This window comes from Gnatocerus cornutus, chromosome 9, assembly GCF_029298725.1.
Source record: "Gnatocerus cornutus isolate USDA-ARS CGAHR chromosome 9, icGnaCorn1.1, whole genome shotgun sequence".
Classification (NCBI taxonomy): domain Eukaryota; kingdom Metazoa; phylum Arthropoda; class Insecta; order Coleoptera; family Tenebrionidae; genus Gnatocerus; species Gnatocerus cornutus.
In genome coordinates, this window is record NC_142241.1 from 13,346,404 (window position 1) to 13,415,494 (window position 69,091).

A 69,091-nucleotide genomic window follows, 5' to 3' on the forward strand; every position below is an offset into this window, starting at 1 on the left:
TGGGAAGTTACTGCTTCTAAAGCATTCATTAACATTGTCAAAGAGCAGAATTTTAGAACAAAAAATACAGATTTTAGAAAATTTTATTTTATTTTAGAACGAACCAAAAATTTTCAACTTTTTTCGATTAAAATTCGTATTTTTGTTACTTTTTAAGCTATATCAATGAAATTTGGAGATGTTACTATTTCTAAAGTGTTTATTAACTGTGCCGAATTGCAAAATTTTAAAACAAAAAAATAGAGATTTTAAAAAAAATTATTTTAGGAACCAAATAAAGTAATATTTTCAACGTTTTTTTATTAAAATTCATATCATTGTTAATATTTAAGATATTACAATGAAATTTGAGAAAGTTACTATTTTTAGAGTGTTCATTAACTGTACCAAGTTGCAAAATTTTAGAACAAAAATTGAGATTTTAGATAATTAGAAAATTTCATTTTAAAAGGAACCAAATAATTTGAATGTTTTTTATATAAATTCGTATCTTTGTTAGTTTTTAAGATATTCCAATGCAATTTGAGGAGATTACTACTTTAAAAGTGCTCAATAACTGTGTTAAGTACAAAATTTTAGAACAAAAAATAAAGATTGCAGTTTAAAAAATCGAAAGAAAATGTCAAGAAAAGCTAAAGGCTATCTAAAGTTTCTTTATTGAAATTTTTTTCACGTTTTTTGGGATTTGCTGGAAATTTAAACGCCTAAAAATAAAATATAAATCTCAAAATAGAAACCCATAACACTTTTTCAATTTCTTAGAATTGTTCAAATGGCATTTCCGGTTTTCAAAGAATGGCGCTGAAGGCGTTGGTTTCCAACACCAAAACTTTTAAAACTGCGATTCCTTCGCCTCGTAACTTCTAAACCGAAAAAAGTATTTCTCCACAATATCCCCCGTCAACCTGAAATTAGCGACGAACTTGAAGCAAGTCTGTACATAATTCTAGATAAATGCCTCAGATAAGTGCATAATTTAAATTTTTTCCCCATTAAGATCGGAGATAAAATCGGGTTTAGATAATGATATTGAAAGGCAATTTTCCGATTTATGTCCACTCAAGCTCTAAACACACAATTTAAAAAATCCATAAGTGGTCCAGGAAACCAATCAATGCAAATCTGGTATAAGCATCAACAAACGATGCTTGTCAGGATCGACCCTCCATCTAAGGGTATTAAGTGCGACCCTCATTTAGCTCAGAAGATTAAATCGCAAAAAAATCAATTTGGAAATAGCCTAAATATTGTGGTGTCTTTAACATTTGATTTTTTCCTTGAAAGTGGACAATGTGATTACCGATTATACACAGGAAAGTACCGAATTGCGTGACATGGCGTAAATTATGGTTATACTTAATTTAAGTGTTATTTTTAGAGTCGCATGTTTGTGCCGAACATAATAGAGAGAATTCCGCTCAATTTTCGGCTGGAAACTCAATCCTACCACTAATTTATTGATAATTGTAAAAGCAGACGGTTTTCGTAAACAATCACCTGCGCTAATTGCGCTTCCCGGTTCTGTAAACGAAAAGTGACAGTGAAACTCCCAAAGTCTTACTTTTTCAGCTCCGATACTGCCGCTTTCAACGATCAATATCCGTCATACGAGCTACTTCATAATCATATTATATGCATTCCGAGATGAAATGTAAATTCCACATTCGCAGTAAATCTGGAACGGAACAAGTTTTGCATTTATTGAGATCGACAGGTATCAAATCAAATTTGATATTAATATGAAAATGAGGCTCCTTTATACGTCACCAATATTTACATATTTATGGATAAAAACTCCACTCACAAATTTTAATTATAAGTCGTTTTCTGTTTAAACGAATTTCGTCCTGGTCGCCTGTCTGTCTACCCCATTGTCCGATTTTCCCCATTTTTTTCTTTCCCTGATAAAAGTCTTCAAATTGACCGGAAAACATGAATTCGTCGCCATAATGAAAATCCACGCTTTTCCGGAAATGTTCCGGTCGAAGCACTGACATGACCGCAAACAGAACTTCACGTTCGATGAAACAATTCTTGATATTTCGTGACATTAATTTTATCTTACAGAACTTTCTGTTGAAATTATTGTAGAGAACCACAGAACATTATAATTTAGATGGAGGATACACAACTTGTTTGAATCCCAAGCTCTATGTAATTGAGATATGAAGATTGTTTGCTTTCTTTGCTCCTTGCAAGCTTTGAGTTAATTGCTCCGACTTGGAGGAGTTGCAGTGTTAGAATTAAAATTGGTGACCTGTAAAGACTAATAGTCCTTCACATTTGTACTGTATTTACATTAGTCGCCGCCTGAGCAAATGGCGTTTTGACGGACGTGAAAAACTGGTTTAAATACAACGCGAAATTCTGCGTGAAATGATGATGAGATTCTGCGTGAATAGCGCCAAGTTTCAGATCATTTCAGACTAATTTTTTTATCTTTTGGGCCAATCTTTTTTTTTCGAATTTTGGATTGTAAGCAACAAAAGCGCAAGAAAAAACATAACAAAAACCGCATCTTTTAATCTGTCTTAGTTTCAAAGATATTGAGCACTGAAAATTTCGAAAATAAAAATAGACTCCAAAACTTTAATTTTTGACCATAACTGAGTTATTTGTTGTCGTACGTAGATTTTATTAAAATTCATATCTTTGTTAGTTTTCAAGCTATAACAATGAAATTTGGGGAAGTTACTATTTCTAAAGTGTTTATTAACTGTACCGAATTGCAAAATTTTAGAACAAAAAATAAATACAGGGTGTCCGGAAAGTCGCGCACCACCGTGAAACTGTATCATCGGACAATGCCATAGATTACCGGAAAAATGTTAAAAAAATCCATGTCTTCAATTTTTCGAGATATGATGGATTAAAGAGGCAAAGTTTGATGCAAAAATTGACGATTTCTGTGCATTAATTTTACGTTTAAATGAATTTGTTACCTAAAGGACATTTTGCGCAGGGGCATGGTGCAAAGAAAATCGGAAAAATCTTGCAAGAAATGCCTGAAAACTGTTAACAAGGTTTTTGAATCCACAATCTTCATCAGTGAGGCATCGTTCACTTGAAACCATAGTTACATTACTCGTTCATGAACCGCTCATGAATACAACAGCAACGTTGCTATGGCTTTGAATACTAGAAATTTAAATTATTGGACGAAAAGTTCAGCAATGTTGCCATTTTCCTAATTTTCTTTTGGTCTTCCTGCGAAAACAGAGTCTGGATTTTTTAAACATTTTTTTGGTACTCTGGAGGTGCCTCTTTCAAGGTGGTGCGCCACTTTCCGGACACCTGTATTTTAAAAAAATTTCAACTTTTTTTATTAAAATTCATATCTTTGTTAGTTTTTAAGCTATGCCAATAAAATTTGGGGATGTTACTATTCCTAAAGTGTTTATTAACTGTGCCAAATTGCAAAACTTTAAAACAAAAAATAAAGATTTTTTTTATTAAAATTCGTATCTTTGTTAGTTTTTACAATATTACCATAAAATTTGGAGAACTTGCTATTTCTAAAAGGTTCATTACCTGTGCAAAAGTGCAAAATTTTAAGACAAAAAATAGAGATTTTAGAAAATTTGATTTCAGAAGGAACCAAATATATTTTTTTATTAAAATTCGTAGCGCTCGAACGGTTTTTCCATGCATTAATAGTTAAAATTGGTGGATGCGCCGCGTAAATAAAATCAATTCGAAGCCTCCAAACTTTCACTTAATAAATCACTTTTTTAATTAAGCGCCGCGAAATTCAAACAAGTCTTAATTTATTAGTATTTACGCGAACTTTCCGCCCAGTTTCTCCCAAATCAAAGATTTTTCCTGCTCCAATTTCGTGTTTTTTGCAGCACCTTAAAACAGCGAAAAACTTTGTAATTGGATAAAACTCTCCGTGCCGAAACTCGATAAAATTGAGACAAATTGCAACGGTTCTTTCAATTATTATGCATTATTCAGTCGATAATTAATTTTAAGACAGTCGTCTATTTTTCGATTAGCTTGTTCGTGGATTTCGTCTGCTGTAAAAAAGTTTTTTCCACGGCGCTTTTAGACATTTGCATTTAATATTTCTGCGGGATTTGTGAAATTTAATTGTTTGGAAAGAAAAACTAATAAAAAGAGTTCGATGACGTCAACAAGACTCCAGTCGTTGCCAGAAGAAATTGAAATGGAGACGGGAAGCCCACGCACTATTGAAATATTCTCGCAAACATCTGGAACTAAATCTCTTCGAAATGTTACGTTGGAATTATTTTTTGCTTCAAGCATGTTTGTGGTTTATTTGATGAGCCGCCGTGGCAGAGATAAACAAACAAACAATATGTATTTTTCCGCTTCGTTTCAACAAATCTTGAATTTTCACGCCTCTGTGGAAAAAGCGAACAGAATATTTCTTACAAACGTGTTAATTGTAGATTTCGGCCTTCAGGTTGATAATTTTAGCCCCGACGCGTGGCACTGGTGTAAATATAAAAACGCAATAATAGAAATATCAAATGGATGTCAATTTTTCGCTCCATTCTCGTAGTAAATTGGAGGATAAATATAGATAAACGTGCTAAAACGATGGCTCGGTTGTTTATCCACGTCTTAGATAAAGATAACACCTGTAAATTTATGTGCAACCCAAGTTTTGAACCCGGAACTTTGTAAAGCGAGAACATGTTTCATCCGAGTTGCATTAACCCATTCCACGATTCACATGTCAAGAATAAAACGCGGCAAAACGCTGTCGTTTTTCTATTGTAAACATGTCAGATTGTAGAGAAATATAATCGATTTTTTTTGTAAATTTCACGTGTACGTCCCCTATCAGACCACAGGCCTGTCCTTGACAGGTCATAAATCAATCATCCGTCAGAGGCTGTCGTTAAAATAATCAATTAACCTTGATTGTTGTTGTACCACTCGTTAAAGTAGTATAATGATCGTCTATTTCCGTTTCCGACAATTAGCAGCGCAAAAGTCTAAACGTGCGTAGGCGTAATTCTCATACAATTAATTCTGGTAACGTTCCAAATGAATAATTTTTTTCGGTCTTCTGTGTCTCTTCCGTCGTCTTCCAACTACTCCCTAACTCATTTAAACAGTTATAAGTTTAGGGAATGGAAATGAAGCACGACATGTCAGACACTTAGTACCTACTTGCAAAATGGAGAGAAATTAGTTCCAACATCGATGTTAATGTTGTGTCAGACCGTAATTGAATCACATTTATTACGCGCCAAAATGCACACAATTAAAATCTGACGAGATTCTAATTATGGAGATAATCGATAGTTTTTCGGGGAAGATTTATAGGGAAATCGAATATTGCTATGAATTCATTTCATGGGGATTAAGGGAGATTACAGTTGAAGTTCATTAAAGCAATTCCAACTTGGGACAAAAATCTGGGAGGTGTGTAATGAAAAACATGTACGAATTAGAGATTAATTGGTTCGATTCATGACTAGTGACGGACTATAAATGCGGCTTTAATTTTATTATTTAACTGGAACAAACTGTTTTATATTCAACGTACATTTTGTGCCAATCGGGATTTTTACGCTCTTTTAAAATAATTAGAATCGTTAAAAAAATTAAAATCACAACTAAAATAACTGAAATACAGGTGTCCCAGAACTCGCGCCCCAGAGAGAAAGGGCTTATGGAGGCAACAATGCTGAACCAAAATTTTGAAACCATAATTTTTTAACTCAAAAAATAACCGAGATAAGACAAAAAAAACTGTAGCCAATCCCGAAGCTGAACAGAATTTGAAAATTGGTAACTATGGACACATACTATCATCCATTGGTCAGTTAAACATTAGACTCTTGTTGCCTAGGAAATTGGAATGGCCATTTACTCCACTTCTCGAATAAGCTTTCGGGATTGGTTGTTAAATTTTATCAGTTCTCGAATACTATTATACTTAATCAATTTTTGTTTTGAAATTTACCATCTGTATTGCTGTCGGCACCCTCCCTTGCTCTCTGGGGCGCGAGTTCTGGGACACCCTGTATAAATACATTAATTTTAATAAAATCGAATTGGTTTTATTTAGCCCCTCACACCAGTCAAAAGTTTATTATTATTATTATTTATTTATTATTATTGTTTACAAGTGCATTCAAACAATTTTAAATTACGTTGCTATAGAAATTATTAAGTCACAAATAATTATTTATCTCTCTCAAAATTGAATTCAATTTCCCGTGAAATCGTAAATGTTTATTCGCCCAAAGATATTAACTTTTCTTCTAAGGAATAAACATTCAGATACTTCACTTGTTGTATAAATATGTGTTATGCAGCAAGAGAATTATGAAAATGACTGAAATAATATCTTCGTGAGAATAAACAGCTATAATTCACGGTAGTAAGCAATATTTTATTGGATTTCAATGAGCAAATGTTAAAATGATTGGTTTTTCTTACTTAAGTTTGACCTTTTCTAATCAATGGTTGACGTTGGCGGATCAAAGGAGTTGTAATTTTTTTTCTATTTCGATGCTTTAGGAGTCTCTTAATAATCTCTTAAATGAGTATCTCATTTTTTTTATAAATTGTGTTTTGATTGCATTTTTGAAGACCTTTCTTCTGATATTAAACTTAAGTCATAATTTTTATTCTTAACGAGCTAGTCTACCATCAGACATACAAATAACACATTATTTTAAATTATAAATATATAATTTTTTGCAGAATCTGAAAAGATTTCACTCAAGGGCTCTAATTTCACAACCTTTTTTAGGAAATATAATATTATGTAAAAAAAAACATTACAGAGCTTATTGCTAAAGTCCGTTTTTTCATAAAGAAAAACACCCACACCGCACTCTCCCACCACTTTTCAACCAGCAAGTCGTCGATGGTGACTTTTTGGTGATAAAATCGAACAGATTAGTTGTCTATAGTCAGAATTGTGTAACTTTGGTTTAACTCCGCCTACCTTTTGGGCCAATTTAATTTTAGCTGGAAGTCTGATTCACTCTGCAAAATTTTGATAGTTTGTCGATATTTGCTAAAAGTCGGGGTAGAAATGTCCACACATTAGAAGATGAAACACCATCAAAATCGACGAAACTTTCACGATTAATTGAATTCTGGCAAAACCGCAAATCTTCTTGACATGTGTGACACACTTGAGCCGTCAAATTTTTGATTATGTTGAGTAAAGAGGCTAGACATTTCTTGATTCGACAAATTCAAATCGTCATTTGTTCATGTGGGCGGGGTTAAACCAAAGTTGTAAAATTCCGACTATAATTGACAATTTGATTACACGAAACGGCCTTTTAGACTGTGCCGACACTTTTCACGATTTAATCCATTGATTTGCAATCTAACAGGCTGTCAAAGAGACGTTTTTAACGAAAAAACTGCGTAATTTTCAGAAATGTCACTAATTTGACATTTGTTTTTTCACCAAAAATCTCCCTAGACAGCGTTGCCGGTTTTACAACCTTACTTACGTAAGGGAAGATTACGGTTAAAAAAAACAAGGATTTCTTACAAAAGAGAGATTTCAGCAAGAATTTAACAAAGACGATGCTTTAAGGTCCAACGCTTCTGTTGCCAACTGTTACCGATAAAAATTGCTAGAAGCTGCTGCCAACTTTACTTTTTAATGAGTGGACCGATAGTAATGAGCTAATTATAGTTTGTACGGTGAGAGATTGAATGACAGAAAAGTCACTAAATCTACGCGATAAAAAGTGTACCATACGCGCGAAATTTAAAATAACAAAATAACCCTAGTTACTGACAACCCTGTCAACCCATTTCGCGTAGGAATTTAGTGTTTTTAGTGTATTTTGTAGCATAATTTGCTACCAACCTATATGTCAACTGTCGAAATCTCCCAATCTCTCACCGGATATACTATACTTGGTGAAACGTCAACTGTTAACAAATGAAGATTATTACTGAATCATCTCATAGTTTTTACAGCAGTTGGTACTTCTGACAATTAATTACTTGTCAAAACTGTGAAATTCATCCAATAATAAACATCGTTTGATGACAGTTGACACTTGAATAAAGTTTCATCAAATTTCCCTAAATACATTTAGCACTTAGTGACAAAGTTAATACCAACATACATTTGAAAACATTACTAAAAGCAATAAAAAAAATATGTTCAGCAAGCAATTGAATCCTCTTTACTGTCTTTGTTGCGTCTTATTGATGGTAATTTTCTGACCACTTATAGCTGCTACTTGTTTCTTCCACACATGTTTGAGAAGTCGAGCAAAAAATCTGAATCCTTATGTAACCATTTACAAATTTATGGCCCCATAAATGTGACTACTTCATGTTTCCCAAGGAAATTTCCAGAAATTTTTAATTTCAACGAAGTGATATTTCGCACCACTTTTTCCATAAAACACCAATTACACTCGTTACGGCGTTTTATGATCTTCACGAGGCAAATTTTTCTTATTCCTTTCAGAAACTGACGCAAACACTGCATAAAACTCACAAAATTGTCAGCAGAAGCAATTACGTTGTTAAAACAAACATATCAAAACAGGTGATAAAAGCTCAGGACAAAACACAACAAAACATGAAGGTTATAAGTGTAGTAGCTACACAGTTTGTCGTTCAGAAATTGATAATGATATGTAATTACGAGTTAAAGAGTATTAGAGCCGATGTGTCGAAAAAAAAGTGATAAGAGAAACGCTGACAGGAAACATGTGTAAGTAAGTAAATTTATAATAAATTTTCTTCGTTTGCTTGTTTCATGTTTACAAATGTATAACAAGAGTAAACCTTTCATTTTCACATTACCGTACTTTGTTGTTATCAATTTTCAACTCGTTTATTGAACGACACTAATCAAGCTGAACGTCATTAACCAATAAACCGACCTTCCTTTTATTTTTTTCCCGCAACTTTCCTACATATTCTTCAAGACAAACAAGAATCTTATCTAAACCCTTCGTTACCTGAAAAGTTGAGACCTCATTCTCAAAGTTTGTCCCACCTCTTCGAAACTCGTTATGCTTATGAATTCTTGCATCTTCAAAACACCCTCTAATTAAAATCAAGTTCAAGTTCACTTCTTCATCGTACAACGAAAACTTTGTAATTTATTATGTCGATTGTCTGAAGAAAACACAAAACTTCGGCGAGTCTCTTCGCACTTTGGAAATACATTTAATTAGCCCGACGCGCAACATTATCGGATTCTGTTTGCATACCGGAGGAAAAATTCGGTTTATTTCGAGATCCGTAATTGTGACATAAATTCGGCCGAAGACCGCGACTGACTGACGACGGATTCTTAGCACATTTGCCCCCTTCTTTCGCGCTCCAGGGACGGACTTTTGTAAAAGCGTTTGAATGTAATTAAGGAATTATCGAGTGGAGACGATAAAGTTCCCATTAATTACACTGCATTTAATTCAATTAGTCGGACATAATCGCCTTTTGTTGGAGAGATTGCGGAGAAATGCGGAGGCGGGAGGAAAAAGTCTGATTAGGTTGGAAAATTCAGTGGCTGCAATGTGGCCACATTCTGCATTTCGACCAGCGCAGCGCGTGCCAGTTGGTCTGTAAAAACAAGACACATAAATGTTTACAGCTATAAATGTAATAAAATTTAATATTCATGACGACGATCAGAACATTACATATGAATTAAGTATATTGGCATCAAAATTTTATGACCAGGCGATGTCATTACGGAAAATTATTCATCCAGAGGACAATTATTATCTATGAATAGTTAAACATTATGGGCCATTTTGGGTCAAGAGCGCTATTTTTCGTGGGTGGCAAAACATTTTTAATCCACCCTTTATTTATGGTAATTTCTTTTTCTTGCTTAAAACGAATTCTACTTTCATTCACAACAAATTAAATGTTGAAATCCGTCTCAGAGAATGCATAATGTAAAAGGAAAAAAACTCAACCGTATCTCGCTTTGCATAAATAAAAATCCCCAAAAACATAAAAGAAATTAATCGCTCCAGCAACTGCGAATCTCCTTCCCCATTGAAAATCTATAATTTATGCGACCGTTTCCACCTACTTCGGTTAGCAAATTTATGTTGTCCCGGTCGTTGTCCACAATCCAAAAAGACCGCAAACAACAATCCACGCCTTGTCTTTGAAAATGGTCAAAACCAACGCCGTGATTCACTCTCCTTAATAACATAAAAGCAGCATTTAACTTGCTATTTTTGGTAAGTCTGGTTTCCATTATTTCCAAAGTCGGTTGCTTTTAATACAATTTTTATTCAAATGCAAACCATTGAAAATTAATCATAATGACGGTAATTTTGTCGTTAAACTCAGAACGCAACCAAAGACAAAAGAAGTCGCTACAGACGATAATTGAATTGCAAAAAACAGTTTTGCGTGTTTTAAATTAGAGGAGTGGGCGCGCATTTTATTACCTCAGCCATAAACGTCAAGTTTATCTACTATAGCGGTTATTCGGAGCAACACCTATTTTGATCACTTTGAAACCACTGATTTTACTATGACGTCATAACAACGACGTTTCTTTCAAAAATCCGCACTGGTTTTGCTCGTCCACGCAATTTCTTCATCGCGTGCCGACCGATGGCAATCTAATGATAACACCAACACGTAAAAATAAGCCACAAAAGGTTCAATCTACCAAAGGCAATAATCATTACACAAACCGAGATCGTTCGTGTTCGTAAATCACGATAAAATCCTTACTAAACGTGGTGCACGTGATAAAGGATCCTAAAGAGGAATCTTAAGAGCGCCACCTAAAGTGGAACTTCATGAATCTTATGCATTCCAACACGATCTTACAAAAAAGAGACTTGAAGAAGAGACTTGAATTATTCGCGGTGATGAGATTTGTTTTTATGGATTCGTGAGCTTATTAAAGTTGGAACTTTGCAGGTTTTGCTTATATAAAATGTATAAGATCTGGACTTTGATGTATTACAGGTAATAAAAGTTTTTCGACAAGGATCCGGGACAAACTGTACTGTTTGACGGTTAATCTAAACTTCGACACATGAGAGAAATTCACACGTTATTAAGGAAAAAATTACTTGGCGAAATAACTAATTTAAAACTTTGCGGATTTAAGTCGAGAGCGCGAGCCACAAATGGAATAATTAAAAACCGCAGAAGTTTCAATTTATTCCGAAAAAATTCAGTGGTTTCAATGTGATGAATACCGAATAAGAATTCGCAGGAAATGGTGGATGCGCCGGGTCAAGACTCCTTTAATGAATTTCCCGGAAACTTGTAATTCTATGAGCTCAAATATTCCTTGAAGATTTCGCGTTTGTTTTTGACAAGCTATAGAGAAATTCCTGCAACACGTTGGAGATCTCGTCCCGGAATCCCAGGCTCCGGAGCTGCACGTCCGGATTCGTCCCGGAGTTATAAATCATACGAGAACAGACAAGTCATGGCCGAATGCCAGGCAAAGCCGCGACCTGCGACATATTTAAACCTACGCAACAGTATTAGCAGCACTTCAAAAGAAAAACTCTTTTCTCTCTCCAGCTCCGTTCCGGACACTTTGATGTAATCAAAAGAGACGTAATATCTCCGGCGTCATTATTTTCTTTTTTCGCGATTCTTTATGCTATTTTTAAGCACGGGAGATTCTCGCGCCGCGCAATATCTTTCACAGTTATAAATCAACGCCGTTTCCCCAAAGGAAGCTTTTACGTTATTGATGCCAAATGGTACTTTTAATTAAAAAAAAGTAAGCTGGCGATTACTCGCTGAATTAATGCGGCAGGTTGAATAAAAATGCAAGTGCAGGGAATTTTATGCCAAACACTTTGAATAAAGTCTTATCTTTCAAACAAAAAGCCCTAAATACACAATGTTTTACTGGCTGCACTGCAATTTTATTATTTTCGTTGAGGCTCCCAGTCTAAATAGCGGCTACTTTGATGTCAAATTGTTTGGATAAACCGCCGAAATTCAACGAACTAATTAAGCGATCTTAAACAGACGTAAGCCAATTCTGATACACTTCGTTGGTAATTGTGCCCGAGGGGCGGCAGCGGTGGTGGCGGCATTGCATTATTACACACCACTTGTGTTGAACAATAAGAGCTGAAATAAATGTCTGTTTGAAAGAAGTGGAGGTACTTGGGTCAAGGTTGATGGAATTGTCTGTGCCACACAAATATGTCTTAGGAGTTACAAGTGTCACTTGACGTCTTCATTACGAGTCGAGAGGCAGAGCAGCTTGTTAGAATTTTCTTTGAAACTTAAAGAAGCGGATGTAGGTGACGTGGAATTGAGACTGAATAGCGCGAATCTCACTTTTCCGAGGATTTACCTGAAATCAAACTAAAGCAATTTATTTTATGAAAATGGGAAAATCTGCCGACACTGGTTTGCGCCTGAGGTATTAGAGAAACCGCGAGTTTTATAACTAATGATATATTTACAATAGAAATAATTGTACATAATACAATAGGTACATGGCAGTAAATAAAATGGAAAATGTAACTAAAATATGTTCTTAAAGACCGCATACAAAATAAGACGAGTAAGACGTCGATATCTAAAGAATCCAGCGAACGATTACGATAAAGTAACAGCAGAAAAATGAAAGTAATGAGATCAGGATCGCATTCAAGACTAGGATCCGTTCAGTAGAACTTAGTGTCCTTTACCCATTACCAAAATGAACAAACTTCTTATCGCTAATCGAGTATCAAGCAAATTTGAATAAAAACAGATCTAGATGAAAAAATATTAATATAAAACAATAAATATGTTCAGTCTCTCTTTAAAATGTCTTAAAAAAGCTCACCACACAAACTAGAATAAAAAATATATAAACGGGGAGAAACACTATTTAGAAAAGCATGTAGTTAGTCATATTGCTAAAATTGCTTCAAAATACTTAGAAGAATATTACAGGACTTTACACGCAACGTGCTGAGCTCCGGATACATCAACTATTTCTCTGTTTAATTGTCATTTCATGCTTCCTATAAAAATTCAAACTGGACAACTTGGCCGACTCTTGGAAATTATGTATCACAATTTTACATGGTACTAAACTAACGTACAATAAGTACGGACCAAAACGGCTCCCTGCAGCACTCCGTCGACCTAAAAAAAAAAACTAAAGACAGCTGTCTGGATGTTGACTCTGTGATTTCCGCGATTTTCCCGTTTTCGTTTCGGTTTTGACTTGATCGATGCTCATTTTCCTGGGGTTGCCCAAAGTGACGAGGGCACTGGCTATAGCCAAACCGGCCGATTGGCCTTTGACTGTGTAAGGCTCGCAGCCTGTGGGCAACCGAACCAATAAACTCAATACAGCCGCTTTGTTGCCATAACACGGTTCTAGGGCGATGGGGCTGGGAGCGTCGCGCTTTTTTCTCTTCATGTCGGCGATTATGGAAATTCCGTTCTCGAAGTCTAGTTTCTCCTTCACTTCCAATTCGACTAGGACTTGCGAGAAGGGGCGCGACGCCATTTGCTCCATTTCGACGAAGAGACGCTGGCGGCGGCGGTACATGTCGTAGCGTTGCTTTATCTTCCAGAGGATCGCGGCGAATAAGAGCAACAATAAGAAACACCTACAAAAAAATTGAATTGTTAGGAAGTGTGAGGGTGGGATTTGGCAACTCACGAAGAAAAAGTAATGAAAAACTGTTGGAGATTCAGTTTTGGATACTGCGAGAACGAGATTTGTATCCACAGGGGCGGTTGGAAGTCGTAGACGTAAACGTAGAACGTCGTCAAAGTTATGTTATCTTCGACGCCGAAGTTGTATTCAGACTTTGGGAATTTGGTCTTGAAAGTGGTACAATTGAAGTCTTCAAAAATTGGTTTCTCCTCTTTAGAGTTACCCCTTCGAATTGTGATGTTCATTTTGGCGAGGACTGAGCATTGGATTGAAAAGTCTGCGTCAATATCCGCTTTAATGGGGGAGTTGCGGAAGTTGATTTGCGTGAAATGACGGTCTTCTTTCTTAGACAAGTTGAAGGTGAACTGGTAGTCGATCGTTAAATCGTCTGCAAAAAATGAAAAATGCTGTTTTATTAAGTTAAATTCAATTTTATACATCGTTTTGAAGTTGAGAAATCTGCTAATGGTGCGGATTATTAGTAGTTTCACTCTACTTACAATAACAGGACTCCTTGTTGATAGGATCTGAGTTGTAATGATTCGTGGCGTCGCATTTCTCGCAGTGATCCCCAATGAGCCCCTTCGTGGTGCAGTAACATTTCCCCGTTTCGGGGTGACAGTGCGTTGCTTGGCCATTGCACTCGCATGCTTGGCACTTCCCCCCATTTACAGGGTTCCCCCAGAAGCCTTTGACACAGTGCTCGCACTGTCCCCCCGTTGTTAAATTCCCACAAGGCAAACAAGTGCTTGTATTGGCGACGCAGCTTGCATGACCGTTGCACTGACACAGTGGACACGTGGTGAAGTGCCACCTGTCCGATGGACACGTGCTCGATGGCAACGAATGGGTGTGTAAGTTGGGGCCCGCGTAACCCCCTGGCATGCACTCTCCAAGGCCAGTTTTGGAACCATCATCGCACCAACCGCAAGCTGGGTCATCGCGGCATTTTGCGCAAGTGGAGTAAAAACTGCACTGGGAGTTCTCGCCGCTTTCTCGACTGCGACATTTGCTGCCCACTGTGGTCCATTCCCGGCATTGCCCGTAGGGAAAACTAGCAGTGTAGGCGTTTTTATCGACGCAGCGACCTTCGTTTTGGCACCAGATGCATTCTTCTTGGGTGCAGTTTAAACAGGACGAGTATTCGGAACAGACTTTTTGACACTGGATTGGCTCCGCGGCGGTGGCGGTCACGTTGGAAGTCAAGGGGTGGGTCACACATTTAGCGTGTTCAAAACGCCATCTGAAAGCCAAGTAAAAATAAGAATTCAATCAATTAACTTGTGTGAAAACCCACCTGCAATGGCGCTGCGAAGCTGTGCAGGCAGAACAAGTATGAAGCTGTTTACAAATGGGCGTCGGATCCGAGGGACACTGCTCCCACTTCCCAATATTGGCCTCCGAGCTGTTCCTGCACTTCTTGTTATGCATGCACGCGCTACCGCACCAAACACACTGACTCGTGGTCTGAACACAACTAAAACAATCCTCCAACTTCTCGCATCGGCCCTCATTCTGAATTACGCTTTGTGTTATCATAGTTCGGTTGAGTTCCGGACACCGGATAATCAACCCATCAGCGTGTGACGTTAAATTCTTGGGCGGGATGTTCTGTATCGCTGTACAGAAGTTGTTCCTCATATCCCACACGCATTTCACTCCCGGCTTCTTACTGAGACACTCATTGGAGGTGATGTACGACGTGCAGCTCCCTGGAGTGTATCTCAACATATCCGACAACATCTGCCCGTCAAATCCTCCGTAGATGTACAACGAACCCTCGAAAGTAACAGCCGAGTGCCCGAATCGAGCCAAATCGGCGTGGATGTCTGCGGGGACTTGCAGAACCTGCCACGTGTCGCAGGTGACATCGTACGCTAAAAACTCGGAACTGTAGCATTTCGCACCGAAACTATGCAAAGTGTCGTTGTGGGTGTTGCCTCCGAAAACAAGCATCAATCCTCCGGAAATGAACGACGCGGTGTGTAGAAAGCGCGCAGAAGGTGCGTCTTTTAACAAATTCCAAACTCGAGTGTTTGGATCGTAGGAATAGAGACTTTTACTGAGAACTTGGGCGGACTCGTTCTCGGACACAACTCCGCCATACACGTATATTTTTCCAGTCAAAGAGTCCCAGGAGGCAGTGTGTCCGTAGCCACCTTTGACTGGGTAGCCGCGGGTTTCTACAATATGCCACTCTCTGGTTCCAAAGAAATATTCTTGTACAGTATTCAAGTAACCGAGATGAGGGGAGTGACCAAACAAGACGATCATTCTGTCGGCTTTACGGTTTGCGGGATTCTCGATCACGGTGGCGGTGTGACCAGCGGATTTAAGAGGACCACACATGACGCTGGAATTACATGCCACCGCTTTGACGGTTATATTTTCCCACGTCTTGGCGTTAATGTCAAAGGCCCAGACTTCGGAAGAAGGGCCACGGTTACCAAGTACGCCCCCATAGAGGAAGATCTTGTCGCCGTAGATGACGGTGGAGTGACCGTACCGGTGCGAGGGAGCTTCTGACGTAATATGCGGCGTCTCCCACACATTACCGTTAAAATCGTATACGTATACCATGGATCTCCTGACGTAACTCTCCCCCGCGATGAGATACATAGAGTCCCTCCACACAGCCGCCCCGTGCGACGCCGATCCTGGTGGTACAAAACTCTCCACCTTCACCATCTCCCAAAACCCATTCGGGGCAAACTGACTACAATCATCCCCTTTGTAGTCACTCTCGCATCGACATCCAAACTCCGGCTCGCATCGTCCTCTCGACTCGTGTCTCCCACAGTTATCAGGACACTCCTGTAGATGACACGCCGCCCCCGTCCAGCCTCCGTTACACGTGCACACTTCATCAATGCAAATCCCGTTACCACTGCAATCCACCCCCGACACCTTCGACGGACAGGCATTCAATCGATACGTCATGTTGAAACCAGACATGTTAAAAGCATCATCGCTGAAAAAGTGCACCAAGGCAGATCCTGAATACGCCACGATTTCGGGGATTCGACGGATGTTGTATTCGCCTTTGTACATGAGACCGCTGAAGACGGCGAGAAGAGGAGAATCGACGCTGTCGCCGTCGAAGATGTACAAGTGATCCCAACCACATTCGGTGGCGAATTCTTCGAGATGAAGAGTGATGTTGGTGTTGGGGGCGTCGATTAACCAACTGCATTTTACGCTGAGGGAGTAGTTACCCAAACCGTCGTGGATGGTGCCCGTCGAGGTCCCCAATCTATAAACAAAGGAAAAAAACTATGAACTTGAAGTTACATAAAAGCTGCAACATTTTCCTACTTCTTTGTCAATGATGAAACTGTTACATAACATCAGTGTCAATTACTTTTTATCCTCTCTACATTTACTCAAGTCATGAGTGCAATATTAGCACCTTCAAAATTGGTACCAAATCTCTATTAGCGGCTTTTTAAGAAATGCATTCACTCCTTAAATTCCAACAACTTTCTAGAGGTCGGCCATATCCGCGTTCATCTTTACGTAAAAAATAGTGATAAGAAAGCCACAAAAACGGATACGTTCCATTGGAATTTATAAAAAAACAAACACCATGAAGTTATCACAAATTTTATTGCAACGCAATATCGTAAAAAAGTTACAACATAATGAGGTTTTTGTGTTTTAGTAGCAATAACGTACTGTTATACCTCAATTAACAAACAATTTTATTTCATGAGTTACTGAATTGCCAGAGGCAGCAAGCCATAATTAAATTAAAGAATTAGTTAGTAACCGGTAGCATAACTTTTGGGAGTTATCTTTAACCCTTTAACTGTTATAAACGTATACAGGGTGTCCCAGAACTAGAAAAAACGGGCTTATGGAGACAATTCTCAACCAAAATTTCAAAAAAAAAAAATTTGCCCAAAAAATAAGCAAGACAAAAAAAGGTAGCCAATCCTGGAGCTGAACAGAATTTGAAAATCGGTACGTTTACAACAGTTAAAGGGTTAATTAACACCTTGAGAGTAACCGACTACTGGAAAAAATCAAAATTAACAAAACAGTTTGCGATGACAGTGGAGGAATCGTTTGATGATGATTTAGCAGTTTAAAATTACAATACACCAGTCATTAAAATGGCAATAATACGACGTTCAAGAAATGACACGAGCTTCTTCTGTGACAATGACATCTTTTAAAAACTATTATGCGGTGTCCTCTATTTCATGTTTACGTGTTTGTTTTAAAATTACACAGTAAACCCTTCCAATCTGAAATAAACTATTATTCTAAACATTAAAAACTTATATGGTCCCATAAATGACGGCAGTAAACTTTTAACTTCCTCAATGATTGTATTTCGCACGGTAAAAATTTATAAAAGCTTTGAATAAAGACCAGTGGTTACTATGCAAAAGTCCACAAAGAGTTGGAATAAATTCTCCACAGTTGAGAGATTTTAGTGTAATTTTCAAGCCTTTTCAGAAAACCTCGGAATAATTTTACTTCCTGATGTGTTTAAGCTTTTATCTGGATATTTTCTGTGGCTTTTGTATCAATGTAACCTTGCACAACATCAGTTTACATCTGCTTTGTCCATGCTTAAGTGCATGACGGTGAAAGTTTAAAATCGTCCAAATCTTACCCAATTAAATTGGACGAAACAACGATAAATCCAAAATAACTTTTATAGATTTGCACATAGATTCAATCCTTTCATAAAGATGCGCATAAAAGTCCCCCAAGGCTGTACAAACACCGTAAAAAATAATGTACATAAGCTATTTTTTGAATGAGAAACTGGAGCAAACCAGTAGTTCTGCAACTGATAAACCCTGATAAGATAACATCCCCGTATTTATATCCAAGCTGTGGATCCTTACCGCACTTTGCCTCCACAAAACTGGCATTGGGGCCCTTGCCATCCATCGTAGCACACACAAGTATCATTTTTGCACACCCCATTTCCACTGCAATTTGGATCAACACATTTGGCTCTGACGATGGAGCAGACATTCAAGACCAAAATTGCACAACACAAAGCTTGCCACAGATAACATTTTCGGCGATATTTCGACTTGAACAAGAACAAAAACATTTGCAGAATCTCTAACATCTTATTACCACCATAGTCCCAAAACTTTACAGTTGCATTACGTCGACGTCAAAACAAAACGGTAAATTTAACAAACCGTTTTATTGTTACTTGGTGGTTGCTGTGAAGATCTGACGTCAGTGGGATGTTGGGAACTTCTTCGTTGAGGCTTTTCTTTTGATTAAGAAGAGATTTGGGACGAGACAGATTTTATTTTCCATATTTTTTGACGTTTTACATATAACAGAGGTGAAATGTCACTGCGCAGCAGGGCAACCAACTTCGCGTACAAGAAGTGAGGAAGTTACTAGATTGTGGTAGGGTGATGGGGAGACGCAGTGGCGGCGCATACCGTAATTGGGGGCAGATTATCTTACTGGTTAGAGGCAATTAAATGTATTTACATGATAAACACTTTGTCTAATCAGTGGTCAACGACCAGAGGAAGGCATTCATCTCTGGGTCAACGACAGAATTTTATTAATTTCGGTTATTTATTTGGAGCACTTTTTCTTTTTTTAAATAAAATAAAATCAAATTAATTAATCAAAATTATCATTCGGATGTCTGTTGAAGTGGCAGTATTATTATTATCGCTGTTAATTTTTTATCAAAAACTAATAGATAAACGATAATGTTACGTAATCCTAATATTTACCTAATTCGCAAACGCTATTTGAACAAGTTCAAAACTGATATGATATACAGAGTGTCGATAAAAATGATTACTAATTATTGATTGTAACAAAATGACTATTTAATTTGAAATGGATGAAAGATAAACTCTGGACGTCACATTGCTAAGTGCCTACGCCACTGCCTAGCTCAAAGCACTTTTCTTTTGTTTTACTGGTTGCCTACATCACATTTTAAAATTTTACTAAGAGTGAAGTTAGTTGCTGATCGTTTTTCCGCTAATCAAATGTCAAATTAATTGCGAAATTAACTTAATTTTAATAAAATTATTGTGTAAACCGGTCTTTAACCTCTGTTATCTGTTATTTGTTAAACATGAAAATACAGTAAACTCTCGATAATTTGAAATTCAAGAGATCTAGCAAAAAGTTCAAATTATCGAGAGTTCAAAATATAGTGTGAATCAAATAATCGAGAGAAAGAGAAGAAAAAATTCAAATAAACGTGAGATTAAAGGCAAACAGACAATAGTTAGAATAAACTAACCAATCAGAGAAGAGAGTGTAAAATCCTCAAACTTCACTTTGAAGAAATATCGTAAAACTTTTATAAGTTATAAATTCGTCTGGTGAAACAGATTTATGCTACGACAAAACTTCCAAAAACTCTTTATTAAAAAAGTCAAAAAAATATAAAATCTAATTTTAAAGTTGTAATGTAATTTTTAAGAATGGCTTGATCAGAAGTTTTTTGTTTTTCTTGTCCGCCCACGCGAGGGATTTCAATTTAACGAGAGTTCGGGAGGGAAAAATTCAAATTATAGAGTGGCACGAAAAAAGTTCTCGATTTTACTTCAAATTAATGAAGAATCAAAATACATTGAAATTTTTCAGTTTATCGAGAGAAATCAAGGGGACCGGGAAAAAATTTCAAATTATCGATGTTCAAATTATCGAGAGTGTACTGTATATGCAAAATAAAATTATTTGGGCCAAAGATCTTCTTAATCAAAACACCCTCAAAGAAGAAGTCTTTGAAGAATGTCGCTGCTTTTGTTCAAGTCAAAATATCCTCAAAACTGTTATCTGTGGCAAGTTTTGTGTTGTGCAATTGTAGTCTTGAGCGTCTCCTCCATCGTCAGAGCCAAGAAGTGTGTTGATCCAAATTGCAGTGGAAATGGGGTGTGCAAAAATGATACCTGTGTGTGCTACGACGGATGGCAAGGGCCCCAATGCCAGTTTTGTGGAGGCAAAGTGCGGTAAGGCTCCCCAGCTTGGATATAAATAAGATGTTATCTTATCAGGGTTATCAGTTGCAGAGCTGCTGGTTTGTTTGAATTTCTCATTCAAACAACTGTTTTTACTATAACCGCGACTACACTTTTTTTCTTTTTTTATAGATTGGGGGCCTCGACGGGCACCATCACCGACGGCTTGGGTAACTACTCCCTCGGCGTAAAATGCAGTTGGTTAATCGACGCCCCCAACACCAACATCACTCTTCATCTCGAAGAATTCGCCACCGAATGTGGTTGGGATCACTTGTACATCTTCGACGGCGACAGCGTCGATTCTCCTCTTCTCGCCGTCTTCAGCGGTCTCATGTACAAAGGCGAATACAACATCCGTCGAATCCCCGAAATCGTGGCGTATTCAGGCTCTGCCTTGGTGCACTTTTTCAGCGATGATGCTTTTAACATGTCTGGTTTCAACATGACGTATCGATTGAATGCCTGTCCGTCGAAGGTGTCGGGGGTGGATTGCAGTGGTAACGGGATTTGCATTAATGAACTATGCACTTGTAACAGAGGTTGGACGGGGGCGGCGTGTCATTTGCCAGAGTGTCCTGATAACTGTGGGAGACACGAGTCGAGAGGACGATGCGAGCCGGAGTTTGGATGTCGATGCGAGAGTGACTACAAAGGGGATGATTGTAGTCAGTTTGCCCCGAATGGGTTTTGGGAAATGGTGAAGATGGGGAGTTTTGTACCACCAGGATCGGCGTCGCACGGGGCGGTTATATGGAAGAACTCTATGTACATCATCGCGGGGGAGAGCTACGTCAAGAGGTCCATGGTCTACGTATACGATTTTAACAGTAATAAGTGGGAGACGCCGCATATTACGTCAGAAGCTCCCTCGCACCGATACGGTCACTCCACAGTCATTTATGGCGACAAAATCTTCCTCTATGGGGGCGTACTTGGCAAGCGTGGCCCTTCTTCCGAAGTCTGGGCCTTTGATATTAACGCCAAGACCTGGGAAAATATAACCGTCAAAGCGGTGGCGTGTAATTCCAGCGTCATGTGTGGTCCTCTTAAATCCGCCGGTCACACCGCCACCGTGATCGAGAATCCTTCGAACCGAAAAACCGACAAAATGATCGTCTTGTTTGGTCACTCCCCTCATCTCGGTTACTTGAATACTGTACAAGAATACTTCTTTGGAACCAGAGAGTGGCATATTGTAGAAACCCGCGGCTACCCAGTCAAAGGTGGCTACGGACACACCGCCTCCTGGGACTCTTTGACTGCAAAAATATACGTGTATGGCGGAGTTGTGTCCGACAACGAATCCGCCCAATTCCTCAGTAAAAGTCTCTATTCCTACGATCCAAACACTCGAGTTTGGAATTTGTTAAAAGACGCACCTTCTGCGCGATTTCTACACACCGCGTCGTTCATTTCCGGAGGATTGATGCTTGTTTTTGGAGGCAACACCTACGACACTTTGCTGAGTGCTAAATGCTACAGTTCCGAGTTTTTAGCGTACGATGTCACTTGCAACACGTGGCAGGTTCTACAAGTTCCTGCAGACATCCACGCGGATTTGGCTCGATTTGGGCACTCGGCTGTTACTTTCGAGGGTTCGTTGTACATCTACGGAGGATTTGACGGGCAGATGTTGTCGGATATGTTGAGATACACTCCAGGAAGCTGCACGTCGTACATCACCTCCAATGAGTGTCTCAGTAAGAAGCCGGGAGTGAAATGCGTGTGGGATATGAAGAACAACTTTTGTACAGCGATACAGAACATCCCGCCGAAGAATTTAACATCGCATGATGATGGGTTGATTATCCGGTGTCCGGAACTTAACCGGACTATGATAACACAAAGCGTGGCGGCCCCCGGCGCGAAACCAATCCGGTATAAAACCGTGTGTTCCGACTTCTCCTCCTGTTTAAAATGCATCAAAAAAGAATGCATCTGGTGCCAAAACGAAGGTCGCTGCGTCGATAAAAACGCTTATACTTCTAGTTTTCCCTACGGGAAGTGCCGAGAATACACCATATTAGGCAGCAAATGTCGAAAAAGCGGCAGGAACCCCAAGTGCAGTTTTTACTCCACTTGCGCAAAATGTCGCGAAGATCCAGCATGTGGTTGGTGTGATGATGGTTCCAAAACTGGGCTTGGAAAGTGCATGCCTGGGGGTTACGCTAGCCCCAACACTTATTCGTTACCATCGAGCACGTGTCCATCGGACAGGTGGCACTTCACCACGTGTCCACTGTGTCAGTGCAACGGTCATGCGAGCTGCGTTGCCAATACAAGCACTTGTTTGCCTTGTGGGAATTTTACAAAGGGTGGACAATGTGAGCGCTGTCTCAAAGGCTTTTGGGGGAACCCTATAAACGGGGGAAAGTGTCAAGCATGCGAGTGTAATGGGCAAGCGACGCGGTGTCACCAGAAGACTGGGAATTGCTACTGTACCACGAAGGGGCTCATTGGGGATCACTGCGAGAAATGCGATGCCACGAATCATTTCAACTCAGATCCTATCAACAAGGAGTCCTGTTATTGTAAGTGGGGTAAAACTACCAATAATCCGCACCATTAGCAAATTTCTCAACTTCAAAACGATGTATAAAATTGAATTTTTGTTCTACGCCTGTATGATTGTTGTTAACTTAATAAAATAGTATTTTTCATTTTTTGCAGACGATTTAACGATCGACTACCAGTTCACCTTCAACTTGTCTAAGAAAGAAGACCGTCATTTCACGCAAATCAACTTCCGCAACTCCCCCATTAAAGCGGATATTGACGCAGATTTTTCAATCCAATGCTCAGTCCTCGCTAAAATAAACATCACGATTCAACGAAGGGGTAACTCTAAAGAGGAGAAACCAATTTTTGAAGACCTCAATTGTACCACTTTCAAGACCAGCTTCTCAAAATCTGAATACAACTTCGGCGTCGAAGATAACATATCTTTGACGACATTCTACGTTTACGTCTACGACCTCAAACCACCCCTGTTGATAAAGATAGGGTTTTCGCAGCCTCCAAAACTGAATCTCAAACAATTTTTCCTTACTTATAATTTAGCACATCTTTACCAAGACCCCGGCTTCAATTTAACACAGTTGATCGTTTTCGCACAATTAGCCGAATTTAAAAAAATGACCTAATGTGAAAATTTAATAGATTCCACGATACTATTAAAAATTATGCAATCGACGGGTTTTTTCTTTACAGCAATGATTATTAATTTTGAAATAGATATAGTACAGGTAAAAAACCAAATTTCACAAAACCCCATTGCCAATAAGTGTCTACGCCACTGGTCTTTATAATGACAGCTCTTCTCTAGAAGTATTACTGGTTGCCTATATCACAACTCCAATGTATATTGTTTATTTTTATTTGAAACAGTTTTAGAGTTGAAAGCAAAAAGACTCATTTCTATTTTTAAATCACCAAGCAATAATTAATTATCGACTTAATTTTAACACCAACCTTGAATCAAAGATTTCTGATACCAAATCGATATTTTATTTTTTAACTAATAAAAAATTGACAAATCTGGTGACCTTTTCACTTCAAGACGATAAAAAATACAAAATTGGGTCATTATTAACCCCAAGGTCAACTCGAGCGCTTTTTAATATTTTTAGGTTGGTTGCGACGCGCTTATCAGAAATGTCAAACTTCCCTAACCTCAAAGAAGATTAAAAATCAATAAATACAAGAATTTCGTGATATTCGTGGCAAAGAACAGTGTAAAACGCACTTCACTTTAAGGTCTTCTTGGTTTTGTAAGGTTTAAAGGTTGAAATACTTTTTATCAACTGTTTACTTAGATTGAACGAATTCGAGTCAATATTTAACGTCTTCGGAATTTCTTTTGTGTGGCTAATTGTTGTTCCGTTTCAGGTTATCGTGACAACATGCAAAATCCATCTGGGAATTGGTAAGTAAATATTTTTGGTTTTTCTGGGGTTACATCATCACTATTTTTCACTACCAAGAAAAATCACATTGACGTCTGTACTGGTTTTGTGTGAAAAGTATGCTTCTGTGCCATTGGTCCCTGATAAGAAATTCATAGACTTTTAACCTTGCTCATTCGATTGGTCCCTCTTATCTTTAGATAACACCGCCAAGATATAAAAGCTGTCAATGTCTTAAGACGAGCAGTTGAATTTATCTGAATTTCCTCCGCGCGTTGCTGTCATTCTCGCTTTTCACGTGTCACGTCCTCAGAGTTACGTCCCACGACGTGGTTTTCAACTTCGCTTTTCCTTTCGTTCTTCACGCTGTTTTTACAAGTGCTCTTTTCCTCCACCAATGGCTGATCCTGGTGAAAGTTTAAATGGTCCTGCACTCGTTGAGCCCCTAACCAAGGTTCACGTCGTGGAAACGGCGGGGATCAACTTCCTAAAATACCCCCAATTCCCAGTTGTCCAGATGCTAATGAAAGAATTGAATTTGTGTGCACACGACCACAGTTTTGTACCCCCATGGTAAACAAACTAGACTCCTGGAAAAGTGTATTGTTTCGTCACGTGTTCACGTGAAACCACCCAATGGGTGAACCTGTTATCGGTGATTAAGCGCGGCAAGGTAGCAACTACCTTGGAGACTTATAAACAATTTTAGTTTAGAAAATAGTTGGTGCTAGTTTAGTGAAAATGCCGATCTTTGCATTGCAGAGGTCTTACAAATACATGATGTACGCGACAAAGCAGCCTTCGTTGAGGATCAATCAGGCAGATTTGAAGTGCAAGAATGGATGCGGCTACTACGGGAACGCGGATTGGGATGGTAAGAAATTTTTGACCCACTTTAAAAGGGGCTAACTTTATCCCCATAGAGATAATCTTAAAATAGCAGCGGTTTAAAGTCTCTCCACGTGCGGTCATATATTGTTTAATGCGGCGAACTTCAAAGAACTTATCACTGATCGGTTCTTTCTCAAACATATTTACTCATCGCAGGAAATAGTTCCTTGTGCTTTCATATCAAACTGACGTAGCTCCCCAGACATTATTGCAGTAATCAATGAAATTTTGTGATAAAGCTGTGATAAACGGAAGTTGGTAACAGTGTTAGACTTGTTTACTTTGGTCTGCTCAATTGTTTTTAGATCTCGGTATTTTTAGAATACGGCTCGATGGACCAAATTATTTCTTTGTAAATTGTTAATTAAATTCTTAATTTAGATTAAATATTTAACATCGGGTGACTTTTTATTCGCGAATTACCAACATTACTTCAACAAATCGTGTGGTTTAAATTTTCATCCTAGGCAAGCTATGCTTTTTGTCGTATGTCGACTTCTTGTTCGAAAAGTGTCACATTTCTCAAATATTCTGTTTTCATTCGTCAAAACTGCTGCGGTGGTGTTGGTTACGACATGACATTCGTCTCAAAGCCTACCCCGATTAGAAATTGATCATACGATATAATTAGTGTGTTTAATCATTAATTCCTCGTATCATTTTTTGCACTTTGGCTTCACAGTTAGGTAATTATGATGCAATTATAAAACATTGCTGCATCTAATTAGAGGTCATATTACTGATTATTTCCTCCAAATTTGAAAACATTTCATGCAGTAGTCTTTAAAAAAAATCTCAAAAATCACCTTTTTTGGGGGTCAAGTGGTTGTGCCCCTTAATTAAAAGTTATTTTTGATGCGATAAAATTAGATGTCAAAACAAGTACTTATAACTTCTAATAAATAAAAATTTAAAGTCAACAAGTCGTCCAATCGTAAGGTAAAATGAGGCAACCTAGAAATCAAGTTCAAACCAATCTAAAGTAAACAAGCTCGAAAAATCGTTGAGTAAACAGGTGATTCCCACACTCGCTGACCCAACCATGGGCACTCCGCACCATTTTCTTCATATTTGGTCCTTACCATTCCTCTGTTTTTTTCCAGGCTACTGTTCCAAGTGCTACCGCAACCACATGGACCAAGAGCGCCAGAGAAAAGCCCATCAGAGTCACCACGACCACAAAGTCTCCGGCTTTTCGAAATTCGAAGAAAAGAAGCGTCAACAAACCGACAAGAAAAACAAATATCTGAAGAGTCTGCCGGTCTTCCGGAAGACGTCGAGCGCCAAAGGTAAGGAAGTCGCACCCGAAATCGACAATGTTTAATTGAAGACGAAGATTCAGGACGACCGGAACGTCATCTCGATCTTCGTCAAGCGAATCCAGATGCGGATAAGTTGATGGCGGAGTTCATCTCGCTGTATGGAGTTTGGGGAGATGTGGTGAGGAGGGACTTCTTCAAGTGTGTCCAGTCGTTCACCACGAAGATATACAGCGAGTTGGATAATAAACCCATCGAAGATTTGGCGGATATGGCGCAGAAATACTACAATTTGTACAGTAATAGAGTTAATTCGACGGAGACGTACCAGGAGGTCACCACCGATGTGCGGGACGAACTCCTCGACTTCTTCGAGAAATACGTCATGGTCAGCCTCTACAGGTTTGTACTAACAAATCTAACACCCCCAACTAACAGGGATTCTTTAGATGGTTGTTTTGTCCGGCTTCCACCAACGACGAAGAAAAGGACTTGATTATCCAAGAACGAATCCGAAAACTCAGCTGGGTCAACGCCCATCATTTAGACTGTTGTATTAGTGAAACAAGCATAGAAGTTAGAGAGTTAGTTTACGCAGCCATCACACATTTATTAGGCATGGACTCCATGAAAGCCCCCCAAGAAAAACTCAAATGTGTTGTCAACTGTTGTCAGAGCGTCGTCAAAGTCCTGCAGCATTGCCAAGGAGGGCCTGTCAGCGCCGATGAGTTTCTCCCAGCTCTCATTTTCATTGTTTTGAAAGCTAATCCTGCAAGACTGAAAAGCAACATCCTGTATTTGACCAGGTTCTGCAACGACACGAGGCTGATGCAAGGGGAAGGTGGATACTACTTCACCAACTTGGTGAGTTGAACGGCACCAGCACCCCAACTTGTTCTAAACCGCGTGTTTATTTCAGTGCTGCGCAGTCTCTTTTATCGAGAACCTGACAGCGGAGTCACTTAACATGTCCCAACAAGAGTTCGAAGCCTATATGAACGGCGAAACAACATCAGTGAGCGCTTGGGAATCCGCCCTCGTGGCGTGTGAAGGCATGCACCAACTGTGCGAACAAATATCCCAATTACGAACTCTTTCCGAACGCATGGCGACCACTCAAGAGAAAACTGAGCAACTCAAAAACGACATCCTTAAATACAAGGACGAAATCAGCTCCAAAGTCAGCTCAGTTTTGGAACGCACCCCTTTGATTATCAAACCGCGAAAAACCCCCGAAGACTTGAAAATTGAAGCATCACAAATCGCTAAACATGAAGCCAGTCAACAAGATTATTATTTGCAGAATTTACAGATCGGACAGAGTAATTTAGAGCAGAATAAAACGAAATTGCAACTAGACATCACACCGTGTATTGAGAAACCAGCTGTGGAGTTGTTGGGGTTTGAGCAACACCTCGCTGATGGTACCACCCCTGATGATCAAAATAGTCTATCGAAAATTAATTATGATATCGATTTTTCGGATCTGAGCGCGGAGAATAGTGTGGCGGAGTTAACACCCGAGAAACGCAAATCTCCGAGTTTTACTCCAGATCCGTTTAGTCCGTTTGGAAATGGGTGCACTATCACACAAGCACCATTGGTACCATCGCAGGTTGAGCCCAAAACTGACGATTTTGTTCTTCCATTCGTTGAAGATACAAAAAGTGGAGACGAAACTTTATTGGAGAAGGAAAACGAAGGAGTGGATTTACCATCACCCATTAAGCCAGTGGCGTCGCAATATTCGGGATTTTCGAAACAAGGTTGGCAGATACCGAGCATCCCTTGTATTACCGGGGACATGAATGCATCACAGTCTAATAGTCAGGCCTCAACGAGTCGTGATAGTTGAATTATTCGAGGGTTGTTTTCTTATTTTTTTACGTTCAAATTTATTTAATTTTATTGCCTGTAGGAATTAAAATGAAAAGCTGTTTCACTGCTTGTATAAACTTATTGTTCACTACCCTAACTTTACAGTACTACTTGATTTATGACAGTCACACGGCACTCCGATTGGTCAGTCTCTTGCTCTGGCCCCGCCTCCCCCTCAAGCCACGCCTCCTTGTGGTTCCTCTGGTGTTTCTTCATGCTGCTTGAATCATAGAAGCCTTTGCCGCAAACTGAACACACGTAGGGCGTTTCCCCGGTGTGTGTCCTCACGTGAACTGTTAAATTCCCTTTCAGAGCGAAACTTTTATGGCAATAAGGGCAAGAATACGGTCGTTCCCCGCTATGTGTTCTCAGATGATAAGTCAGATGAGACAGTTGTGTGAATGACTTGGTACAATAATCACACCGGTATGGTTTCAGCCCTGAATGTATCAACATGTGCGAATCAAAACTCCCAACGTGAGCAAACGACTTCTTGCAAATAACACAAGTGTGCGGTTTTTCCCCAGTGTGGACTTTCAAGTGCGATTGTAGCGCCGCCTTCGTCACGAAGCCCTTCCCACAATCGCTGCAAAGAAACGACTTCTCTCCATGGGTTAGCCTATGAGCTTTGAGCAAATGTTTGGTTTTGTACGCCCTCGCGCAAATGTCACAAATGTGGTCGCGCGGCTCCTCCGGCTTTTCTAATTTGCGGACGTACTTCGCATCAGAGGTGTGTTTCTCGATGTGGGCGTTGAAAGGGGCGAGGCGTTTGAAGCCACGACCACAAAAACTACACGTGAATTTCATACTACCCATGAAATCGGGGGCGAGGTTTTCGTGGGCTTGGTGGACTTTCTCGTGGGCGTGGAGGGACGTGGCTTGGATGAATCCCTTCCCACAGATACTGCAGACGTGGGGGCGTTCACCCGTATGGGTCATTTTGTGGCGTTTTAAGTTTCCGCTCATACTGAAAGATTGGAGGCAGACTTCACATTGAAATGGTTTTTCTTTCGTATGAGACCGCATGTGTTGACGCAGCTTACTTCTCGTGAATGCTTTGTTGCATATTTCACATTTGTGATTGCGGTATTCTGTGTGTTTCGCCCGTTTGCGGTGTTCTCTCAGTTCGTTTTTATTGTCGCCGATGTAATCGCAGTCGCGACACTTGTAATCCTCCTGCGTTTCTTCTGAGGCTTCTTTATCATAGTCGCTTGATTCACACTTAAATTCCACGTCGTCTTCTATTAAAGTGATGTTACAGGAAAACTCCTCGTCTTTGTCTTTTTCATTCTCCTGTTCCGGAGAATCCGCCAACAACTTCAAGACAGCTTCGTTGTTCAAACACAACTTCTTGAATTCGTAGATTTTATAGAGTTCATTTAAGCAACTCTCACAAATGTTTTGAGGCAAATTATCGTGCGGAAAAACATCAACGGACACACTGTACTCCAGCAAATCGACAACTTTGAGGTCTCCGATGGTGGTATCAATGATGGGGCTTATTTTCTCATCGCCCAAACAAGTGCGACAGATTTGGGGAAAGTCTTTTAAGGTGACCGCTTTCGAGGAGTAAGCCAAGTTCATTGTTGGAGCTCCGGTTGAATAACACCGCACTTTAGTCTCAGAGGCTCACAATAATGTAGAGAAACGCATTTTGTACAGGAAAAATTCAAATTTTAGTGAAGCTTGACACTGACAACAAACTTCTAACCTCAATTTATGGACAGATGCGACCTTGAAACTACCCCTTCCATGGGAGTGGCGAATTCCAGTAAACTTGTGATGTTACAACCGGAGTGGAAATTCGTAAAAAGCTGTCAGAGTCAAAAATATAACCTATAAACTTAGTAAAAGTATTTTTAAATTTGTTATTAAAAAACACCGGTGAGTACCTCAAATGTCTGTTCCGTTTTTGCAATGGTTTGAGATTTTAGGACGAGCACGATGGTTTCACGCTCATTGTTTCTTAACCTCAAATTTGCACGTTGTGTGCCCCCTTTCAGACAAAACAGTCAGTTCAAAACGAAATTGTACATGAAAACCACCCTTTTGGAAGAGACAGATCATGTGGACCAATTGATAAAAAAGTTCGCCCCCCGGTTAATTTACAACACAATTGTGGAGAAAAAAATGGTACACTTTGAATACTTGGAAAAAAAACGAAAAGGTGTCTCAAGGGACGATGCAGATACCTCACCCACCCCTTTAACTCTGAAATACTTTGATGACGAAATAAAAATCAAAGAGGAAGAGTTGCCACCATACCCCCAAGCCGTGCAAAATAAGCCTCTGAACTTCCCTTACGACACTGGAATTACCGTGGAAGCCACTGAACTGAGCCCCCCACAGCAACCGGCGTCTTCCCCCGACGTCGCGTCCGCAGCACAAGAAGAAGTCCGCAAGCGGTATGAGCAACTCAAAGACATGAAAAACTGGATGTCGTCATATGATAACTATGACGATGTCGACGTAGATAGCGAAGTCATTGATTGGAAAATCAACTATGGGACTCCTGACCCTAAGTCTCGAATCAGTAACACTCCATGTGGGGGCTGCGGGGCTCTCCTTCACTGCAAAGACACCGCTATTCCTGGGTACATTCCCTCAGAAATCTTTAAAAACAGTGCCCTTGATGGGGGCGCAAATCTAGAATCGATTGTTTGCCAACGTTGTCATTTCCTACAAAGTTATAACGTGGCGTTGGAGGTGCAGGTCACCCCTGACGACTACCCGAAGGTGTTGGCCACCGTTGGCCAGAAACAGGGGATTGTGGTGTTAATGGTAGATTTATTGGATTTTCCGTGCTCTATTTGGCCGGGAATTGGGGAGATTTTCGGGAGCGGCATCCCCATTGTGGTTGTTGGGAATAAAGTAGATGTGTTGCCCCAAGACAGTTGGACTTTTTTAAAATCGATGAGGAAGATCCTAGAGGAGAGCGTGAGATCGCAAGGTTTCGCCAGCTTCAACATTAAAGACGTTGTTTTGGTTTCCGCAAAGACGGGCTATGGAATTGAGGAGCTCATCACCAAACTTAACTCTCTTCACACGATGAGGGGGGATGTTTACATAGTTGGATGCACGAATGTGGGGAAATCGAGTCTTTTCAATACTTTGCTGCAATCAGACTACTGCAAATCGCAAGCGGTGGATTTGATACAAAGAGCTACGACGAGCGTGTGGCCTGGAACCACTCTAAACACCCTTAAGTAAGATAAGACGTGCTATTATTTAATCTAAGCAGGTGTTTTCAGGTTCCCAATTAAGCGCCCCGTGGGCTTCCGCCAGTACCTAAGACACCAGCGGCTACAAATGCTCGAAAAAGTCCAAGCCGAAGAACACAAATTTCGCAAAGAACAACTAAAAATAACGAAAGATCCAAAGTACGCGTCGCTCGTTGGCCACATTGGCATCACCAAGAATCCCTACACTCTACCGAAGCAAATTCCGCCACAAGACGCTTTCGTTATCAAAAGCCAAGGAGGCGACTCTGGAGTCTTGAAGATGGGCGTCAACGAACACAGTCGCGAGTACGCTGACAGCAAGTGGTGCTACGACACTCCGGGAGTCGTCCAACCGGACCAAATCATCCATTTACTGACAACAGAAGAGCTACTTTTAACACTACCAAAGACAATCATCGTCCCTCAAACTTTCTGTCTCAAACCCAAATCGAGTCTTTTTATCGCAGGTTTAGCCCGGTTGGACTTCATAGAGGGCCCGGGCTCAGTACGACTTACTGTCTTCGCGTCTAGCGCTCTCCCGATCACAGTTTGTGGCCTGGAGGACGCCGAAGAACTCTATCAAGAACTCCTAGGCACTGATTTACTAAAAGTTCCGGTGGGTGGTGAAAAGAGACTCTCAAAGTGGCCGAATCTCGAAATGGCGAAAGAATTCAGTGTTACGGGGGTCACCTGGAGGGAATCTGCCCTTGATGTTGTCTTATCGAACGCCGGTAAGACCCCAAATTGCGGAATTTTAAAACTAACAACTCATTAAAGGTTGGATTGCTGTTAGTGGACGTGCAGGAATGCAGTACAAATTCCAGGCGTGGACTCCTGAGAAAAGGGGCGTCCACTTGAGGGACTGTCTTTTGCCCCACGCGGTCAGTCTGACGGGGAAAAGAATCAAGAATAGCGTGGCGTACAAGAAATTTAAATTCTTCGTTCAGCGATAACGCGGGGGTTACAAATTGGAAACGAAAGTGATAATCCCCGGAAGGTGAAGCTTCAATGCCCCCAAAACAAGAAATCTGATAGAAATAGATAATAAATAAAGAAGAGATACCTAATTTTTGAAAAATGTGTTTAGCGCCAAATCCTAATTTCCACTAGACTTGTGAACGGGTGATCAAAATCAAGCTTAGTGGAAATCGTCCTCCCTATTGTCACCTGTCATCTGTCAAATCCCAGTGACATTTGCAATTGAGGTTGGTTTGTGATAGCGTGTTACACCATATTTTGCTCTAAAACGCCCGAAAAGCGTCTCCAAAATGCCCGTGGCTGATGAAGTGAAGTCTAGTTGGGCCGACGAGGTCGAGCTCGAGGGTGGTTCGTTGCCGCCCCCAACCGAAGTCCACGACAACGGTCTGAAAGTGGTCACAGAGTACTCGTACAATGAAGACGAAAAGAAAATTAAAATCGTTCGGACATACAAGATCGAGAAACGCGTGGTCTCCAAATCTATTGCGTTGCGAAAAACTTGGAAAAAGTTCGGCGAGAGTGCCAACGACAAGCCTGGCCCCAATCCCGCTACTACTATTGTTGGGGAAGATGTGTACATGCAGTACATTACAAGTAAAGAAGAGGATAACAAACAGGAAGACGAAGGAATTGATAAACTAAAAGGTGAGATCAAAATTGTTATTTTCGGTTGATTATAATGATAGTTTTTTGCAGCTCTTGGTGATAAGAACGTCGTGAAATGCAGAACCTGCAGTGGTGACCACTGGACATCAAAGTGTCCCTGGAAGGACACCATCATCGCAGGAGGAAAAATACCAGACGATAAGAAAGGACCCGCAATCGGTGGACCGTCTGGAGGCACAGAACCGAGCAAACCTGGAGGCTCAAAGTACATTCCGCCCAGTATGCGCGATGGGGCTGTTAAAAGGAGCGACAATCTTAACATGGCCAGAAGAGACGACGCTACTGCTATCCGTATTACTAATCTCAGTGAATCTACAAGCGAATCAGATTTGGAAGATTTAGTTAAGCCCTTTGGCCCCATTCAGAAGTTGTACTTGGCCAAAGACAAACAAGGCGGCTACTGTAAAGGATTCGCGTACATTCACTTCAAGTTTAGGAACGACGCCGCTAAAGCTATTTCTACACTAAACGGACATGGGTACGATCATTTGATTCTCACGGTGGACTGGTCCAAGCCCCATCCTAATTAATTTGAATGTAATGAGATAATAAACAAAGAATTTTTGACGACTTTTATATTTTTCTGACAGTGAAAATACACCAAATGGGGGGGAACCCCCGTCTCCACATTCCACGCCATTTGTGTAAAAGTGCGAAGAAAATTCCCAATCCAGATATTCTTTTCTTCTTAAACACTAAAATGAACACATAAAAACGAGTATCCACATATAATACAAAACTAGTTAGAGCAAAAGAGTGGAAACCGATAATGGAGACCACGTGACCGCGTCAAAAGCGCCATATTTAAATCTTCGGGTCTGTTGTTTTCAATTTGACGAGTTCCTCTGAGAGTTCCCACAACTTCTTCGCTTTTTCGTCGCTCCTAGCCCCTCTATTCAAACCCTTTTCTTTGCAATCGCCGTAGTATTTCCCAGTCACACCTTCGACTTCTTCAGAACAAGCCAGATAAACGCTAGTTTGACACCCTTCCACCGGAGACTTGAAGAAGCCTTTGACTATAAGTCTCACCGCCCATCGCATTGCTGGTGGGGCACTTTCCCAAATCCCCGTGTCCACAAGACCTGGATGCAGACAATTCGCTGTAACTCCGGTTCCTTCGAGTCTCCGCGCTAACTCTCTAGTGAAGCAAATGTTGGCGTACTTGGAGACGTAGTAGATACGTGGTGGGAACCATGACCTCGTCGGATTGAGATTATTGAGGTTGAGAGACGCAGTCTTGTAAAGGTCGGAGGCGACGACAACGATGCGGCTGGGAGCGGACTTCTTCAAGAGATCTAAAAGATTGGAAATTAATAAGAGAACGGGAAAGAGAGGATCTCACCAATTAAAAGATGCGTCAAGAGAAAGGGCCCGAAATGGTTGGTGGCCATGGTCAACTCGAGGTTATCTTCAGTCATTTGGATTTTATTAGTAGCCATCCCAGCGTTGTGCAGGAGCACGTCTAGCCTCGCTTCGGTTTTTATAACGTCTTCGGCGAAGGCGCGAATCGAGTCCGAGGACGACAAATCTAACTTCTTTACAACGACGTTTTGGTTATTCGTTTCCTCAACAATTTGATCTGCAATCAAGCGTAGATGAGGAAATCCGTTTTTTTTATTTACCTCTGGCGGTTTTTGCAGTTTCGAGATTCCGGCACGCCAAAATCACCCGCGCCCCTCGTTTCGCGATCTCTTTGGCTGTCTCTTTGCCAATTCCGGAATTTCCTCCTGTTATAATGACAGTTTTCCCGTCCATTTTCGAAAAGCCGGCGAAAACAGAACGGTTCCAAAACTTGTAAAGAACGAACAGCACTCCACTAACAAAAGTTTGGACCAGCACTGTTAGCACGCTCAAGACCATCCTACAAAAATCGTGGCCTTGTTAAAACCAGTCGCATTTTTGAGCAGGGATGTCAAGGAAAAACGGAAACAAGAAAGCAATACTTACGGAAGCTACCCAGAAACTGATGGTTGGACGCATCGATTTACTATTAAAATGTTTGAATATTTGATGGGTAAATAAATGGGAGAGATTAAGAGAAAACGGGAATAAGTAATGAAGTTGGAGTCATTACGCAATTATCCCGAACTCGTTAAGAAAAGGTTGATGAGCTTACCTTGAGGTTGATATAACTTCCAGAAAATCGAACTCTAATAGGGAAAGTGCTAAGCAATAACAGCGCACGTAAGCATTAAAACAGTTGACACCGCACAACAATAGTATGTTAAGTGAGGAAAGTGAAAACCAATGATTATTGGTACCTGCTGTCTGACTAAAAGTAGAAATCTCGGAATTTTTTGCTTGACGCAAATATTGCAGATGACTTCGCAGAATCGAGCCGAATAAATATTTCAATAAGTTTCGTTTTTCTTTGCCGTGAAATTTCCATTGCCATTGATGTGGGAAGAAAAATTAATATCGACTTTCCACGTCCTTCGTCAATTTCAAGCATTTCCTACTTATTTTATTAAAGGTCGCTTTGTTGATTCCGGGTAGTTTAGGTATTGACCCAATTTGGGCGAAAAAATCTATGGACACGTATGGCTAATTAAGGATTCATGAAATGATAAAAAGAAAATAGACTAATATGTGTAATTTTTTTACTCAGATTGTTATGCCTAGTTCTCTTGGTCATTTTTCTATTTTCTATGCATTTTTTTTTCAACAAAAACCACATATTTTTTTTTACGAAATCATAAAAAACAGGGTCGTTTTCTTTATTTTTAGCATAAAAATCTGGTTCACTTTCTAAAAAGACTATAAAAATGGGGTAGTTTCCATAAAAAATTGATGTTTCAATAGATAAAATGGGCTTAAAAATAGGCCATTTTCTTATTTTTCTGTGTTTTTGAAAAGACCTCAATGGGCTGTTTTTCAAACTCAACAAACTTTAACGACTAAAACTTGAAAATCAACTCATTTTCCCAAAAATTGATGTTTTTAGAAAAAACTGAGTTAGAAGGTAGGGGTTAAAAATAAGGGTAAAAAGTCAAATTCAACGTTGTTTTTGATTTTTTTGTTGAAATACGGGTTCTGTGTTGAAAAAAAATGCATAGAAAATAAAAAAATGACTAAGAAAACTAGGCGTAATAATCTGAGCTAAAAATTTACACATATTGGACTACTAAAGAAATAGAGCAGTTCTTATTGTAATTATCTGTTATAATATGAGTAATTTATTCCGTGGAATACTGAATTTGAAAGGAACTTGTTCCACAATTGGTTGTACAATAAATAATGAACAAAAAAACGTTAATCGTGCGCACAGCTCTGAAGAAATTTTGGGAATTTTTTAATTTTGTCGGAATAACCCAGTCATGGTTTTAACCGCAGAATCTGCAAAACAAACCCCAAATTCTCAGTATCAAAATTTAATTAACTAAACAATCAAAAAACAAATTTAAAACAATAATTTCCCTCGACATCATCGTTACAAATAACAAATTGTTGGTTTATTCCAAAAGAAAAAATTTGTAAAATCTGTGTCTTTTGCTCTATAATTTTGTAAGTTGGTCCAGTGAAAAATCAAATCGATGCTAGTAAGGTCCGTAATTATTATCTATGTAGTATGAAAACTTCCAGAATAACAGCGATTATAAAAAAAAATAAAAATTTCGATTCATACCAAAAAATTTGTAAAATCTGTCTCTTTGGCTCTATGATTTTTTAAATTAGTCCAGTTGGAAATCAAATCGATGCTAGTGATGATTTCCCATAATACATATTATTTTTGTAGTATTAAAACTACCATAGAACTTATAGTATAAAATAAGATTTTAAACCAAAAATAAGAATCTCTCTGGTTTTCTCTATAACTTTGCAATTTGTCACAGTTAAAAATCAAGTCAAGAAAAGAAATTTCCTAAATGTTAATGTTGTAATTACAGCTTTTATAAAAAAAAATAAAAAAATCGGTGCGTCCCAAAAACCAAAATATCTAAAATCTGTTTCTTTTGCTCCATAATTTTGTAACTTGGTCAAAAATCAAAATTATAGAATGGTAATTTTCTCAAATATCATTGTAACATTACGAAAACTAGAATTACGGGGTTTAATAAAATAATTAATAATTTACATTCCCAAAATTGACAACTCCTGACAATTCAAAATTCTCGTGTCAAAATGATAAACCGCCCGTTCTCCTCAATCAACACCCAAATCTGCGACGAAACCACCCGCAACACCAGTAAGCCCCCCAAACAACCCAAATTCCGCCTAACTCATCCCCCAGGTCCTGCCAACATGTGGGGTCAAAATGTCCTTGTCTCCCAAGAACAAAACCAGAAAGTTTTCAACACGCTTACAACATCAATCGCAGGAATGCCCAGTTCAATTCCCGGGATGCTTCAGTGCCATCCAAAGGCGGTCACTTTCACTTTCAACAGTCAGCCGCAGGCTTGTTCTTATTGCCCACCATGCTATTGCCCTCCTCCGACTCCTGCATACCGATGCATGGATCAGCTGCAAGTGCAGAATGCATGGGATCTCGCACAGCTGCAAGCGCAATTAGGCACTTGCTACTCGTCTAAATTCCATCTGGATGGTCAGACGTCCACGACCGATCTTTTGGCTCTGAAGGGTAAGTTTGCAGAGAGCCGCTGGATGTTACGGGGTCAGTTTTAGTCGAAAGACCCGATTTGCGTAATCTTGCAGGGATTTTAAAGACGAAATGGCCGTATTGGCTGCAAACGCCGATCAATCCAAATGTTTGCAAACAATTTTAACACTTCTTCTTTTGATTCTTTGATTTGTTAGCAAAAAAAATTGATTCTTAAAACTGTGACAGAGAAAGTGGAGGGCCACATCTACGACGACTTGGACCAAAACGGCTCTCAAGAGACATACATCGTTTGCACCAAAAACGATGCAGAATGTCAAGCTCAAATGTGTTGCCCATTTTGTGCCGATGGTAAAGAAGAAGTTGTTAAAAAAACAACAAAGAAAAAGAAGAAAAAGAAGATAGTTCAATACGAAGACTTCACCGAAGATGACGACGACAGCACCGAACAGCGATAAGTCAAAATTTAACGTGACGTTGCCAAAATGCTCATCACCAAAAAGTACACTTTTACAGATCTAAATTATTTTGTAGACGCCCGTTTCGGGTATTTACATGATGCCGAACAAACGTTTTACAACCAAGCGCGAGCAACGACAGAAGTGGAGGTTTTAGCCCGGAAGACATCAAAAAAAGTAAATTTTGACAGTTAATCAACTTTCAATTAACATCTCTTATTAGGCGGAGTTGGTAGGTAACCGCGTTATGAACTTGCTGATGCAACAAGGAGCTGTGGATTTCTTCCTGGATGTGGTCCAGCGATGGCAATACAACTGGGAAGAGCTCTTGAGAGGATTCGAACACCAATACCAGGAGACGTTACGTGACGATTCCAGAAGCTGCTTGTGAGAATTCTCCCATCAAACGATTGATTCTTTAGGTAGGGTTTAGGTACGACCTTTTTGATAAGCTCTTCACGATTCTGGTAACATACCATGAGTGTGTCCACGACCTCGATGGTAAACTCGCCGTGTGCTCCCAAAAACAGGATCCTGTAAGATAACCCAACGCCTTTGAAGCAATTTAACACTCTTCTTCAGATTCCGTTGCTCTGGGCAGTTCTCAGCAGAAACCTGGCGCTTCTAGAGAAGCTCTTCTTGCAAATTCAAAACCTGCAGCGGTTGGTCGATACCACCGACCAGATATTTAGGAACTTTAGATAAACGTAGAATTATCACAGAGTTTATTGATGTCCGATGTTGGCTTCTCTTCGCCGGAGTCTCGGCGATACAAAATAAATTATCAAAGAACTTAAAAGTAATATTACTACAATTATGATGTGGGTTGGTAAGAAACCTATAGCATCCATCAATTCGTTGAAAATTAGGGTATAAACTATTGTAAAAATGTATATTGCTGTGGTTAAAAAGGAGCAAGAGGCTGCTTCCGGGACTGGGTACATCACTTCCGTGGCGAACTCGAAACCAACGAGGAGGGTGCTCGCAATGAAGAAACTAAAAGAAGAAAAATTTACGGCGAATCTTCAGGAAAAACGTAGTCTAGAGTATATTCACGGAGGTGCGTGATAATTCAACTTCACGCAGCTGCAGCTTGCGTAAAATCGTTTTTAAAAAAAATTATATCTCTTTTATAATCAAGTTCTATGACATTTCTTTACGCTCAGCTACTGGGAGCTTTTGTAGCCTTGCTTCAGTGGAGTCGTGGGTGTCTCTCCCCTAATTTCATTATTATAAAACTTCCGCAATCTGCACTCCATTGAAGCGTAAAGACGACTCCACCGAAGCATCCAATAGGAATGCCGCAAATAGACCCCTAGACTTCGTTTTTTTTAAATCTATTAGTACCCAAAAATTGGGATGGTAAACCATGTTGCCAACTGCGCTTTTAACTCCAAGCTCAAAGCCACAAATATGTAAGTAATCCCGGACAAAAGTATAACACCAAAAGAAGTAATCCTGAAAAAAAATTACTTTTCGTACGTTTGTTGGTACAACATACTTGAAATGGTGCCACTTGTCGAGCGCGTATCCAAAAACCAAACTCCCTAAACACCCCCCAGCTATTACTGCAATAGCTGTGATTATTCCGATTTCAGATTCATACCCCTAAAACTCAAAAATACAGAAACCTGTAATACTTTGCCTGTGAATTACCGGAAAGTAGTTTAAATAGACTGTGTTGATAATAATACCAAAACACGTGTACATCCCGTTCGTACTCCCAATTGATAATAATATCAATAAATAATCTTTGTTTGTCACCATGGCTTTAAGGGTGCCTTTAACAGTTGCCTCCACCACTTGCAACTGGGATTGGCTCGGCGGAATCGGTGGTTTCGCCCTGAAAACTACCCCCCAATAACCAACTCTTTTTCATCTGTCACTTACATAACACAACCAGTGCGAAAATCGCCAGGGTCACCGACGCATTAATAATATTAAGTGTCATAAAATCACCCCCTAACGCCTCCATATCGTCGGTGTTCTTCACCAAACTCGAAGAGAAAACCGAGCCGGCGGCAACACCAATTTGTGTTCCCAAAATCGCGATGGCACAAGCGGTGGAGACTTCTTCAGGACCGAACCAAGTGGACGCCAACTTCGAAGGGATGCTAAGCATGAAGACTTGGCCCACGGAGCATAAGAATTGACCAAGGAGGACGACATAGAAGCGGTCACGCGACGCTGACAGGAGTTTTAACAAATTGCCTACAGTGGTAAGGCCACTGCTGAGGATGGCGGTAATTCGGAGATTCTAAAAAAAATTAGAGTGAAGTTAGGAATTGTAATTTAACATTTTTATTAAGTACTCACGTATCGTTCAATGAGATAGTTGATGGGGAGGAAGAAGAGAACGAATGAGATCATGAAAATAAGACCAGCGAGGTCGACGAGAGTTGTGTCGATATCATAGTACCTAGAAAGTAACGAAAGTAATCGAAAGATTGAATTTATAGCTACTTACTTCGCGGTGATGTTTGAAATGATGCTAAACTGCAAGAACTGTAAAAAATTCACCGCAGAGTATAAACAGAAGATCGCTAAGATCACCCATCGGTATTTGAACACTTTCACTACGACTTCGGTACCTTCTTCCATGGTGACAGCGATTAACTTAGATTTTGAGTTGTTGGTGTTATCTTTGTTATCCATTGTTATCTCATTTGAAAGGAAATAAATCAGAGGAAATTGTTTAAACCTTACTGTACGACGTAATCAGTAAGAATGGATCGGCTTCAAGGTTTTTGGTGTTTTATTACAGTTACAACAATGGTTGCAATGTAAATATTGTTGGTCATATTTCGATATCTTATCAGAAAAATTCGCACAACTGCGTAAAGGTAGGTATAGGATGAAAATGAGATAATAAGAGTAGGTAGTGATACTAACATTGATAACTCTATTCAATAGGCTATTGGTAGAGTATCGTCTTATTACGTATAATTTTGAGTTTAAAAAAGAGTTGTGATCTCAAAAAAAAATTGTTTGTTATAGTTAACTTAATTTAAGCAGAAAATAATTCATAAAATGACATTTTTACGCAAGAATTCTAGTAATGCATAGTAATTTAAAAACCTTGAACTGTTGACATCTCTACCATAATAAGAGAAACCAACTTAATTACGTTATATTATGTAATTTGGCAGCTTATTTATTCTTAAAGTTTTTCTATCTTGGGCTTCAGTAACAATATTACTGTTTGAATTGGTACTCAATTATTGTATTGATTGATTATTGACAAAACACAAACTTGTATGAATGGAACTCTATTTTTTCTTCAAAACTTAATTTGAAAAAATCGATGCTCTCTATGAAATTTTTTTGGTGAATTTCGTAAAGAACACCTTCCATTTCTCTTGTTTAAAAAACAGAGTTTGTAAGTTAAGTACCAATTAGGCATTTTTATGCTGACATAAAAAATGACCATGGGCGAAACCATTCATTAGTGAAGTTATTAAGTCATAAAGTCGAGGTAATTTCAAGATTTACAGGCTTATCTAAAGAATTGTAACTATTTCTTTTATTTACAAAATGAACCAAAAAATTAGCTCACATGATAAAACGTCTGCAGTGCCATCTAGCTGTCGACTAATAAGAAAAAGTCCGGTTCATACCCACAAAATGTATTGTTAGTTGCCTAACATCACCTGAAAAATAATTTCATATATAGGAGGCTGTGCTTTATGGACTATGTCTGTCTCTCTTGAATTGCACACCGAGAAACATTGGCCGTACCTTATAAAACAGACACTTTGATCTAGTGACCTTATTGATTTTCATAAACTAAGGCCATCTAGTGGTGCAAATTTGTACCATTCAGGATGCAATGCTGGTTGCTTAATAATAGGCGGTTCGAATATTGAATTCAAAATTTGTAGATTTTTCTTGTTCTTGTATACGTTACTTTTAATTGATAAAGAGGTACAATTTACAAAACATAAAATCCAACTACTCTGTTTGTCACTTTTGTTCATTTGAAGTCTGAAATTCACTTTTAATGTTCTTTTTTTTGGGATTAATATGTATCTTATATTTATGCGTTTTTAGCGCCGACTTATACTTGGTTTTAAAAAAACAAAGATTGCACTCGTGCCACTGAACTTCATCATTCGGTAAATGCCGCCTTTTAATGTGTTGCTTCAAATCAGCTTTCGTTTTCGTTTTGAGATCACAAAACTCACAAACCGCCCAATCAATCTCATCGTCTTTTAAATGCCTTTTAACTCTATGATGATTCAAATTAGCCCTATCCTTAGTTTTGTAGTCACAAACATTACAATGAAACCACTTGATATCATCCCCTTGTAAATGTTTCCTGTTTGTATGTAACTTCAACCTGTGCGCTAATTTTGTTTTGAAATCGCAACTTTTGCATTGAATCCACTCAATTTCATCATCCTGCACATGTTTCAGTCGGTTGTGCAAATTCAGGAGCGCCATCGTTTTAGTTTTATATTCGCAATTCTCGCATTTGAATCGTTTGACTTCGTCGCCTTGTGAATGTTTCCATAGTCTGTGGATTCGCATTTCGGCCACAGATTTGGTTTTGTGAGCACACTGATCACATTGAAACCATTGAATTTCGTCGTCTCTTAAGTGTTTTCGTAAAACGTGTTTTTTTAAAGCTGACTTTGCTCTCGCTCTGAAATTACATTTGTGGCATTGGAGAGAGCGGACTATGAGCTTCTTTACGATTTCTTGGGGTTTTTGGAGGCGATTTTGGGTGGTGGTGTTGCTACTCTTTAAATTGAAGTCTCTCATTGACGACTGTAATTTCTTGTAACGCAAGAAGCAAGTGTCTAAAACGTGTCTAAAACAGTTCAGTATGGAATACGTCTCATAATTGCAGTTTAAACAAATATAAACTTGCGTTATGTAGTTAAGTTTCTTCAGCTCTGCTACTTTTGATTTCACAGTGTGATATTCTTCATTATGTTTCTCAAAGAAGATTCTAATACCAGTTTTGTAGTCGCAATTGTTACAATGAAACATTTCGAGCTTATTTTCACACTTGAAGAACAGTTGGAGATTTTCACAGTCGAATTTTCTCAGAATTTCAGTTCTTGCTTCGTCTGACATAGTTGAGGCACCTGATATAGTTTACAATTTATAATAATTATATATTTTAGAAGTAAACTTACTAGAATTATGTATAAAACGTTTGTTTAGGTACAGTAACAACACCCACGACCAGCACCAGAGTATCTGTCATTTGATAAAAAGTCAACAAACTTGTTTTGAAGCATGAGCTGTCAACTGTCAGATTAATGTCACCGCGGGACTACGGACAGGACGCGATCTCTACCTTGTAAAAATCAAATGTTAATCTAATGTTTTTAACAGTTTTTGGCCAATACCTCGTTTATTTATTAAGCAAACTCCACGAATTTGAGTATCATTTTACGCAGAATTTTACGCTGAATTCAAAAACATGATTTCGACTGATGTATAATTCAGTGCTATTAAACGTCATTTTCATTTTGAAAACATTGATTGAAAATCACCCTAAAATGATGTTTTCAAAACAGTTTTTTTCCAATACCTCATTTATTTATTAAGCAAACTCAACAAACTTGGGTCTCATTTTACGCAGAATTTCACGCTGAATCCAAAAATATGATAATTTTTTAAAATTTGTCAATAAATAACCGAGTTATGGCCGTTTGAAATTTTGGGTTGTCGCCAGAGGGTCAAATTTTCGAAGGTTCGAAACAATTCATGCTCGATATCTCGGAAACTATTCCAGATATTGGAATGCGGTTTGCGGCATCGTTTTTCTCGCGATTTTTTACATAAGAAATCGTTTTTAGATTTTCCAATAGTCGAAATTTGCAAATTTTCGCGAAAATTCATGATTAAAACTATACCAAATTTCTCATATCGATATCTCGCTTATTTTTTAGAGTAAACTTGAGTTATTATATATCAGTGAACGCAGAATTTTACGCAGATTCCAAATCTGGGATTTAAATTCAGATACGACAACAAATAACTGAGTTATGGCCGATCAAAGTTTCGGATAGTTGATTTTCATTTTTTCTCATTTTTCCCAATTTTCAAAGTTAAATATCTCGGAAACTATTAGAGATATTGAGATGCGGTTTGCGCCATCGTTTTTCTCGGCTCATTTTACGTTAGGAAAAGTGCTTAAAAGCCCAAAATTCGATAGTCGATTTTTCGCGAAAAAAAATTGCGACTCAAACGATAAATTTTTTTAATTTTTTTTAATTTTTAGCCATAACTCGCAAACTATTTGTCCTATAGATTTCAAATTTGGCCAGTAGATAGATTTAAAGCTCCTCTTTCGACTGATGTATAATTCAGTGCTATTAAACGTCATTTTCATTTTGAAAACATTGATTGAAAATCACCCTAAAATGATGTTTTCAAAACAGTTTTTTTCCAATACCTCATTTATTTATTAAGCAAACTCAACAAACTTGGGTCTCATTTTACGCAGAATTTCACGCTGAATCCAAAAATATGATCATTTTTTAAAATTTGTCAATAAATAACCGAGTTATGGCCGTTTGAAATTTTGGGTTGTCGCCAGAGGGTCAAATTTTCGAAGGTTCGAAACAATTCATGCTCGATATCTCGGAAACTATTCCAGATATTGGAATGCGGTTTGCGGCATCGTTTTTCTCGCGATTTTTTACATAAGAAATCGTTTTCAGATTTTCCAATAGTCGAAATTTGCAAATTTTCGCGAAAATTCATGATTAAAACTATACCAAATTTCTCATATCGATATCTCGCTTATTTTTTAGAGTAAACTTGAGTTATTATATATCAGTGAACGCAGAATTTTACGCAGATTCCAAATCTGGGATTTAAATTCAGATACGACAACAAATAACTGAGTTATGGCCGATCAAAGTTTCGGATAGTTGATTTTCATTTTTTCTCATTTTTCCCAATTTTCAAAGTTAAATATCTCGGAAACTATTAGAGATATTGAGATGCGGTTTGCGCCATCGTTTTTCTCGGCTCATTTTACGTTAGGAAAAGTGCTTAAAAGCCCAAAATTCGATAGTCGATTTTTCGCGAAAAAAAATTGCGACTCAAACGATAAATTTTTTTAATTTTTTTTAATTTTTAGCCATAACTCGCAAACTATTTGTCCTATAGATTTCAAATTTGGCCAGTAGATAGATTTTAAGCTCCTCTTTCGACTGATGTATAATTCAGTGCTATTAAACGTCATTTTCATTTTGAAAACATTGATTGAAAATCACCCTAAAATGATGTTTTCAAAACAGTTTTTTTCCAATACCTCATTTATTTATTAAGCAAACTCAACAAACTTGGGTCTCATTTTACGCAGAATTTCACGCTGAATCCAAAAATATGATCATTTTTTAAAATTTGTCAATAAATAACCGAGTTATGGCCGTTTGAAATTTTGGGTTGTCGCCAGAGGGTCAAATTTTCGAAGGTTCGAAACAATTCATGCTCGATATCTCGGAAACTATTCCAGATATTGGAATGCGGTTTGCGGCATCGTTTTTCTCGCGATTTTTTACATAAGAAATCGTTTTCAGATTTTCCAATAGTCGAAATTTGCAAATTTTCGCGAAAATTCATGATTAAAACTATACCAAATTTCTCATATCGATATCTCGCTTATTTTTTAGAGTAAACTTGAGTTATTATATATCAGTGAACGCAGAATTTTACGCAGATTCCAAATCTGGGATTTAAATTCAGATACGACAACAAATAACTGAGTTATGGCCGATCAAAGTTTCGGATAGTTGATTTTCATTTTTTCTCATTTTTCCCAATTTTCAAAGTTAAATATCTCGGAAACTATTAGAGATATTGAGATGCGGTTTGCGCCATCGTTTTTCTCGGCTCATTTTACGTTAGGAAAAGTGCTTAAAAGCCCAAAATTCGATAGTCGATTTTTCGCGAAAAAAAATTGCGACTCAAACGATAAATTTTTTTAATTTTTTTTAATTTTTAGCCATAACTCGCAAACTATTTGTCCTATAGATTTCAAATTTGGCCAGTAGATAGATTTTAAGCTCCTCTTTCGACTGATGTATAATTCAGTGCTATTAAACGTCATTTTCATTTTGAAAACATTGATTGAAAATCATCCTAAAATGATGTTTTCAAAACAGTTTTTTTCCAATACCTCATTTATTTATTAAGCAAACTCAACAAACTTGGGTCTCATTTTACGCAGAATTTCACGCTGAATCCAAAAATATGATCATTTTTTAAAATTTGTCAATAAATAACCGAGTTATGGCCGTTTGAAATTTTGGGTTGTCGCCAGAGGGTCAAATTTTCGAAGGTTCGAAACAATTCATGCTCGATATCTCGGAAACTATTCCAGATATTGGAATGCGGTTTGCGGCATCGTTTTTCTCGCGACTTTTTACATAAGAAACCGTTTTCAGATTTTCCAATAGTCGAAATTTGCAAATTTTCGCGAAAATTCATGATTAAAACTATACCAAATTTCTCATATCGATATCTCGCTTATTTTTTAGAGTAAACTTGAGTTATTATATATCAGTGAACGCAGAATTTTACGCAGATTCCAAATCTGGGATTTAAATTCAGATACGACAACAAATAACTGAGTTATGGCCGATCAAAGTTTCGGATAGTTGATTTTCATTTTTTCTCATTTTTCCCAATTTTCAAAGTTAAATATCTCGGAAACTATTAGAGATATTGAGATGCGGTTTGCGCCATCGTTTTTCTCGGCTCATTTTACGTTAGGAAAAGTGCTTAAAAGCCCAAAATTCGATAGTCGATTTTTCGCGAAAAAAAATTGCGACTCAAACGATAAATTTTTTTAATTTTTTTTAATTTTTAGCCATAACTCGCAAACTATTTGTCCTATAGATTTCAAATTTGGCCAGTAGATAGATTTTAAGCTCCTCTTTCGACTGATGTATAATTCAGTGCTATTAAACGTCATTTTCATTTTGAAAACATTGATTGAAAATCACCCTAAAATGATGTTTTCAAAACAGTTTTTTTCCAATACCTCATTTATTTATTAAGCAAACTCAACAAACTTGGGTCTCATTTTACGCAGAATTTCACGCTGAATCCAAAAATATGATCATTTTTTAAAATTTGTCAATAAATAACCGAGTTATGGCCGTTTGAAATTTTGGGTTGTCGCCAGAGGGTCAAATTTTCGAAGGTTCGAAACAATTCATGCTCGATATCTCGGAAACTATTCCAGATATTGGAATGCGGTTTGCGGCATCGTTTTTCTCGCGATTTTTTACATAAGAAATCGTTTTCAGATTTTCCAATAGTCGAAATTTGCAAATTTTCGCGAAAATTCATGATTAAAACTATACCAAATTTCTCATATCGATATCTCGCTTATTTTTTAGAGTAAACTTGAGTTATTATATATCAGTGAACGCAGAATTTTACGCAGATTCCAAATCTGGGATTTAAATTCAGATACGACAACAAATAACTGAGTTATGGCCGATCAAAGTTTCGGATAGTTGATTTTCATTTTTTCTCATTTTTCCCAATTTTCAAAGTTAAATATCTCGGAAACTATTAGAGATATTGAGATGCGGTTTGCGCCATCGTTTTTCTCGGCTCATTTTACGTTAGGAAAAGTGCTTAAAAGCCCAAAATTCGATAGTCGATTTTTCGCGAAAAAAAATTGCGACTCAAACGATAAATTTTTTTAATTTTTTTTAATTTTTAGCCATAACTCGCAAACTATTTGTCCTATAGATTTCAAATTTGGCCAGTAGATAGATTTTAAGCTCCTCTTTCGACTGATGTATAATTCAGTGCTATTAAACGTCATTTTCATTTTGAAAACATTGATTGAAAATCACCCTAAAATGATGTTTTCAAAACAGTTTTTTTCCAATACCTCATTTATTTATTAAGCAAACTCAACAAACTTGGGTCTCATTTTACGCAGAATTTCACGCTGAATCCAAAAATATGATCATTTTTTAAAATTTGTCAATAAATAACCGAGTTATGGCCGTTTGAAATTTTGGGTTGTCGCCAGAGGGTCAAATTTTCGAAGGTTCGAAACAATTCATGCTCGATATCTCGGAAACTATTCCAGATATTGGAATGCGGTTTGCGGCATCGTTTTTCTCGCGATTTTTTACATAAGAAATCGTTTTCAGATTTTCCAATAGTCGAAATTTGCAAATTTTCGCGAAAATTCATGATTAAAACTATACCAAATTTCTCATATCGATATCTCGCTTATTTTTTAGAGTAAACTTGAGTTATTATATATCAGTGAACGCAGAATTTTACGCAGATTCCAAATCTGGGATTTAAATTCAGATACGACAACAAATAACTGAGTTATGGCCGATCAAAGTTTCGGATAGTTGATTTTCATTTTTTCTCATTTTTCCCAATTTTCAAAGTTAAATATCTCGGAAACTATTAGAGATATTGAGATGCGGTTTGCGCCATCGTTTTTCTCGGCTCATTTTACGTTAGGAAAAGTGCTTAAAAGCCCAAAATTCGATAGTCGATTTTTCGCGAAAAAAAATTGCGACTCAAACGATAAATTTTTTTAATTTTTTTTAATTTTTAGCCATAACTCGCAAACTATTTGTCCTATAGATTTCAAATTTGGCCAGTAGATAGATTTTAAGCTCCTCTTTCGACTGATGTATAATTCAGTGCTATTAAACGTCATTTTCATTTTGAAAACATTGATTGAAAATCACCCTAAAATGATGTTTTCAAAACAGTTTTTTTCCAATACCTCATTTATTTATTAAGCAAACTCAACAAACTTGGGTCTCATTTTACGCAGAATTTCACGCTGAATCCAAAAATATGATCATTTTTTAAAATTTGTCAATAAATAACCGAGTTATGGCCGTTTGAAATTTTGGGTTGTCGCCAGAGGGTCAAATTTTCGAAGGTTCGAAACAATTCATGCTCGATATCTCGGAAACTATTCCAGATATTGGAATGCGGTTTGCGGCATCGTTTTTCTCGCGATTTTTTACATAAGAAATCGTTTTCAGATTTTCCAATAGTCAAAATTTGCAAATTTTCGCGAAAATTCATGATTAAAACTATACCAAATTTCTCATATCGATATCTCGCTTATTTTTTAGAGTAAACTTGAGTTATTATATATCAGTGAACGCAGAATTTTACGCAGATTCCAAATCTGGGATTTAAATTCAGATACGACAACAAATAACTGAGTTATGGCCGATCAAAGTTTCGGATAGTTGATTTTCATTTTTTCTCATTTTTCCCAATTTTCAAAGTTAAATATCTCGGAAACTATTAGAGATATTGAGATGCGGTTTGCGCCATCGTTTTTCTCGGCTCATTTTACGTTAGGAAAAGTGCTTAAAAGCCCAAAATTCGATAGTCGATTTTTCGCGAAAAAAAATTGCGACTCAAACGATAAATTTTTTTAATTTTTTTTAATTTTTAGCCATAACTCGCAAACTATTTGTCCTATAGATTTCAAATTTGGCCAGTAGATAGATTTTAAGCTCCTCTTTCGACTGATGTATAATTCAGTGCTATTAAACGTCATTTTCATTTTGAAAACATTGATTGAAAATCACCCTAAAATGATGTTTTCAAAACAGTTTTTTTCCAATACCTCATTTATTTATTAAGCAAACTCAACAAACTTGGGTCTCATTTTACGCAGAATTTCACGCTGAATCCAAAAATATGATCATTTTTTAAAATTTGTCAATAAATAACCGAGTTATGGCCGTTTGAAATTTTGGGTTGTCGCCAGAGGGTCAAATTTTCGAAGGTTCGAAACAATTCATGCTCGATATCTCGGAAACTATTCCAGATATTGGAATGCGGTTTGCGGCATCGTTTTTCTCGCGATTTTTTACATAAGAAATCGTTTTCAGATTTTCCAATAGTCGAAATTTGCAAATTTTCGCGAAAATTCATGATTAAAACTATACCAAATTTCTCATATCGATATCTCGCTTATTTTTTAGAGTAAACTTGAGTTATTATATATCGGTGAACGCAGAATTTTACGCAGATTCCAAATCTGGGATTTAAATTCAGATACGACAACAAATAACTGAGTTATGGCCGATCAAAGTTTCGGATAGTTGATTTTCATTTTTTCTCATTTTTCCCAATTTTCAAAGTTAAATATCTCGGAAACTATTAGAGATATTGAGATGCGGTTTGCGCCATCGTTTTTCTCGGCTCATTTTACGTTAGGAAAAGTGCTTAAAAGCCCAAAATTCGATAGTCGATTTTTCGCGAAAAAAAATTGCGACTCAAACGATAAATTTTTTTAATTTTTTTTAATTTTTAGCCATAACTCGCAAACTATTTGTCCTATAGATTTCAAATTTGGCCAGTAGATAGATTTTAAGCTCCTCTTTCGACTGATGTATAATTCAGTGCTATTAAACGTCATTTTCATTTTGAAAACATTGATTGAAAATCACCCTAAAATGATGTTTTCAAAACAGTTTTTTTCCAATACCTCATTTATTTATTAAGCAAACTCAACAAACTTGGGTCTCATTTTACGCAGAATTTCACGCTGAATCCAAAAATATGATCATTTTTTAAAATTTGTCAATAAATAACCGAGTTATGGCCGTTTGAAATTTTGGGTTGTCGCCAGAGGGTCAAATTTTCGAAGGTTCGAAACAATTCATGCTCGATATCTCGGAAACTATTCCAGATATTGGAATGCGGTTTGCGGCATCGTTTTTCTCGCGATTTTTTACATAAGAAATCGTTTTCAGATTTTCCAATAGTCAAAATTTGCAAATTTTCGCGAAAATTCATGATTAAAACTATACCAAATTTCTCATATCGATATCTCGCTTATTTTTTAGAGTAAACTTGAGTTATTATATATCAGTGAACGCAGAATTTTACGCAGATTCCAAATCTGGGATTTAAATTCAGATACGACAACAAATAACTGAGTTATGGCCGATCAAAGTTTCGGATAGTTGATTTTCATTTTTTCTCATTTTTCCCAATTTTCAAAGTTAAATATCTCGGAAACTATTAGAGATATTGAGATGCGGTTTGCGCCATCGTTTTTCTCGGCTCATTTTACGTTAGGAAAAGTGCTTAAAAGCCCAAAATTCGATAGTCGATTTTTCGCGAAAAAAAATTGCGACTCAAACGATAAATTTTTTTAATTTTTTTTAATTTTTAGCCATAACTCGCAAACTATTTGTCCTATAGATTTCAAATTTGGCCAGTAGATAGATTTTAAGCTCCTCTTTCGACTGATGTATAATTCAGTGCTATTAAACGTCATTTTCATTTTGAAAACATTGATTGAAAATCACCCTAAAATGATGTTTTCAAAACAGTTTTTTTCCAATACCTCATTTATTTATTAAGCAAACTCAACAAACTTGGGTCTCATTTTACGCAGAATTTCACGCTGAATCCAAAAATATGATCATTTTTTAAAATTTGTCAATAAATAACCGAGTTATGGCCGTTTGAAATTTTGGGTTGTCGCCAGAGGGTCAAATTTTCGAAGGTTCGAAACAATTCATGCTCGATATCTCGGAAACTATTCCAGATATTGGAATGCGGTTTGCGGCATCGTTTTTCTCGCGATTTTTTACATAAGAAATCGTTTTCAGATTTTCCAATAGTCAAAATTTGCAAATTTTCGCGAAAATTCATGATTAAAACTATACCAAATTTCTCATATCGATATCTCGCTTATTTTTTAGAGTAAACTTGAGTTATTATATATCAGTGAACGCAGAATTTTACGCAGATTCCAAATCTGGGATTTAAATTCAGATACGACAACAAATAACTGAGTTATGGCCGATCAAAGTTTCGGATAGTTGATTTTCATTTTTTCTCATTTTTCCCAATTTTCAAAGTTAAATATCTCGGAAACTATTAGAGATATTGAGATGCGGTTTGCGCCATCGTTTTTCTCGGCTCATTTTACGTTAGGAAAAGTGCTTAAAAGCCCAAAATTCGATAGTCGATTTTTCGCGAAAAAAAATTGCGACTCAAACGATAAATTTTTTTAATTTTTTTTAATTTTTAGCCATAACTCGCAAACTATTTGTCCTATAGATTTCAAATTTGGCCAGTAGATAGATTTTAAGCTCCTCTTTCGACTGATGTATAATTCAGTGCTATTAAACGTCATTTTCATTTTGAAAACATTGATTGAAAATCACCCTAAAATGATGTTTTCAAAACAGTTTTTTTCCAATACCTCATTTATTTATTAAGCAAACTCAACAAACTTGGGTCTCATTTTACGCAGAATTTCACGCTGAATCCAAAAATATGATCATTTTTTAAAATTTGTCAATAAATAACCGAGTTATGGCCGTTTGAAATTTTGGGTTGTCGCCAGAGGGTCAAATTTTCGAAGGTTCGAAACAATTCATGCTCGATATCTCGGAAACTATTCCAGATATTGGAATGCGGTTTGCGGCATCGTTTTTCTCGCGATTTTTTACATAAGAAATCGTTTTCAGATTTTCCAATAGTCGAAATTTGCAAATTTTCGCGAAAATTCATGATTAAAACTATACCAAATTTCTCATATCGATATCTCGCTTATTTTTTAGAGTAAACTTGAGTTATTATATATCAGTGAACGCAGAATTTTACGCAGATTCCAAATCTGGGATTTAAATTCAGATACGACAACAAATAACTGAGTTATGGCCGATCAAAGTTTCGGATAGTTGATTTTCATTTTTTCTCATTTTTCCCAATTTTCAAAGTTAAATATCTCGGAAACTATTAGAGATATTGAGATGCGGTTTGCGCCATCGTTTTTCTCGGCTCATTTTACGTTAGGAAAAGTGCTTAAAAGCCCAAAATTCGATAGTCGATTTTTCGCGAAAAAAAATTGCGACTCAAACGATAAATTTTTTTAATTTTTTTTAATTTTTAGCCATAACTCGCAAACTATTTGTCCTATAGATTTCAAATTTGGCCAGTAGATAGATTTTAAGCTCCTCTTTCGACTGATGTATAATTCAGTGCTATTAAACGTCATTTTCATTTTGAAAACATTGATTGAAAATCACCCTAAAATGATGTTTTCAAAACAGTTTTTTTCCAATACCTCATTTATTTATTAAGCAAACTCAACAAACTTGGGTCTCATTTTACGCAGAATTTCACGCTGAATCCAAAAATATGATCATTTTTTAAAATTTGTCAATAAATAACCGAGTTATGGCCGTTTGAAATTTTGGGTTGTCGCCAGAGGGTCAAATTTTCGAAGGTTCGAAACAATTCATGCTCGATATCTCGGAAACTATTCCAGATATTGGAATGCGGTTTGCGGCATCGTTTTTCTCGCGATTTTTTACATAAGAAATCGTTTTCAGATTTTCCAATAGTCGAAATTTGCAAATTTTCGCGAAAATTCATGATTAAAACTATACCAAATTTCTCATATCGATATCTCGCTTATTTTTTAGAGTAAACTTGAGTTATTATATATCAGTGAACGCAGAATTTTACGCAGATTCCAAATCTGGGATTTAAATTCAGATACGACAACAAATAACTGAGTTATGGCCGATCAAAGTTTCGGATAGTTGATTTTCATTTTTTCTCATTTTTCCCAATTTTCAAAGTTAAATATCTCGGAAACTATTAGAGATATTGAGATGCGGTTTGCGCCATCGTTTTTCTCGGCTCATTTTACGTTAGGAAAAGTGCTTAAAAGCCCAAAAGTCGATAGTCGTTTTTTCGCGAAAAAAAATTGCGACTCAAACGATAAATTTTTTTAATTTTTTTTAATTTTTAGCCATAACTCGCAAACTATTTGTCCTATAGATTTCAAATTTGGCCAGTAGATAGATTTTAAGCTCCTCTTTCGACTGATGTATAATTCAGTGCTATTAAACGTCATTTTCATTTTGAAAACATTGATTGAAAATCACCCTAAAATGATGTTTTCAAAACAGTTTTTTTCCAATACCTCATTTATTTATTAAGCAAACTCAACAAACTTGGGTCTCATTTTACGCAGAATTTCACGCTGAATCCAAAAATATGATCATTTTTTAAAATTTGTCAATAAATAACCGAGTTATGGCCGTTTGAAATTTTGGGTTGTCGCCAGAGGGTCAAATTTTCGAAGGTTCGAAACAATTCATGCTCGATATCTCGGAAACTATTCCAGATATTGGAATGCGGTTTGCGGCATCGTTTTTCTCGCGATTTTTTACATAAGAAATCGTTTTCAGATTTTCCAATAGTCAAAATTTGCAAATTTTCGCGAAAATTCATGATTAAAACTATACCAAATTTCTCATATCGATATCTCGCTTATTTTTTAGAGTAAACTTGAGTTATTATATATCAGTGAACGCAGAATTTTACGCAGATTCCAAATCTGGGATTTAAATTCAGATACGACAACAAATAACTGAGTTATGGCCGATCAAAGTTTCGGATAGTTGATTTTCATTTTTTCTCATTTTTCCCAATTTTCAAAGTTAAATATCTCGGAAACTATTAGAGATATTGAGATGCGGTTTGCGCCATCGTTTTTCTCGGCTCATTTTACGTTAGGAAAAGTGCTTAAAAGCCCAAAATTCGATAGTCGATTTTTCGCGAAAAAAAATTGCGACTCAAACGATAAATTTTTTTAATTTTTTTTAATTTTTAGCCATAACTCGCAAACTATTTGTCCTATAGATTTCAAATTTGGCCAGTAGATAGATTTTAAGCTCCTCTTTCGACTGATGTATAATTCAGTGCTATTAAACGTCATTTTCATTTTGAAAACATTGATTGAAAATCACCCTAAAATGATGTTTTCAAAACAGTTTTTTTCCAATACCTCATTTATTTATTAAGCAAACTCAACAAACTTGGGTCTCATTTTACGCAGAATTTCACGCTGAATCCAAAAATATGATCATTTTTTAAAATTTGTCAATAAATAACCGAGTTATGGCCGTTTGAAATTTTGGGTTGTCGCCAGAGGGTCAAATTTTCGAAGGTTCGAAACAATTCATGCTCGATATCTCGGAAACTATTCCAGATATTGGAATGCGGTTTGCGGCATCGTTTTTCTTGCGATTTTTTACATAAGAAATCGTTTTCAGATTTTCCAATAGTCGAAATTTGCAAATTTTCGCGAAAATTCATGATTAAAACTATACCAAATTTCTCATATCGATATCTCGCTTATTTTTTAGAGTAAACTTGAGTTATTATATATCAGTGAACGCAGAATTTTACGCAGATTCCAAATCTGGGATTTAAATTCAGATACGACAACAAATAACTGAGTTATGGCCGATCAAAGTTTCGGATAGTTGATTTTCATTTTTTCTCATTTTTCCCAATTTTCAAAGTTAAATATCTCGGAAACTATTAGAGATATTGAGATGCGGTTTGCGCCATCGTTTTTCTCGGCTCATTTTACGTTAGGAAAAGTGCTTAAAAGCCCAAAATTCGATAGTCGATTTTTCGCGAAAAAAAATTGCGACTCAAACGATAAATTTTTTTAATTTTTTTTAATTTTTAGCCATAACTCGCAAACTATTTGTCCTATAGATTTCAAATTTGGCCAGTAGATAGATTTTAAGCTCCTCTTTCGACTGATGTATAATTCAGTGCTATTAAACGTCATTTTCATTTTGAAAACATTGATTGAAAATCACCCTAAAATGATGTTTTCAAAACAGTTTTTTTCCAATACCTCATTTATTTATTAAGCAAACTCAACAAACTTGGGTCTCATTTTACGCAGAATTTCACGCTGAATCCAAAAATATGATCATTTTTTAAAATTTGTCAATAAATAACCGAGTTATGGCCGTTTGAAATTTTGGGTTGTCGCCAGAGGGTCAAATTTTCGAAGGTTCGAAACAATTCATGCTCGATATCTCGGAAACTATTCCAGATATTGGAATGCGGTTTGCGGCATCGTTTTTCTCGCGATTTTTTACATAAGAAATCGTTTTCAGATTTTCCAATAGTCGAAATTTGCAAATTTTCGCGAAAATTCATGATTAAAACTATACCAAATTTCTCATATCGATATCTCGCTTATTTTTTAGAGTAAACTTGAGTTATTATATATCAGTGAACGCAGAATTTTACGCAGATTCCAAATCTGGGATTTAAATTCAGATACGACAACAAATAACTGAGTTATGGCCGATCAAAGTTTCGGATAGTTGATTTTCATTTTTTCTCATTTTTCCCAATTTTCAAAGTTAAATATCTCGGAAACTATTAGAGATATTGAGATGCGGTTTGCGCCATCGTTTTTCTCGGCTCATTTTACGTTAGGAAAAGTGCTTAAAAGCCCAAAATTCGATAGTCGATTTTTCGCGAAAAAAAATTGCGACTCAAACGATAAATTTTTTTAATTTTTTTTAATTTTTAGCCATAACTCGCAAACTATTTGTCCTATAGATTTCAAATTTGGCCAGTAGATAGATTTTAAGCTCCTCTTTCGACTGATGTATAATTCAGTGCTATTAAACGTCATTTTCATTTTGAAAACATTGATTGAAAATCACCCTAAAATGATGTTTTCAAAACAGTTTTTTTCCAATACCTCATTTATTTATTAAGCAAACTCAACAAACTTGGGTCTCATTTTACGCAGAATTTCACGCTGAATCCAAAAATATGATCATTTTTTAAAATTTGTCAATAAATAACCGAGTTATGGCCGTTTGAAATTTTGGGTTGTCGCCAGAGGGTCAAATTTTCGAAGGTTCGAAACAATTCATGCTCGATATCTCGGAAACTATTCCAGATATTGGAATGCGGTTTGCGGCATCGTTTTTCTCGCGATTTTTTACATAAGAAATCGTTTTCAGATTTTCCAATAGTCGAAATTTGCAAATTTTCGCGAAAATTCATGATTAAAACTATACCAAATTTCTCATATCGATATCTCGCTTATTTTTTAGAGTAAACTTGAGTTATTATATATCAGTGAACGCAGAATTTTACGCAGATTCCAAATCTGGGATTTAAATTCAGATACGACAACAAATAACTGAGTTATGGCCGATCAAAGTTTCGGATAGTTGATTTTCATTTTTTCTCATTTTTCCCAATTTTCAAAGTTAAATATCTCGGAAACTATTAGAGATATTGAGATGCGGTTTGCGCCATCGTTTTTCTCGGCTCATTTTACGTTAGGAAAAGTGCTTAAAAGCCCAAAATTCGATAGTCGATTTTTCGCGAAAAAAAATTGCGACTCAAACGATAAATTTTTTTAATTTTTTTTAATTTTTAGCCATAACTCGCAAACTATTTGTCCTATAGATTTCAAATTTGGCCAGTAGATAGATTTTAAGCTCCTCTTTCGACTGATGTATAATTCAGTGCTATTAAACGTCATTTTCATTTTGAAAACATTGATTGAAAATCACCCTAAAATGATGTTTTCAAAACAGTTTTTTTCCAATACCTCATTTATTTATTAAGCAAACTCAACAAACTTGGGTCTCATTTTACGCAGAATTTCACGCTGAATCCAAAAATATGATCATTTTTTAAAATTTGTCAATAAATAACCGAGTTATGGCCGTTTGAAATTTTGGGTTGTCGCCAGAGGGTCAAATTTTCGAAGGTTCGAAACAATTCATGCTCGATATCTCGGAAACTATTCCAGATATTGGAATGCGGTTTGCGGCATCGTTTTTCTCGCGATTTTTTACATAAGAAATCGTTTTCAGATTTTCCAATAGTCGAAATTTGCAAATTTTCGCGAAAATTCATGATTAAAACTATACCAAATTTCTCATATCGATATCTCGCTTATTTTTTAGAGTAAACTTGAGTTATTATATATCAGTGAACGCAGAATTTTACGCAGATTCCAAATCTGGGATTTAAATTCAGATACGACAACAAATAACTGAGTTATGGCCGATCAAAGTTTCGGATAGTTGATTTTCATTTTTTCTCATTTTTCCCAATTTTCAAAGTTAAATATCTCGGAAACTATTAGAGATATTGAGATGCGGTTTGCGCCATCGTTTTTCTCGGCTCATTTTACGTTAGGAAAAGTGCTTAAAAGCCCAAAATTCGATAGTCGATTTTTCGCGAAAAAAAATTGCGACTCAAACGATAAATTTTTTTAATTTTTTTTAATTTTTAGCCATAACTCGCAAACTATTTGTCCTATAGATTTCAAATTTGGCCAGTAGATAGATTTTAAGCTCCTCTTTCGACTGATGTATAATTCAGTGCTATTAAACGTCATTTTCATTTTGAAAACATTGATTGAAAATCACCCTAAAATGATGTTTTCAAAACAGTTTTTTTCCAATACCTCATTTATTTATTAAGCAAACTCAACAAACTTGGGTCTCATTTTACGCAGAATTTCACGCTGAATCCAAAAATATGATCATTTTTTAAAATTTGTCAATAAATAACCGAGTTATGGCCGTTTGAAATTTTGGGTTGTCGCCAGAGGGTCAAATTTTCGAAGGTTCGAAACAATTCATGCTCGATATCTCGGAAACTATTCCAGATATTGGAATGCGGTTTGCGGCATCGTTTTTCTCGCGATTTTTTACATAAGAAATCGTTTTCAGATTTTCCAATAGTCAAAATTTGCAAATTTTCGCGAAAATTCATGATTAAAACTATACCAAATTTCTCATATCGATATCTCGCTTATTTTTTAGAGTAAACTTGAGTTATTATATATCAGTGAACGCAGAATTTTACGCAGATTCCAAATCTGGGATTTAAATTCAGATACGACAACAAATAACTGAGTTATGGCCGATCAAAGTTTCGGATAGTTGATTTTCATTTTTTCTCATTTTTCCCAATTTTCAAAGTTAAATATCTCGGAAACTATTAGAGATATTGAGATGCGGTTTGCGCCATCGTTTTTCTCGGCTCATTTTACGTTAGGAAAAGTGCTTAAAAGCCCAAAATTCGATAGTCGATTTTTCGCGAAAAAAAATTGCGACTCAAACGATAAATTTTTTTAATTTTTTTTAATTTTTAGCCATAACTCGCAAACTATTTGTCCTATAGATTTCAAATTTGGCCAGTAGATAGATTTTAAGCTCCTCTTTCGACTGATGTATAATTCAGTGCTATTAAACGTCATTTTCATTTTGAAAACATTGATTGAAAATCACCCTAAAATGATGTTTTCAAAACAGTTTTTTTCCAATACCTCATTTATTTATTAAGCAAACTCAACAAACTTGGGTCTCATTTTACGCAGAATTTCACGCTGAATCCAAAAATATGATCATTTTTTAAAATTTGTCAATAAATAACCGAGTTATGGCCGTTTGAAATTTTGGGTTGTCGCCAGAGGGTCAAATTTTCGAAGGTTCGAAACAATTCATGCTCGATATCTCGGAAACTATTCCAGATATTGGAATGCGGTTTGCGGCATCGTTTTTCTCGCGATTTTTTACATAAGAAATCGTTTTCAGATTTTCCAATAGTCAAAATTTGCAAATTTTCGCGAAAATTCATGATTAAAACTATACCAAATTTCTCATATCGATATCTCGCTTATTTTTTAGAGTAAACTTGAGTTATTATATATCAGTGAACGCAGAATTTTACGCAGATTCCAAATCTGGGATTTAAATTCAGATACGACAACAAATAACTGAGTTATGGCCGATCAAAGTTTCGGATAGTTGATTTTCATTTTTTCTCATTTTTCCCAATTTTCAAAGTTAAATATCTCGGAAACTATTAGAGATATTGAGATGCGGTTTGCGCCATCGTTTTTCTCGGCTCATTTTACGTTAGGAAAAGTGCTTAAAAGCCCAAAATTCGATAGTCGATTTTTCGCGAAAAAAAATTGCGACTCAAACGATAAATTTTTTTAATTTTTTTTAATTTTTAGCCATAACTCGCAAACTATTTGTCCTATAGATTTCAAATTTGGCCAGTAGATAGATTTTAAGCTCCTCTTTCGACTGATGTATAATTCAGTGCTATTAAACGTCATTTTCATTTTGAAAACATTGATTGAAAATCACCCTAAAATGATGTTTTCAAAACAGTTTTTTTCCAATACCTCATTTATTTATTAAGCAAACTCAACAAACTTGGGTCTCATTTTACGCAGAATTTCACGCTGAATCCAAAAATATGATCATTTTTTAAAATTTGTCAATAAATAACCGAGTTATGGCCGTTTGAAATTTTGGGTTGTCGCCAGAGGGTCAAATTTTCGAAGGTTCGAAACAATTCATGCTCGATATCTCGGAAACTATTCCAGATATTGGAATGCGGTTTGCGGCATCGTTTTTCTCGCGATTTTTTACATAAGAAATCGTTTTCAGATTTTCCAATAGTCGAAATTTGCAAATTTTCGCGAAAATTCATGATTAAAACTATACCAAATTTCTCATATCGATATCTCGCTTATTTTTTAGAGTAAACTTGAGTTATTATATATCAGTGAACGCAGAATTTTACGCAGATTCCAAATCTGGGATTTAAATTCAGATACGACAACAAATAACTGAGTTATGGCCGATCAAAGTTTCGGATAGTTGATTTTCATTTTTTCTCATTTTTCCCAATTTTCAAAGTTAAATATCTCGGAAACTATTAGAGATATTGAGATGCGGTTTGCGCCATCGTTTTTCTCGGCTCATTTTACGTTAGGAAAAGTGCTTAAAAGCCCAAAATTCGATAGTCGATTTTTCGCGAAAAAAAATTGCGACTCAAACGATAAATTTTTTTAATTTTTTTTAATTTTTAGCCATAACTCGCAAACTATTTGTCCTATAGATTTCAAATTTGGCCAGTAGATAGATTTTAAGCTCCTCTTTCGACTGATGTATAATTCAGTGCTATTAAACGTCATTTTCATTTTGAAAACATTGATTGAAAATCACCCTAAAATGATGTTTTCAAAACAGTTTTTTTCCAATACCTCATTTATTTATTAAGCAAACTCAACAAACTTGGGTCTCATTTTACGCAGAATTTCACGCTGAATCCAAAAATATGATCATTTTTTAAAATTTGTCAATAAATAACCGAGTTATGGCCGTTTGAAATTTTGGGTTGTCGCCAGAGGGTCAAATTTTCGAAGGTTCGAAACAATTCATGCTCGATATCTCGGAAACTATTCCAGATATTGGAATGCGGTTTGCGGCATCGTTTTTCTCGCGATTTTTTACATAAGAAATCGTTTTCAGATTTTCCAATAGTCGAAATTTGCAAATTTTCGCGAAAATTCATGATTAAAACTATACCAAATTTCTCATATCGATATCTCGCTTATTTTTTAGAGTAAACTTGAGTTATTATATATCAGTGAACGCAGAATTTTACGCAGATTCCAAATCTGGGATTTAAATTCAGATACGACAACAAATAACTGAGTTATGGCCGATCAAAGTTTCGGATAGTTGATTTTCATTTTTTCTCATTTTTCCCAATTTTCAAAGTTAAATATCTCGGAAACTATTAGAGATATTGAGATGCGGTTTGCGCCATCGTTTTTCTCGGCTCATTTTACGTTAGGAAAAGTGCTTAAAAGCCCAAAATTCGATAGTCGATTTTTCGCGAAAAAAAATTGCGACTCAAACGATAAATTTTTTTAATTTTTTTTAATTTTTAGCCATAACTCGCAAACTATTTGTCCTATAGATTTCAAATTTGGCCAGTAGATAGATTTTAAGCTCCTCTTTCGACTGATGTATAATTCAGTGCTATTAAACGTCATTTTCATTTTGAAAACATTGATTGAAAATCACCCTAAAATGATGTTTTCAAAACAGTTTTTTTCCAATACCTCATTTATTTATTAAGCAAACTCAACAAACTTGGGTCTCATTTTACGCAGAATTTCACGCTGAATCCAAAAATATGATCATTTTTTAAAATTTGTCAATAAATAACCGAGTTATGGCCGTTTGAAATTTTGGGTTGTCGCCAGAGGGTCAAATTTTCGAAGGTTCGAAACAATTCATGCTCGATATCTCGGAAACTATTCCAGATATTGGAATGCGGTTTGCGGCATCGTTTTTCTCGCGATTTTTTACATAAGAAATCGTTTTCAGATTTTCCAATAGTCGAAATTTGCAAATTTTCGCGAAAATTCATGATTAAAACTATACCAAATTTCTCATATCGATATCTCGCTTATTTTTTAGAGTAAACTTGAGTTATTATATATCAGTGAACGCAGAATTTTACGCAGATTCCAAATCTGGGATTTAAATTCAGATACGACAACAAATAACTGAGTTATGGCCGATCAAAGTTTCGGATAGTTGATTTTCATTTTTTCTCATTTTTCCCAATTTTCAAAGTTAAATATCTCGGAAACTATTAGAGATATTGAGATGCGGTTTGCGCCATCGTTTTTCTCGGCTCATTTTACGTTAGGAAAAGTGCTTAAAAGCCCAAAATTCGATAGTCGATTTTTCGCGAAAAAAAATTGCGACTCAAACGATAAATTTTTTTAATTTTTTTTAATTTTTAGCCATAACTCGCAAACTATTTGTCCTATAGATTTCAAATTTGGCCAGTAGATAGATTTTAAGCTCCTCTTTCGACTGATGTATAATTCAGTGCTATTAAACGTCATTTTCATTTTGAAAACATTGATTGAAAATCACCCTAAAATGATGTTTTCAAAACAGTTTTTTTCCAATACCTCATTTATTTATTAAGCAAACTCAACAAACTTGGGTCTCATTTTACGCAGAATTTCACGCTGAATCCAAAAATATGATCATTTTTTAAAATTTGTCAATAAATAACCGAGTTATGGCCGTTTGAAATTTTGGGTTGTCGCCAGAGGGTCAAATTTTCGAAGGTTCGAAACAATTCATGCTCGATATCTCGGAAACTATTCCAGATATTGGAATGCGGTTTGCGGCATCGTTTTTCTTGCGATTTTTTACATAAGAAATCGTTTTCAGATTTTCCAATAGTCGAAATTTGCAAATTTTCGCGAAAATTCATGATTAAAACTATACCAAATTTCTCATATCGATATCTCGCTTATTTTTTAGAGTAAACTTGAGTTATTATATATCAGTGAACGCAGAATTTTACGCAGATTCCAAATCTGGGATTTAAATTCAGATACGACAACAAATAACTGAGTTATGGCCGATCAAAGTTTCGGATAGTTGATTTTCATTTTTTCTCATTTTTCCCAATTTTCAAAGTTAAATATCTCGGAAACTATTAGAGATATTGAGATGCGGTTTGCGCCATCGTTTTTCTCGGCTCATTTTACGTTAGGAAAAGTGCTTAAAAGCCCAAAATTCGATAGTCGATTTTTCGCGAAAAAAAATTGCGACTCAAACGATAAATTTTTTTAATTTTTTTTAATTTTTAGCCATAACTCGCAAACTATTTGTCCTATAGATTTCAAATTTGGCCAGTAGATAGATTTTAAGCTCCTCTTTCGACTGATGTATAATTCAGTGCTATTAAACGTCATTTTCATTTTGAAAACATTGATTGAAAATCACCCTAAAATGATGTTTTCAAAACAGTTTTTTTCCAATACCTCATTTATTTATTAAGCAAACTCAACAAACTTGGGTCTCATTTTACGCAGAATTTCACGCTGAATCCAAAAATATGATCATTTTTTAAAATTTGTCAATAAATAACCGAGTTATGGCCGTTTGAAATTTTGGGTTGTCGCCAGAGGGTCAAATTTTCGAAGGTTCGAAACAATTCATGCTCGATATCTCGGAAACTATTCCAGATATTGGAATGCGGTTTGCGGCATCGTTTTTCTCGCGATTTTTTACATAAGAAATCGTTTTCAGATTTTCCAATAGTCGAAATTTGCAAATTTTCGCGAAAATTCATGATTAAAACTATACCAAATTTCTCATATCGATATCTCGCTTATTTTTTAGAGTAAACTTGAGTTATTATATATCAGTGAACGCAGAATTTTACGCAGATTCCAAATCTGGGATTTAAATTCAGATACGACAACAAATAACTGAGTTATGGCCGATCAAAGTTTCGGATAGTTGATTTTCATTTTTTCTCATTTTTCCCAATTTTCAAAGTTAAATATCTCGGAAACTATTAGAGATATTGAGATGCGGTTTGCGCCATCGTTTTTCTCGGCTCATTTTACGTTAGGAAAAGTGCTTAAAAGCCCAAAATTCGATAGTCGATTTTTCGCGAAAAAAAATTGCGACTCAAACGATAAATTTTTTTAATTTTTTTTAATTTTTAGCCATAACTCGCAAACTATTTGTCCTATAGATTTCAAATTTGGCCAGTAGATAGATTTTAAGCTCCTCTTTCGACTGATGTATAATTCAGTGCTATTAAACGTCATTTTCATTTTGAAAACATTGATTGAAAATCACCCTAAAATGATGTTTTCAAAACAGTTTTTTTCCAATACCTCATTTATTTATTAAGCAAACTCAACAAACTTGGGTCTCATTTTACGCAGAATTTCACGCTGAATCCAAAAATATGATCATTTTTTAAAATTTGTCAATAAATAACCGAGTTATGGCCGTTTGAAATTTTGGGTTGTCGCCAGAGGGTCAAATTTTCGAAGGTTCGAAACAATTCATGCTCGATATCTCGGAAACTATTCCAGATATTGGAATGCGGTTTGCGGCATCGTTTTTCTCGCGATTTTTTACATAAGAAATCGTTTTCAGATTTTCCAATAGTCGAAATTTGCAAATTTTCGCGAAAATTCATGATTAAAACTATACCAAATTTCTCATATCGATATCTCGCTTATTTTTTAGAGTAAACTTGAGTTATTATATATCAGTGAACGCAGAATTTTACGCAGATTCCAAATCTGGGATTTAAATTCAGATACGACAACAAATAACTGAGTTATGGCCGATCAAAGTTTCGGATAGTTGATTTTCATTTTTTCTCATTTTTCCCAATTTTCAAAGTTAAATATCTCGGAAACTATTAGAGATATTGAGATGCGGTTTGCGCCATCGTTTTTCTCGGCTCATTTTACGTTAGGAAAAGTGCTTAAAAGCCCAAAATTCGATAGTCGATTTTTCGCGAAAAAAAATTGCGACTCAAACGATAAATTTTTTTAATTTTTTTTAATTTTTAGCCATAACTCGCAAACTATTTGTCCTATAGATTTCAAATTTGGCCAGTAGATAGATTTTAAGCTCCTCTTTCGACTGATGTATAATTCAGTGCTATTAAACGTCATTTTCATTTTGAAAACATTGATTGAAAATCACCCTAAAATGATGTTTTCAAAACAGTTTTTTTCCAATACCTCATTTATTTATTAAGCAAACTCAACAAACTTGGGTCTCATTTTACGCAGAATTTCACGCTGAATCCAAAAATATGATCATTTTTTAAAATTTGTCAATAAATAACCGAGTTATGGCCGTTTGAAATTTTGGGTTGTCGCCAGAGGGTCAAATTTTCGAAGGTTCGAAACAATTCATGCTCGATATCTCGGAAACTATTCCAGATATTGGAATGCGGTTTGCGGCATCGTTTTTCTCGCGATTTTTTACATAAGAAATCGTTTTCAGATTTTCCAATAGTCGAAATTTGCAAATTTTCGCGAAAATTCATGATTAAAACTATACCAAATTTCTCATATCGATATCTCGCTTATTTTTTAGAGTAAACTTGAGTTATTATATATCAGTGAACGCAGAATTTTACGCAGATTCCAAATCTGGGATTTAAATTCAGATACGACAACAAATAACTGAGTTATGGCCGATCAAAGTTTCGGATAGTTGATTTTCATTTTTTCTCATTTTTCCCAATTTTCAAAGTTAAATATCTCGGAAACTATTAGAGATATTGAGATGCGGTTTGCGCCATCGTTTTTCTCGGCTCATTTTACGTTAGGAAAAGTGCTTAAAAGCCCAAAATTCGATAGTCGATTTTTCGCGAAAAAAAATTGCGACTCAAACGATAAATTTTTTTAATTTTTTTTAATTTTTAGCCATAACTCGCAAACTATTTGTCCTATAGATTTCAAATTTGGCCAGTAGATAGATTTTAAGCTCCTCTTTCGACTGATGTATAATTCAGTGCTATTAAACGTCATTTTCATTTTGAAAACATTGATTGAAAATCACCCTAAAATGATGTTTTCAAAACAGTTTTTTTCCAATACCTCATTTATTTATTAAGCAAACTCAACAAACTTGGGTCTCATTTTACGCAGAATTTCACGCTGAATCCAAAAATATGATCATTTTTTAAAATTTGTCAATAAATAACCGAGTTATGGCCGTTTGAAATTTTGGGTTGTCGCCAGAGGGTCAAATTTTCGAAGGTTCGAAACAATTCATGCTCGATATCTCGGAAACTATTCCAGATATTGGAATGCGGTTTGCGGCATCGTTTTTCTCGCGATTTTTTACATAAGAAATCGTTTTCAGATTTTCCAATAGTCGAAATTTGCAAATTTTCGCGAAAATTCATGATTAAAACTATACCAAATTTCTCATATCGATATCTCGCTTATTTTTTAGAGTAAACTTGAGTTATTATATATCAGTGAACGCAGAATTTTACGCAGATTCCAAATCTGGGATTTAAATTCAGATACGACAACAAATAACTGAGTTATGGCCGATCAAAGTTTCGGATAGTTGATTTTCATTTTTTCTCATTTTTCCCAATTTTCAAAGTTAAATATCTCGGAAACTATTAGAGATATTGAGATGCGGTTTGCGCCATCGTTTTTCTCGGCTCATTTTACGTTAGGAAAAGTGCTTAAAAGCCCAAAATTCGATAGTCGATTTTTCGCGAAAAAAAATTGCGACTCAAACGATAAATTTTTTTAATTTTTTTTAATTTTTAGCCATAACTCGCAAACTATTTGTCCTATAGATTTCAAATTTGGCCAGTAGATAGATTTTAAGCTCCTCTTTCGACTGATGTATAATTCAGTGCTATTAAACGTCATTTTCATTTTGAAAACATTGATTGAAAATCACCCTAAAATGATGTTTTCAAAACAGTTTTTTTCCAATACCTCATTTATTTATTAAGCAAACTCAACAAACTTGGGTCTCATTTTACGCAGAATTTCACGCTGAATCCAAAAATATGATCATTTTTTAAAATTTGTCAATAAATAACCGAGTTATGGCCGTTTGAAATTTTGGGTTGTCGCCAGAGGGTCAAATTTTCGAAGGTTCGAAACAATTCATGCTCGATATCTCGGAAACTATTCCAGATATTGGAATGCGGTTTGCGGCATCGTTTTTCTCGCGATTTTTTACATAAGAAATCGTTTTCAGATTTTCCAATAGTCGAAATTTGCAAATTTTCGCGAAAATTCATGATTAAAACTATACCAAATTTCTCATATCGATATCTCGCTTATTTTTTAGAGTAAACTTGAGTTATTATATATCAGTGAACGCAGAATTTTACGCAGATTCCAAATCTGGGATTTAAATTCAGATACGACAACAAATAACTGAGTTATGGCCGATCAAAGTTTCGGATAGTTGATTTTCATTTTTTCTCATTTTTCCCAATTTTCAAAGTTAAATATCTCGGAAACTATTAGAGATATTGAGATGCGGTTTGCGCCATCGTTTTTCTCGGCTCATTTTACGTTAGGAAAAGTGCTTAAAAGCCCAAAATTCGATAGTCGATTTTTCGCGAAAAAAAATTGCGACTCAAACGATAAATTTTTTTAATTTTTTTTAATTTTTAGCCATAACTCGCAAACTATTTGTCCTATAGATTTCAAATTTGGCCAGTAGATAGATTTTAAGCTCCTCTTTCGACTGATGTATAATTCAGTGCTATTAAACGTCATTTTCATTTTGAAAACATTGATTGAAAATCACCCTAAAATGATGTTTTCAAAACAGTTTTTTTCCAATACCTCATTTATTTATTAAGCAAACTCAACAAACTTGGGTCTCATTTTACGCAGAATTTCACGCTGAATCCAAAAATATGATCATTTTTTAAAATTTGTCAATAAATAACCGAGTTATGGCCGTTTGAAATTTTGGGTTGTCGCCAGAGGGTCAAATTTTCGAAGGTTCGAAACAATTCATGCTCGATATCTCGGAAACTATTCCAGATATTGGAATGCGGTTTGCGGCATCGTTTTTCTCGCGATTTTTTACATAAGAAATCGTTTTCAGATTTTCCAATAGTCGAAATTTGCAAATTTTCGCGAAAATTCATGATTAAAACTATACCAAATTTCTCATATCGATATCTCGCTTATTTTTTAGAGTAAACTTGAGTTATTATATATCAGTGAACGCAGAATTTTACGCAGATTCCAAATCTGGGATTTAAATTCAGATACGACAACAAATAACTGAGTTATGGCCGATCAAAGTTTCGGATAGTTGATTTTCATTTTTTCTCATTTTTCCCAATTTTCAAAGTTAAATATCTCGGAAACTATTAGAGATATTGAGATGCGGTTTGCGCCATCGTTTTTCTCGGCTCATTTTACGTTAGGAAAAGTGCTTAAAAGCCCAAAATTCGATAGTCGATTTTTCGCGAAAAAAAATTGCGACTCAAACGATAAATTTTTTTAATTTTTTTTAATTTTTAGCCATAACTCGCAAACTATTTGTCCTATAGATTTCAAATTTGGCCAGTAGATAGATTTTAAGCTCCTCTTTCGACTGATGTATAATTCAGTGCTATTAAACGTCATTTTCATTTTGAAAACATTGATTGAAAATCACCCTAAAATGATGTTTTCAAAACAGTTTTTTTCCAATACCTCATTTATTTA

The 69,091-nt window shown here is 36.6% G+C and overlaps 10 protein-coding genes across 13 annotated transcripts; 5 read left to right on the forward strand and 5 right to left on the reverse strand.

Moving 5' to 3' along the window:
- Window positions 1-12,377: 12,377 nt before the first annotated feature.
- On the reverse strand, window positions 12,378-18,963 carry dsd (attractin-like protein dsd). The gene is made up of 5 exons (XM_088045227.1): window positions 18,460-18,963; window positions 14,895-16,850; window positions 14,098-14,840; window positions 13,601-13,985; window positions 12,378-13,547 (listed from the first exon to the last, which is right to left on the reverse strand). Exons 1-5 carry the CDS (start codon window positions 18,690-18,692, stop codon window positions 13,088-13,090), a joined length of 3,777 nt encoding a protein of 1,258 aa, XP_087901353.1. The 5' UTR covers window positions 18,693-18,963; the 3' UTR covers window positions 12,378-13,087.
- Window positions 18,964-20,305: 1,342 nt separating this feature from the next.
- LOC148168982 (attractin-like protein 1) lies at window positions 20,306-23,769 on the forward strand. Its single transcript, XM_088046089.1, has 3 exons — window positions 20,306-20,565; window positions 20,707-23,108; window positions 23,248-23,769. The coding sequence occupies exons 1-3, from the start codon at window positions 20,348-20,350 to the stop codon at window positions 23,718-23,720; spliced, it is 3,093 nt and encodes a 1,030-aa protein (XP_087902215.1). The 5' UTR covers window positions 20,306-20,347; the 3' UTR covers window positions 23,721-23,769.
- A 410-nt stretch (window positions 23,770-24,179) lies between these two features.
- Window positions 24,180-28,574, forward strand: Rabex-5 (Rabaptin-5-associated exchange factor for Rab5). Of its 4 annotated transcripts, none has more exons than XM_088046684.1 (7): window positions 24,180-24,360; window positions 24,466-24,502; window positions 25,245-25,356; window positions 26,477-26,662; window positions 26,710-27,034; window positions 27,082-27,496; window positions 27,552-28,574. In XM_088046684.1, the coding sequence occupies exons 3-7, from the start codon at window positions 25,260-25,262 to the stop codon at window positions 28,485-28,487; spliced, it is 1,959 nt and encodes a 652-aa protein (XP_087902810.1). In that variant the 5' UTR covers window positions 24,180-24,360; window positions 24,466-24,502; window positions 25,245-25,259; the 3' UTR covers window positions 28,488-28,574. The 4 variants fall into 4 exon arrangements, with proteins under 4 accessions (XP_087902810.1, XP_087902812.1, XP_087902811.1 ...); XM_088046686.1 differs by having other exon boundaries at window positions 24,180-24,352; XM_088046685.1 differs by having other exon boundaries at window positions 24,180-24,347.
- Window positions 28,570-30,094, reverse strand: LOC148168984 (uncharacterized). Its single transcript, XM_088046687.1, has one exon. The coding sequence runs from the start codon at window positions 30,092-30,094 to the stop codon at window positions 28,610-28,612; it is 1,485 nt and encodes a 494-aa protein (XP_087902813.1). The 3' UTR covers window positions 28,570-28,609.
- A 132-nt stretch (window positions 30,095-30,226) lies between these two features.
- Window positions 30,227-32,803, forward strand: LOC148168985 (nitric oxide-associated protein 1). The gene is made up of 4 exons (XM_088046681.1): window positions 30,227-30,394; window positions 30,445-31,716; window positions 31,762-32,462; window positions 32,509-32,803. The coding sequence occupies exons 2-4, from the start codon at window positions 30,455-30,457 to the stop codon at window positions 32,682-32,684; spliced, it is 2,139 nt and encodes a 712-aa protein (XP_087902807.1). The 5' UTR covers window positions 30,227-30,394; window positions 30,445-30,454; the 3' UTR covers window positions 32,685-32,803.
- Window positions 32,804-32,865: 62 nt separating this feature from the next.
- eIF3g1 (eukaryotic translation initiation factor 3 subunit g1) lies at window positions 32,866-33,945 on the forward strand. Its single transcript, XM_088046689.1, has 2 exons — window positions 32,866-33,354; window positions 33,406-33,945. The coding sequence occupies exons 1-2, from the start codon at window positions 33,000-33,002 to the stop codon at window positions 33,903-33,905; spliced, it is 855 nt and encodes a 284-aa protein (XP_087902815.1). The 5' UTR covers window positions 32,866-32,999; the 3' UTR covers window positions 33,906-33,945.
- Window positions 33,946-34,001: 56 nt separating this feature from the next.
- LOC148168987 (retinol dehydrogenase 14) lies at window positions 34,002-35,598 on the reverse strand. Its single transcript, XM_088046688.1, has 4 exons — window positions 35,492-35,598; window positions 34,998-35,236; window positions 34,718-34,954; window positions 34,002-34,670 (listed from the first exon to the last, which is right to left on the reverse strand). The coding sequence occupies exons 2-4, from the start codon at window positions 35,233-35,235 to the stop codon at window positions 34,180-34,182; spliced, it is 966 nt and encodes a 321-aa protein (XP_087902814.1). The 5' UTR covers window position 35,236; window positions 35,492-35,598; the 3' UTR covers window positions 34,002-34,179.
- A 1,899-nt stretch (window positions 35,599-37,497) lies between these two features.
- On the forward strand, window positions 37,498-38,391 carry LOC148168988 (uncharacterized). The gene is made up of 4 exons (XM_088046271.1): window positions 37,498-37,561; window positions 37,607-37,954; window positions 37,999-38,081; window positions 38,131-38,391. The coding sequence occupies exons 1-4, from the start codon at window positions 37,498-37,500 to the stop codon at window positions 38,389-38,391; spliced, it is 756 nt and encodes a 251-aa protein (XP_087902397.1).
- Window positions 38,392-39,099: 708 nt separating this feature from the next.
- LOC148168989 (choline/ethanolamine transporter flvcr2a-like) lies at window positions 39,100-41,286 on the reverse strand. The gene is made up of 7 exons (XM_088045830.1): window positions 40,859-41,286; window positions 40,708-40,810; window positions 40,282-40,648; window positions 40,048-40,241; window positions 39,893-39,999; window positions 39,739-39,849; window positions 39,100-39,387 (listed from the first exon to the last, which is right to left on the reverse strand). Exons 1-7 carry the CDS (start codon window positions 41,044-41,046, stop codon window positions 39,117-39,119), a joined length of 1,341 nt encoding a protein of 446 aa, XP_087901956.1. The 5' UTR covers window positions 41,047-41,286; the 3' UTR covers window positions 39,100-39,116.
- A 967-nt stretch (window positions 41,287-42,253) lies between these two features.
- Window positions 42,254-43,673, reverse strand: LOC148168990 (uncharacterized). Its single transcript, XM_088045831.1, has 2 exons — window positions 43,536-43,673; window positions 42,254-43,484 (listed from the first exon to the last, which is right to left on the reverse strand). Exon 2 carries the CDS (start codon window positions 43,471-43,473, stop codon window positions 42,355-42,357), a length of 1,119 nt encoding a protein of 372 aa, XP_087901957.1. The 5' UTR covers window positions 43,474-43,484; window positions 43,536-43,673; the 3' UTR covers window positions 42,254-42,354.
- Window positions 43,674-69,091: the final 25,418 nt, after the last annotated feature.

Coding starts and splice junctions, on each gene's coding strand:
- dsd (XM_088045227.1), bottom strand. CDS start 18,692: ATGTTAGAGATTCTGCAAATGTTTTTGTTCTTGTTCAAGTCGAAATAT. Junction 14,841..14,894: donor GCTTCGCAGCGCCATTGCAG/GTGGGTTTTCAC, acceptor CTTGGCTTTCAG/ATGGCGTTTTGAACACGCTA. Junction 13,548..13,600: donor TTTTTCATTACTTTTTCTTC/GTGAGTTGCCAA, acceptor ATTTTTTTGTAG/GTGTTTCTTATTGTTGCTCT.
- LOC148168982 (XM_088046089.1), top strand. CDS start 20,348: ATGTCGCTGCTTTTGTTCAAGTCAAAATATCCTCAAAACTGTTATCTG. Junction 20,566..20,706: donor TTTTGTGGAGGCAAAGTGCG/GTAAGGCTCCCC, acceptor CTTTTTTTATAG/ATTGGGGGCCTCGACGGGCA. Junction 23,109..23,247: donor CAACAAGGAGTCCTGTTATT/GTAAGTGGGGTA, acceptor CATTTTTTGCAG/ACGATTTAACGATCGACTAC.
- Rabex-5 (XM_088046683.1), top strand. CDS start 25,224: ATGCCGATCTTTGCATTGCAGAGGTCTTACAAATACATGATGTACGCG. Junction 26,663..26,709: donor GAAGACGTCGAGCGCCAAAG/GTAAGGAAGTCG, acceptor TTGAAGACGAAG/ATTCAGGACGACCGGAACGT. Junction 27,497..27,551: donor GATACTACTTCACCAACTTG/GTGAGTTGAACG, acceptor TGTTTATTTCAG/TGCTGCGCAGTCTCTTTTAT.
- LOC148168984 (XM_088046687.1), bottom strand. CDS start 30,094: ATGAACTTGGCTTACTCCTCGAAAGCGGTCACCTTAAAAGACTTTCCC.
- LOC148168985 (XM_088046681.1), top strand. CDS start 30,455: ATGGTTTCACGCTCATTGTTTCTTAACCTCAAATTTGCACGTTGTGTG. Junction 31,717..31,761: donor ACCACTCTAAACACCCTTAA/GTAAGATAAGAC, acceptor AGGTGTTTTCAG/GTTCCCAATTAAGCGCCCCG. Junction 32,463..32,508: donor TGTTGTCTTATCGAACGCCG/GTAAGACCCCAA, acceptor AACTCATTAAAG/GTTGGATTGCTGTTAGTGGA.
- eIF3g1 (XM_088046689.1), top strand. CDS start 33,000: ATGCCCGTGGCTGATGAAGTGAAGTCTAGTTGGGCCGACGAGGTCGAG. Junction 33,355..33,405: donor AGGAATTGATAAACTAAAAG/GTGAGATCAAAA, acceptor AGTTTTTTGCAG/CTCTTGGTGATAAGAACGTC.
- LOC148168987 (XM_088046688.1), bottom strand. CDS start 35,235: ATGGTCTTGAGCGTGCTAACAGTGCTGGTCCAAACTTTTGTTAGTGGA. Junction 34,955..34,997: donor AACTGCAAAAACCGCCAGAG/GTAAATAAAAAA, acceptor GCTTGATTGCAG/ATCAAATTGTTGAGGAAACG. Junction 34,671..34,717: donor CTTGACGCATCTTTTAATTG/GTGAGATCCTCT, acceptor CCAATCTTTTAG/ATCTCTTGAAGAAGTCCGCT.
- LOC148168988 (XM_088046271.1), top strand. CDS start 37,498: ATGATAAACCGCCCGTTCTCCTCAATCAACACCCAAATCTGCGACGAA. Junction 37,562..37,606: donor CGAAACCACCCGCAACACCA/GTAAGCCCCCCA, acceptor CTCATCCCCCAG/GTCCTGCCAACATGTGGGGT. Junction 38,082..38,130: donor AAACGCCGATCAATCCAAAT/GTTTGCAAACAA, acceptor TTGATTTGTTAG/CAAAAAAAATTGATTCTTAA.
- LOC148168989 (XM_088045830.1), bottom strand. CDS start 41,046: ATGGATAACAAAGATAACACCAACAACTCAAAATCTAAGTTAATCGCT. Junction 40,811..40,858: donor ATTTCAAACATCACCGCGAA/GTAAGTAGCTAT, acceptor GTTACTTTCTAG/GTACTATGATATCGACACAA. Junction 39,850..39,892: donor GACAAGTGGCACCATTTCAA/GTATGTTGTACC, acceptor ATTTTTTTTCAG/GATTACTTCTTTTGGTGTTA.
- LOC148168990 (XM_088045831.1), bottom strand. CDS start 43,473: ATGTCAGACGAAGCAAGAACTGAAATTCTGAGAAAATTCGACTGTGAA.